Below are 70,801 nucleotides of genomic sequence, written 5' to 3'. Positions count from 1 at the left end.
GGATGTGCCCTATAATTGAAACGTTTCATCGATCCGCCCCCGTAGCGTTCGCTTTTTTCGCGACCTTTCCGGGCTGCGCTTTCGGTCGACGAGGCGGTTCAGAGATTGGAAATCCAGCGGGGATTGAATGCCGTGCAGCCTGGAGAGTGCCTCGAAAATCGGCCACGCTACCGGAAACTTAACGAAACACACGCTCGAACTGAAGTCGCGATTATTGATTGTCGATATCTTGTCGCGTGAATTGTTTACGTGAAAACGAATCGATGATATACGACGGGGAATGTATCGGTAACAGAGACTGTACGATGTTCGTGAAATTTTCCACGGTATTGTCGATACGTTTCGTTGAATTGTTTTTGCGTGGAACGAATGAATCATTTTCTACGAAGCGTAAATTAACGCTTGCATTATGCAGTTACGGTTATATTGTTCGGGATTTCTTAGCGTGCTCATTTCGGTAGACGGAAAAGGCCTGGGTTCGATTACCTCAATCTCGGAGCTTCTTCGATCGTTCCTCCGACTGAGTGTCCCTCCTCCATTTTTCCCTTCAATATAGGATATCTATATTCTTGTAAGAGGATCCAGTCGACTGCTCCCTGACTAATTTCTTATAAATGCTTTCCGCTCGCTTGGTTCGCTGGCAATTAAGACGTCCTTTGTCTTAAGGGAACCCACTCAGGACCATCTAGCAAGGAGGAAGGCGGAAGAGTCTGGAGAATCTGTATGTACAAGGTGGACCGAAAAAACGTCGGCGAACCTCGAATCGGGAGCACTAGAAGGGGCTCAAAAAATATTCCAGGTAAATAGAGGTCGCGGACCGACCCTTCCTGCCACGTAATTGCAATTTGTATTGTTTGGCCGGGCTCCAGGTACTCGACGGGCATTATTTTTCAGGAAGCTCGAAAGAATTCGAAGGTAACGATAAATAGTAGACCAAGCAATACGGTAGCCCGGGGAGGACTTCAACGCGAAGGCAGGATATAAAGGGTGAATTATAGTGTAACTTCAGGAGTAATTTGTTTTCATTGTTTCTGGTATGTTTCAAACCATCTACTTTTAACCTATTATCTTCAGCTTCCTCGGAAATTTGTCTGTAATTAATACATACGTTTTTATAGACTCTTGGTCAATTTCAAAGCAACAAATCCAATTTTTTGTGTGAAAAGTAGAAGCACAACAGATTCGAATTGTTGATAAATAATTCAAGTAATATACTTTTCTTTCGTTCCACCCTATAGACGCTTGATGAAACGATTGAAACATTTAAGTACATCAGATTACACTCAAGGGTGTACCGCAGCCCGATGCTTCGGGGTGCGTGTCGTGTATAATTCACCCCGGCCGAGCTTGAATTACGCGTATTTGCCGAGGCATTCTTTGGGAACAATGAGCCAGACCAGTCCACCGACAAGCTGGGTCACGCAATTCGAGGAAACACACGACGGATCTCAATTTACCGTGGACAGAACAGTTCAATATCACAGTTTTAACGAAACATTATCGTGTAAACTGATCGAAACTCGTTCGAAAATACCTGTGGCTCAGGTAGAAGTAGTAACCACGCGACCCCTTTGATGTCTCGTGCGAAAAATTCAAAGAATGCAAGTGCAGCTTAACGTGCTGTTGTTTCAAGGGTGGTTACTACATTTCTGAACCTTCGTCCAGTTGATGAATTAGTTTCCACGTCCAGCAAACCGCCGACAAATGCACCGAACGCGCAAGAAATGCCAGACGTCTCCCTAGACTTACGTGATTGGCTGACCAGTAGAGTTGGCGAACGAGAGGATGGAAAGGAGAACCGCCTCGTAAGTTTAATTCCACGGTGCGATGCTCGAACCTAGGGGATGGTAAATTGGATTTTTTCGCGTTGTCTTTTTAATAACCGTTATTTCGTTCGTGGGACGCGTAACGAAGGTACACGAAATGAAAAAACAAAAGGTCTAGGACTCGCCAGGCGAAACCAACACGGGATACCTAATCGTCACGGGTCGAATTGCAGTCGCAGCGCGGAGACGCTCGGAATTCTCTCGCTCGCGCTGAATAACAATCGGGGGCCCCTCCCTTAAAATCCACTTCATTTAATTTGCCGCTGCAAAGTGCCTCGAATTTATCCAATTTCCGTCCCAGAGACACTACGACTGCAATCGAAGGTATATACTACTCTACTGCTGCCCGGGGACGCGAGCGTGTCGCGCGAAAGCGCATGAATTCTCCATTTCAAATTAAAATTTACTACGCGAGCGCCCGCCGCAGCGACCGTCGCATTCCTCGGCTCGACTCGATTTCAAGTCGACTTCCTAGACGGATCATCTCGAAACTTGAAAGAAACTTTCGAAATTTACCCGAGTACCCGGAGGAACGTTGCCCTTTTAACCCGTTCCTGCGATACCAAACTCTTGGAAGGGATCCGTTGCGACGGGTGCTATCAATCTTGCGCGATTATAAGACTGTTAATTGAATCAGAATTAGACAGTGTAACGAGTAAATATCTCTGGTCGTTTTTCGTTGAAATGAGGAGTATCCAGAATCGAAGCTGGCCAATTACGATGTAACCCAGTACTCGAACATTCAACGAAATTAATACTCGAGTCTCATTATCCTTTCATTTCATCCACTAATCCAGACTCGGTGTAACACCACGAACTTCAGGTGCGCGTATCCCCCGACAAACAACCGCTCCACGTCCGGCAGACGGGTTAGGGAAAAGTTTTCGAATAGGGTGAAAGTTTCGCGCACGGCACAAGACCCGCATCGACCGTCCACGTGCCGAAAAGACTTTGAGTCCCGCGCAGACCGTAATTAACGTCGAAAGAACAGCGCCACGGGGCCGAGTACCCTGGTCCGCCTTAACAAGACGGGATACAATTGGACTTTGCCCGAATCGCCCGAGGAGTCGGCGGTCTGGACTCGCTCAAAGCGCGAGCCGAAGGATCACGGGAGGCCTTCGCCGTTTCTGGCTAGATTCCCCCACAGGCAGTGCACAGCGAAAGCCCGAACTATGAATTAGAGACGCGCACCCGTGCGAAAAGGGTTTTCCTTGAATTTTAATGGAGAGCATCGCGGCCCGAGCTGCCGGTTCTCGCGCGTTTTCCCTCCACCCGCCAGACCAAACAACCGGCGGACGTATTCATGGGGAGGAAAGTTTCTGCGCTGGTCGGTTGGGCCGTGCTGAAGAAAGGAACTTTTCCGGGTCGTCTCGCGGCAACAACAGCTCTGCACCCCCCTTCCCTCTGTTTTCATGGATTCTTCCGCGATTTTCCGTCGCTCCTTGCGCATTCCCCTGATTCCGCGGCATTACAGGACTACGAGAGTTATACGGCCTTCGAGCGTGGCAGTAAAACTGTCCGTTTTCGAACGAGATGGTGTGATTAAAGACACTAGAGATACCGTGAACTGCTACTTTGAATCACGAGTGATTCGATCACGTTCGTGCGAAATCACGGTGATTTTTCACAATGATTCGTGATTTTTCGAGATCGTCTCTGATTGGTGGAGAAACAAACATAGTTCTTTACACGCGACTCATAATCCGTATATTTTATATTAACGACGTCGAAATAAAAATTCGAGTTATACCACTTCCGCCATAAATATATTTGCGAGTTTCCAGTCGCTGTCGACCGACTCCCGACGAATCCAAACTCGTTAAATGTTCGTGGAGCATCCGTCCGTGAAATGATATTTATTCACATACGTATTACGCGGGCGAGGGATCAGTAAGCGAATTAGTATAATTTCTGAGAAGTTATGACAACCAGTCGTACAGTCCCGAAACAAGGTCGCATAATTCCTCTACTCCCGTGTCTGCCTATTAATCTCTCCGTGCCGTAGGGCGAGTTCATTAAACCATGAAATTTCGTAAAGCTTCGAAAACCTAGAACTCCGTGGTGTGGTCATGCGTGAAACAGAGGTCCAGCGAAATATCGGAAGATCGGTGAGAGTTTAGTTCCCGTAATCTGCGAGAGTATTCGGTTAATCAATTGAAAGGCAGCCGGCGCGTGCCGTTGGAGAAACTTATTGGCAGAGCGTCACAGCTCGTCCGGCGACTAATCGCGATAAACTTTCACGGAGTCACGGCACGATAGTACATACATACATATACCGAGGAAAACATCCACGGTGCGCTGAGACACGTCGGTTTTTACGGCGTCGTCCGAACGATCGAGTCGAGTAGCAGCAGCCACTCGTGAGCAAATTTCAATGGATTTCGAGGAAGCTGATTCTCCCCCTACGGCCGATTTTCCGCCGGGTTGCAGTTCGGAGCACCGACACCTATAATACGTCGCACGACGGCGACAACTATTTCGACGTGTGTCCGTGACGGAAATATCGACGGGAAACGTCGAACGGTTAAATATAGAGCGACTTCACGGTGATATTCGTGAGCTACCAGCGAGAAGCCAATGGAACAGCTCACGCGCGCGGTCGGATCAAAGTGGATAAAGGCCAGAGCGTGAACGAGTAATTCCCGCTCCATATAACACCTCGCGCTGAGGGGATCACTCCCCCCCCGCGATTACAGTCTGGAGAGCGAGCGCGAAAACACTGGGAATCGAATTATCTGTTCCATTATCGTGAATCAGGCACGTACAGCTCCCGGTGCCGCGGCTAGAGTGACGAACATATTCACCAGTCGAGGCTGGGGGGAGCGAAATTGATTCACTCGGGTTTGAACTTCAGGTTCGTGAAGGCAAACTAATCGTAAGATAATCCGCCTGGCGCACGGAAACCGACGTTATAAACACGGATCGAGTTGCTTTGCATACACACACGCGTGGGAATATACAGGTACATACCTAGCGTAGAACTGGTACGCGAGCGAGCTATCTGTTAACTTGGCTGCCAGTGTTGCAACGACGACGACGACGACGACGACGAGTCAACTCGTTCGAACGACGACGATTCTCCCGTTCCCTCCCCATTTCACCGGGATACACACCGGATACTCTTGAATACGTCTTAATTAATTAACCGCCACGCGTCGCGACGAAGCAGGCTCGCGAGCAACGCGCAGGAAACGCGTGAAATTCGTTCAATTTCGACGCAATTACCGGCCACTTTTGCGCACACCCGACATCCTCCAGCCTCTCGACGTTTTGCCTACCGATTCGACGTGTCCACCCCACCCCCGTTGTTCCCATTATCGTCGTGATTGATCGAGCGATCGCGTGTCGCTCGAATTCCCGCGCGTTCTGGACCCGTACCCCGAGACTATAATACCAATTATATTTTTTCCAATTGGTTCGTGACTTTTCCGAACTACGGTCGACGGGAACCTTTCCGCGCGACTTATCGAACTTTCGTCGCTCGTTTTCTCGCAATTGCTACGATTGTTTCATTTCCGCCAATATACCACAAATATCCACAGTTGAAAACATCCCTAATTTTCTATTTTTTTTCTGCCCAGTCACAGCGGTTATTCGTATCGAACAAAACTTTCTTTCACCCATTGTACGCGTAAACAGTCGCGTCAAGGATGAATTTATAAGCTCTAGCGAACACTGGTTCTGCTAAAGAAGTCGTTGTAGGTATGTACGCGACAATGTTGAAAACGTTTCAACGGGACCACAATCACGCGATTGCGAAATCAAGGGGGTGTGGGGAGGCACAGAGTTCACAGTCGACGATAAATTAAGAACGCAAACGACTGTGGAGGCGGCTTTCGTTGCCGCTTGAACGATAAACATGAAATTACGATGGTCGCGTACAAACGGCGCGACGATCAGAATGGGAGGACGCGCGAGACCGATCGGGGGCCGATTAAACGATATCACCGGTCACGAAGGTACAAATCGACGCACACCGCCGCTAATTACGGATAAATATTGGCGGTAACGGGCGGAATAATAAGCCGTGAAATCCTGGCGAACGGTTTTGCCAAGAGACACACGACCACCCCCCTGCCGCGTTTCCGCCGCCGGTTTTAATAACCGTGGATCCACGCGATTCAATATCCGACGCACGGTTCGTTTAACCGCCGCACAAAGAAGCCTCACCCCCACCCCACCGGCTAATTACGGTAATTAACTTTTATTCAGTTTGCCCGAAAGCCGTCCAAGAAAAGCATCCCACGAAATCGTAAGAATAGAGGAACGTGGCTGTCGCGCGTTCATCGTGATCGTCTAATTGAAAGAGAAGAAAATGTGACGGAAGAATAGAGAATATAATGACGATTGGGTACGGTGGTGACTGGTATACTCTCGAGCAGAGATTGGCACAATTTTATTCGAATAGTGAGAAGCAGCAGTATCTAAGATCATCATCAAGACCTTTAAACAGTTCATGTGATTAAATAATTGTATGCAAAGTGTCTACTAATTCGAGAAGAAATATTATTTTATGATGAAAAGTGGAATTACCACGTTCAATCAAGTAAAAATGACGAAATATTTTTTTCATCCTTTATTCGTTATTCGAAACTTTTTATCTAGATAAAGAATTTGTCCATCTCTGCTTCTCGAGTCACCAGCTAGTTAGGTTTTGCCAGAATTTACGCCGTTTCACGAGAATCGTCCGCGGTTCGAAACACGGCATTAGTTAATAATTATTAGCTCTGCCGAACGTAGGTAGGTACGCAACGAACGGCCGGTTATCGATCAGATGTCCCGTTGTTAATTGCTCGCCGCTCCCGCGCCGTAATCCCGGGGAACGTAACAGGTAATTTTATTTCGACCGACAGTTCGATGAGCAAATATTACGTAACGAGATATAAATTCATGAAGCACACACACACACACACACACACACACCCCATCCGTCGTTACAAACGGTAAACAGCTGCGGGACCGTGAAAAAGACTTCCTACGATCGCTGAACGATTGTAAAAAAATCGATTCGGCGGGTTTTCGCTTGGAGAAAGCGAGAAAATTCGCTTCGACTGTGGTGGAGGCGCATTGTTCGGAAACAGATATTGCGCGTCGGAAATGCATAGATAACCGCGATTAAACGTTATCGGTGATCGATACGCGCCGATTCGCCGCTAATTACCAATAAATATGTAACGTCTAGCCCCCGATCTGTAACCCCTTCCAGCTCCGAGATTCTACACACAGATTCATACAAGGTACAGAAATATTCCTACCGCCACGCACTGTCACTTAGAATATAAGTTGGAAATTCGTATACGTTACCGTCCGAAGAACAAATCAATATCGACTGGATTGACCGTCCGGAACCCCAGTCGGCACTAATCCCCCCCTAAATCCGACGGAATTCAAAATTGAGACGGCAGCTCGTAAAAATAATCCGCAGTCGTGAACGAGCGGTTTCGCGCGCAGGGATCGCCGGCTACTTTTCCATTCTCCGGAATGTATGCATGAGGGCTCAGGTGGTGCCAAGACATTCCCCCGGTTGGCTCGTGTATCGCACCCACACCTGCTAAATTTATAATCTAATTTCTTGGCAAGCCTTCTACCCGACACGGCCGTTCGTTCGGATCATACCCCTTGTCCCCGAACGCGACGTGGTCTACGAGGGGCGGAAACGTTGTTTCGCGGCTCGCTCGGCAGCTGTTTGCCGTTGTGTACCGATCGTCGAAATTATGCCCCGGTCAGCCAATAATCCCTACTGTTGTTCCACGTCCGATTCACTGCGCGAAACACCGGAGGCAGTGCATTTTCGACCTCCGTTGCCGCACACCCCTCCACCACCACCCCTTCTCGCGGCCATAATGTGCGGTCGTTTTATTGACAGAGACATTCCGATTATTACAGGCAGGACAGGCGCGTGTGTGGACCCGGTTGCTCGTATTCTTGCCGTACGAGCTCGTAAACTTCGTGCCCCCCTCGAACCCCCCGAACAAAACCGCGTCTCGTGCGGCCGTTCCGCGAATCGATCGATCCTCCCTTCTATCCGGAGGCCTTTTCACAGCGTGCTGACCGAGTTTGGACAGAGTGCAGACGATTCTTCGTAATATTTTCAGCCTATGCACACGCAAACAATCGTTCACGCGTGTGGAGGGATAATGGTTCAACTTCCACGGCAAGTGAAAGAAAAAGATTATTTATTAAGGACTATCCCAACACTCATCGAAGATTTACTGTACCGTTAATTGGTAGGAGACCAACAGACGTAGCAGGCTACGCTAATCCCATGCGTTCGAATCGGTCGACGTTAATGGGCATCGAGCAGATCTGTCGAAAACTCGTCCGAGCGTGAGATTACTGGGTACAGAATTTACTTCACTCTGCGTACGATGGACATCGAATGCTTTCCGTTCCCAACGACTGTGTATCCACCGATCATATTTAAGATCAATACCGATAGATTTACGTTAACCGTGAACATTCACACGTCGACCCAGGTTGGTCTCTATGAAGAATCCCCTACACGCAACTTCCCACCCCAATGAACTCGGAACGACACGGCCTCGCAAAGTGTGCATCCATGGGCGTATCCAGTGAAAAAGGCTGTACGTAGCCAGACACACTTTATTTTATTTTTTAGTCATAAATCGTCGAAAACATATACATTTAGTTAATAGAGGCTTCTGGTCTTGTATCAAATTATACTGCAATATTAAATATTACCCAAAAATTGTGCAACTCTGGGAAGGGAGGGGGGAGGGCCAAAATCCAATTTTTTTCATGTAGGGTGGGGTAAAAGCCATTTTTTCCTGCCCCCCCCCCTATGGTTATGTCAATCTGTACATTGGGTCTTAACCGAAATAAACGTATCGGTCTAGATTCCACGCTAAAAACAAACGTGTATGTGTCTGTGTACCAATGAAGGAATAAACTACAGACGTACACCACGATTCGCCGCGAATCACGAAGTTATTCGAGCGAATAAATCCAGTCTCGGCGCGGGAAGAACGAAAGCGGAACACGGCCGGCGCGCGCGTTCCAAGTATCAGATATACAGGGCTGCCTCCTCCGCAACCTGGTCTCTGGTCCCTTGCCTCGGTATCGCGCAAATTCTCCGGGAAATTCCGAAACTCGTGAAATTAACGAGCGTTCGAACGGCGAGCAGAGGGAAGGACCTCCCCGATCGCGTTCCATCGAGATGCCAGGGAACGTAGACAAGGGGTCCTGGACCTGCGGATGAAAGTTGCAGATCGAACACAGAGGGGGTTAGGTGTGTGTCGGTAGAGCGTCAGAGCGCCGCATTGCGATAATTTCCGCGGCGTAATGCTTTTAAATGCGGGTCAATATTGAGTCAGTTGGAATCGGCGTGGAACGGCTGATTATTCTCGGCGGTAGCGGTGGTTTGGCACGAATACTCAACGCCCCGACAGGCTATTTTGTACGTAATGTCTATTAAATATTAATCCCAGCCGATCGAACGGCACCCGATTCGTATAGGATGAATCGAACCCTGTGCCCTAATGATCCAACCTCCAGTTCCGCAAATACGTAAGCGCGATGCAAACAACGTCGACAACAATCAATCGGGATTAGCTACATAATACTCGTGGCCGGACAATAGAGATCGAGGGATCGTGGCCAGGTGGGCAAAGGGGCCGCCCAGGGAGAGCCAAGCACCGTCGTCTCTCTTTTTAGCGGTCCCGATGGAATCCCAGAACGAGACCTTTCAACGGCCGAGATTGAAACGCGTTCGCGCCCTGTTCGCTAGCGACGACGGGAACCGCGACCGGATTGAATTTTACGCTCACCGAGCTAACGAAATTCTCGGCTCGGTGGAACGACCGGGGCGGAAACGTTAACGTAGCTACGGTAAACGAAACCCCTCCCCGATCTTGCCGCTCGAACTCGACGAAGAAAGAATTCGGATGGACCGTCGTCGTTCGTTCGCTGTAGCCGCCTCGGGAAACTTTTCCTCGGGAATCGGAGAAGACGGAAGGAGAGCCAACCGGAAGATCGCGACGCTTTCGTCTCATCGCGAGAAAGTTTGCGCTCCCTTATCGAATTACGTTCCCCCCTCCGTTTGCCTCGAAGATACGCGACAGGTAAAAATGAAACGCAATATTTTCCATCGAATGTCCATTGCAACGGTTCATCTGTCGGCACGCAATCGTTTCGGCTCCCGTGCCGTTCGCTCGACGCGTCCCAAGAGAAATCTGGACTGCACGGTGACGATTGGTTAACGATTATTAATAGCCGGGACCAATCGATCGAATCGCGATAACAGCGGCAGACACCAGACGGGCAAAGTTTCTTCGGAAAATTGAACCCGAATCGAAAGGAAACGAACGACCACGACCTTTCCTTTTTCGATTCGGGATGGGGTCCGGAAACTTCGACGCTGCGTCATGAATGATTCAAACGGCCCCGCGATCGAACAAACGTAAAATACGTACACCGTCTTCTTTTCCCCGTGTCTTTCAGCTCTGTCCCGAGGCACGCGATTTACGATTCGACGAAACGTTACTTTACCAAAGAAAAATATTCGCCGCGGCCCGCACGTGAGCTCTCTTTACCCCTTTCTCCGGCTGCTGCATACGCTTACTCGTCGAGTTTACGCTTTTTCCGTGTATATGTATATACGTATATACCGAGCTTTGATCGTTCAATTATAGTCGGAACCGGTGAAACGCTTTTGCGAAACGTTCCTCGCCGCGATTCCGACGGAATCGCGCGGTAAAACGCCGACGTCGAAAGTTCCGCGATAAGATTGTTCGCTCGAACGCGATTTATTCGTCGGATAATCTTGATACGGTTATAGCGTTTTTTTTTTTTTCTGTCGGCGGAAAGTCCGACGACGCGTCGTCGAGGAAAATGAGAGGGGTAATCCTCTGAAAATCGAGTCAGACCCTGTCCACGCGTCGTAAAGCACAAGGCGGCGACGACATCGACGAGTCTATCCTCGTATAAACTTGGATTTTGTAGTCGAATAGACTACGACCGTGACTCTTTTACGACGGACGGATCCGACTATCGAACTTTAAATAATCTTCAGTCGTCGATTACATCGTTCCCTGGTGCCGTTTCGTATTCAAATTCCGAGCTTCCTACTCGATTTTCGAACCCCTCGCGAATCGTCCGAATTCTCGTTCCGTGGGATGCGCGACGGTTAACACGCACCGAAGCGAGCAGAGGTGGGAATTCAAGCTTGCCTGGCACGTGTGCAGATTTTACGGCACGTAACGACAAATTTTAGCAGCTTACAGGCAGAAATACGTGAGAAAGGGCGGAGGAGAGAAACGTGGAGCGCAAAAAGGTGGCACGGAAGTGGCGCACAGCCGGCGTGCCGCAGCCGTCGACTGATTTATCGACTAACCTCAGCAAACCGAGTCGAGCTACTGCCACGTAGGCTGCTGCTGCCGCTGCTGCGAGTGAGTTCGGGGGAAAAAAAGGAGAATGGGAAAATTTTGCTGGTCGCCCACCCGGCCGACCTTCTGCCTCGCCTCCCCGTCAGGTTCAACGAAGTCAATTATTCGGTATGTGTATCGATTCGCCCATTATAGATGCCATAATGCCCGAACAAACAAGCATTATATATTCTATAATTAATTCAGTTTTCCAGCATTCAAGTGTATAAATTATACGTGTAAATTGAAAATATTTTGCTTCGAACGCTGCTCGGTCTCGCGTGTCTGACATATGCAGATTTAGTTCACTGATGTTACAGCCACGGACGAATATTGGTACAATGGCGGTGATCGTGTAAATGCCCGATTGATTCACAAATGAGCTGCTTCAATAGTATTTAAAGTTCTTGTAGTTATAATTATATCTTCGTTATTAATATTCGTTAATTATATAATATTTGCGCCAAGGAGTCACATTCAACGAATTAACACATTATCTGCCAGCTGCTATTTAATAGATTTAACATATTCCGTGCCGTGTGTACCATCAGTGGTACACGCGGTCTGAATGGAAAGTTTAACGTGTACCATCGGTGGTACATGTGCCAGGGAATGTGTTAATGTCGAACTGTAATTTAAAACAAGACCAACAGCCTCTATTAACAAAAGACACACTTTCGGTAATTTATTACTTGAAGAACGAAATAAAGAGCGTCTGGCTACGTACTGCCTTTTTCACTGTGGCACAGAACCTAGTAACAAATTACACTTATAGAAAGTAGCAAGAACTTTAATAGAATAACGGAACAATTTCTTCTTTAACCCTGTTCTAAGGGTAAATTAATACAAGTACCGAAATGTAAAAATCTATTAATAGCCAACCGGTCGGTAATGTGTTAATATAATTTTTTTATACACTAGAAGAAACCACGTGACTCCTAAAAGGCAACATCTTAAACGTTTCGTCCGACCTTAATCCTTTCGAAGTTCGTGAGAAAGGCGCAAGTAATAGAGTCCAATACTCTCCTCGATACCGAAACCAATTAAAAGTAGCACGAGTACGACGCCCCCTTCTTGCCACTATGTCGATAGAACGATTCGGCTGCGGGAGCAACGTTTCGCAGACTCGTTGAATCGCACGGAGAAATTGAAACTAAATTCAGACGGGAATCGGAGTCTCGGGGAATGTCGAGTTCGACCGCCTCCTTTTAATTTCAATGTTAGGCGAGGAGCTTATGGGCCACTTAATCGACGGAAACAAAAGGCAGGCAAGGTGAGCACAGGCGAGCGGAAATCGACGGAAAGCGTTCGCCTCTCCACGGGTACGGATATCCGGAGGCGTAGCGGCCTACAGGGAGGGGAGGGGCCGTGGAATCGATTCTTTTTAATTACAAACTAATTTGAATTAACGGGCAGGAACAGGCGAGATCGCGGAATTAAATAATTGGAGGCTCGATTGAGAGGAGTGGCCCTCCGAGTTCTACGTTTCGCTCTTTAAAAACGTGATACAAGAATTTTGTTACCTCCTCCAGCCACAAATCCTACGAAACGTCTTCCTCTCACGAAACTATTTACCCGTAATTTTCCTTGTCCGATTCCGAATTCTTCGGAGCACTTTATTTGAAGTCCCAATTAAATTCTATCTCCAAACTTTAAATCATTTTTCGTCCAAGATTCACGCAACCACGTCGAATAGCAATTTCTCCAGTGACCAAGCATCTCAAATTTTGTCCTTCAATTCCCGTAACGATAAGTTGCCGTATCGTAAGCAATCTTGATATCGAATACGCTCGCGACCAAACCATCGGTAAATGAATCCAGTAATCCTGCAGCAGTGTTCGATATCCTGCCACGAGCGCCCAGGGGTTAATTGATCAATTACCGTACGACGAAATCAGATACCGCCAAAAATACAACGGGGGCGAGAGCGCCAGCGGCTGCTGAACGATACCGCGATCTCGTGAAAAATAAATTGCCATGTCGGACGAGGGAAGGGGAACGAACGACACCGTCGAGTGCCTGTAAATAAAGCACGCCCGCGAAAGGAAGGGAGTGCTGGCGGCTTCCGAGCCGCCGGAGGCACGATCCAGTAAGCCATAAATGCAGTACACCGCCGCGACACTATATCGACGAAACGACATTTTTGCCTCGATATCGACTGCCTGGCGTCCCGACGCACGGATGCAGAGAGAACACGATGGTGGGGGATTGTACACCGACGCCTGTTTCACCAAATAATCGTGCATTCAGGGAAACGTCGACCGGCGAAACGTGTGTATACTCAACGAAACAGTAGCTGAAAAGGGGGAGAAGTTCAGAGATTCTCGACCGTTTGTTTCGTTGCTCATCCCCCTCGGCCGCGTTTTAATCAATTTCTCGGGGAACGATGCACAAGGGAACTCGTTGGGTGAAAAAAAGAAAGAAAAAAAGATTATTCTCGTTGCGATCGATCGACTAGAGGTCGTCGGAGCCGGAGGAAGCTGGTACACGCGAACGAATACTTTGTTTCGTCCCTGCCGGACGATTCTTCCTATCTGGGGGAAGGGCTCGCTTAAGTGGTAAATCTTGTCGGACGGCGGTTGCTGGCGGTGGCAGAGATGGGCCCCGGTCGACTAAAGTTGACGGCGGTTGAGAGCGCAGCAGGGACAGGAGTTCCCAAAGTTTCGTCTTGGCGTGCTACATCTCGATCGAATTCTACACGCCGCCCGCCCCTACGCGACGTTCTGCCATGTCGTCGAGTACATGCACGCGCAGTAGTGCCGCTCCGCGTCGTGGGGGATGGTTGCAAGAGGGTACGCCCGAGAGCGAGCGAGTGTGTCGGTGGATGGATCGTCTTGGTAGACGAACCAGAACCACCGAGCCAGTTCCCGCGTCCGTATAGAAAACAGAGCTTCCACACTCCTGGACGTTCGTGTGCGACGCGAGGGAGGGATGCGCGTGTAACGGGCGTGCACCATGTGCCACATAAGAGCAGGACCGCGGATACATAATGCAAACAGTTTGGGCCAAGCCTCGGTCACAAGTTTAACTTAGTTTGCTACATAGGTGGAGGGTAATTGCATTTACTCTGACGTCTGTAGGTTCTCGCCACGCGATTTCGGCCTTCCTCCGAGCTTCCCTCCGCTTTCTCTACTAGCTCTCCGGCTGGTCGCGTCGCCTACGCTCTCTTCCGACTTCCCTCGACCTTCCTTCGTCCCTCTGTCGCCTTTTCCCCCGTACTTGCCAGCCAACTTCTCGTATCCCGCGATACGTGAAGATATTCGCAAAACTGCGTGCGAACGACACCGACCGACTCGCTCGGACCAAAGTCTCGGAACACCGCCTCGCAATTTCACAGCTTCGAGACGTTTCCTTATTGCCTTCGCCCCGTTCCCGAGACGTCGATTCGTATTCGTGCGAGCCACCAAGAACCACAACTACGGCGGTGTACACTCGTGATTTAAACGACCGACGCGCCACACGGTCTTCTCGATTTCCTCGAAAACTAGCCGGTTTTAACCGTCAAGGACCATGGTATATTCTCCTACCGATTCGACCACATGTAGGTTAACTCGGAGCATTTTCCTTATATGTCACAGATGAAAGTAATTTAATCGCAAATCTTTTGATAAAACATCACAGACCTAATTTCAAACAGGAATTGCACAGAATGTTATCAGATTTTTGGTTCTTCCCACACCGTTAGCTGTAATTTTATCTCTATACTATCTAGGTAACTACTCTTGTCTTCCTTTTTCTTGTTTTTGTACCAATTTTATTTTCACGCGTAGTCATCATTGGCCTCTTTGCTGTCATCGTACCAGCAATCGAATCGAGTCGATAAAGCGACCAGAAGAATGACCAAACCCCGTCCGTTCGCGTAGTACATAGCCCCACGATGGTCCGCCATGCTCTCGAGCATCGAAAGCAGAGCGCGCACAGCCAACGACAGGCTCGACCCCGTAATCCGATGATATTAGAGGACGCGTGGCTCGTACACGGTCGTCCATTCTGCGGTGCAGTGTAAACTGTCGGCCGATGACACACTGCCCCGTCAAATTCAGAGGCTTCGCCTGCGGTGGAAAAATAGAAAAAAAAAAAAGATGAATCGGAGAACCCGGGGAACGGTGTGCTGCCGCTGCTCTCGCCAATTAAAAGTCGAGAGGGACGGATACGCGCGCGCTCGCGCGCTCGCGCTTACTGCTCGTCCCTGGCGAACGCCACGTACAAAAACGACCGAACCTCGTTTGCGTGGAATAAGAGACGCTTTTGGTCGTGCCGCGACGGCTCGTTACCTCGATACGCGTCATCGAATCAAAGACGAATCCTACCGGAGCTTCGAGACTAATTGGACCTGGTCATCCGCGGCCCCTAGAACTTTCATCCGAAACTAATCGAACCGAGTCGAGTTCCCAGAGAAATCCGCGTTCCATCCGCAGACGATTGAACATTTTTTTTCTCTCTCTCTCTGGCTTTGTTTCATCGGACAGCGGTCGTTCACAGAGAATCCAGCCGATTTTCCCCTTCGAAAGAAGATTTCAAAACGCATGTACGGGAGAAGGCCTCTTCTGGTCGTTTACCTTCGCGCACTCGTGCGAACGGCATTTGAATAAACAAACTCTGGATACAGGGGTGGTGGGGACACTGACGTGTCTGGCAAAATGTCAGCACGACGAAATATGGAGCGAACACACGGGCCCGGTTGAATTTTCGCAAATTTTCCTCTTATATTTCGCTGCCGACCAACGGCAAGTCGAGCGTGAAACTAAAGCCATCGACGAGGCTGCTGGCGCGAACAAAGTCCTCGATCGACTACGGGGAGCAAAAGAGAAAACGCGACGAACCGTTTGTCCGGGGGAGAACGTAGGAGGAAGAAAGAGAGTTGAGGGGGGGTTGGTTTATGAAACGGTCGCCGGGAAATCGTAGCTCGAACTGCCGATAATTTCCCACTCGTGGCTTCGACGGGGCTCGTTCCTCCGTAGTCGATGAGCGAACAAACACACGCCGGGACGTTCAAAGTTCGAGAAATCCCGGCCGAAACGACAGTTCCTTGCGTGGCTACGGCGAGCTAAATGGTCGTTACTACGAGACCGTGGGCGCATTCGGAAAGTCCACGAACGGCTGTAGTTGCGCAACGTCGCGTCGTTTTCTATGGGACGCCGAACTTCAAAGTGCCTCCTCGAGAAGTTAAAAACGCGCCAAGTTAAAGCATCATATCCCTCTACTCGTAACCCGTGCAACGGAGACTCTGCACCGACACCGCCGTTTTTCACTTACCCCGCGCGAATCGGTGTACCCACACTTTTATCGACTCCCAACCCGTAACGGATACTCGACAAACTGCAACTTTTCCGGCCCGCCCCACCAATAAGAAATTGTTCCCGTATTCGGGAGACTTTTCGTCCTCCGTATAATTATTATATCCCCCCTGACCGAGTGGAGAACGATAGCTCCCCGAGGTCTATGAAATCGTGCCGAGATCACAACGTTGCCATTAGGATTACAGTAAATCATCGATGAGTGTTCGAAGGCTTCTCTACGCTGAGTTTTCATGCGTCATCCCCACCACTGGTCGCTCCCCCGTGGAACAAATCAAGAACCCACTGGAGGAAATGACGTCTGAACACTCAGCACCAAAAAGCCTTCGATCACTCATCCATAATTTCCTGTATCCCACGATTTCGTTCGAACGCGATACACTAGGTCCGATATCTTTCCAACAGGTAAACGGAAGAGTTTCCAACAACCGAATACGACTCACGTTCGCAAACAAGCCAAAGTTACGGAAAGCAATTCGTTGGATGGAAAGCTCGGGAAGTTATATCGTCGCGAAATCGTGCACGCCTGTTTTCGATCGAGCTGCTTAAATCGAAGAACCGTACGTAATTGCACGACGGCGCATAAAATCGACGGCTACGCGGTGAATGGCAGCCACGTGCGGCCGCGAATAGAACGGGAACAACAGGGCCGAACACGCCTCGACATCGAAACGGAAGAGAATGAGACGAAACGGAGCATCGTGGGTTCGAGCCGCGAGCGGGAGGAGCTGAGAAAACGCCTTAATCGGGGCACTTTTTTTCAATTACGGCCACTCCCGCGCGGTTTTCAGATATTCTCTCTCTCTCTTCATAACTCGAGGACGTTGCACCGACTCTCTGTGTGTGTGTGTGTTCGTGCAGCGAAGCAGCAGCGAGCCGCGTCAAGGGGAACAGAAGCTTATTCCGCGAACGTTAACTCGATGCGTCGCATTTATCCCGGTGGGTATTGAAAGCCGCGCTCGGAAGACTACGAACTAAAGGGAATTCCGCGTTTATTAACCACAATGCGCCTCAGCCAAGAACCACGAAGATCGCGGAGTGAATTAGCTTTTCAAGCCGCGCAACGACGGCTGCCGAGTTGCCACGATATCGTGACAAGAAAGAGGAAACCGCAAATACAAACACTGCTCTATCGATGTACCAATTAACTGTGTCGAATAAAACTACAATATTCTCTCGTTGCATGGTACTCAAATAATACTATAGTCTTCGTTGTTCAAAACTGAGAGGGTGCGTCTGGTAGTTTGTGCGTTGACTGGTTGATCGATGTCCTATTGTTTTGATGTACTTAACACTAACCGAACCGAGACTTTTATATACCTATTTGTACCGTATTTAAAACCGGTCTTTTTAACGGCGATCGATACGATTAGTGTTAACATCCTCGAGAGGAGGTGAACAGGACACGAACGAAACTAGGTCCGTTCCACGAGAACTATTCGAAGGTTCTAGCCCAGAAAAACGGAACAAGCCCCAACCGAGAAAACGGAATAAACTTTTCTACCCGATGCCGATTAATTACGTAAAAAAAAAAAAAAAATAACAGAAAAATCGAACAGCACAGTGTATCCTGCCGGTTCGCTCTTCCATCGAGATACAACTAGGGTGCCGCTTTTCCAACGGAACAAACGTTCTTAATTAACTATCAGTTCCTCTTGGATTCGACGGCGACCCAGATTCGCGGCTGAATGCCGCGTAACGAACTCGAACGAACGAACAGTCCGTAGTGGGGGTGGGAGGCAGGTGGAAAAAAAAATACGTATTAAGCCGGGAATTGGGTGCGGGCGAAAAAGTTATTTCACCGCGAATGGAAATTACTCTATCGCATTAGAGCCACGCTCGCGATTGTTTGCCTGCGCTATCGATGCGGCGCGAAGTTTAAACACGACTGTTGGAGTAACCAGAATTTATATCAGACGACGTTTCCTGCGGCGTCGTGTTACAGGTGACGCCACGATGACGCCGAACCGTCCTATCAACGACCGTCCTATCAAGAACCGTCCCTCGACGCCCAAACAACGACTGATTGTCGAAAATATTTTGCGATATGTTGCGGGATCGGTGCGGAGTGTAGTTGCGCCGCGCGAAAATTAGGTCAGTATCGGTAAACGAACGGAGAACAGCATGAAAATTCGCTGTATATCGTGCGCTAGGCGCTTCGACACGGCTTGTACAGGCGTGCACACGCGATTTGACCTCCTTAGATCGACGAACGGTTGGAAGGACGCACGACCGGATGGATGGAAACGCACGCACGCTACCTGTCCGATTTCCCATTAAGCCATTAGACCGGTTTTCAGTGAAACGGACACGAGATCGACCGCTATACAGACCTTCCGCGAGCCATATTTCACTCGTGCTTTCCATATGCCTCCTCCACCTCTATTATCCTCCACGATATCCAAGCCATCGAGCTTCCCGAAGTTTCCAGCCACGATTATACAAGGGGGAGTTTACATTGGTTCTCGTCAACGAAACAATTCTCCGAGGATCACGCTATCGGTATTTTAGAGCGTAATAATAATGACTTCATTGGATCAGTGAATGATGATGAAATGATCGGTTTCAAATACGGTACAAATAGATGTATAAAAGTACGGTTAGTGTTAAACAAACCTGAGAAAGGTAGATTTAACAGAAAGAGACAGTAGAATAGCACGTATAGAAAGGACAGTAATGAAAACCCAGTTTTACGCATAATATGAACTTCGATAACTCAGCACGGTGAGAACATCGGGAAATGTTGGAGGAAATAAAGGAACGAGCGGCAGGTTTAAATGAATGGGAGGATTGAAGAGAAAATAGCGTTGAAATGGAAAGGTGTCACAAGGAGTTCCGAAGTAAGTACGTTGAACAAGTGACGAGAGATGAAATGGAAGACAAGGATCATACGTCGCGACAGCATAATAGAACATGAATACAGCTAATGATTAAGATATTAATTTAGTGGAATAATATTGTTATTACTGCAGACGACAAAAGTACTCCAGATTGACAGAGTTCAAATCGTGCAGAGTCTTGACAGCCATCTTACGACGGAACATATTCGTAGCAGACTGATGAATGCAGAGTCGGGAGACACAGAGAGAAAAGTCACGAGCGTAGCAGATGTTTAACGGTGGGATGAAACTCGAGAAAGCATAGAGAAGTTTTACGAGCGAATAAAAGACCGGGTAAAGAGTTCCAGCGGAGAATTGAGCGGAGGCAACTAGCACGGATGCTCAATATTCGAGGGAACTGTTTATTCCAGGCGCACGAATACGCCGCGACGCGTTTATCTCGCAGTCTGCGCTCGATCAATCCGTCTCCTCTATCCGTGAAATAACATCTTGCCTGTCGGTGGATTCACGAAGCCGAATACAGGGAGCACGATATCGTTTCGACAAAATTTTTCAGCCAGCATCACTCGAAAACTGTGGGCTAGAAGGAGGACGCATTTACTCGTCCAAACGTTGGGTATCGAAGTGGTAGAGAGTCGGTAGGGGAGGCTGACTGATATGTTTCTGTTGTCCGTCAAATGAGCAACAAATAACAGCGTATTGTAGCGCGTCGAGTGCGCCCGGGACGGAGGGCGGCGTGCGCGCAAACGAGAGCTTGTGCGCCCAACAATGGCGCGGTGGTCCAGAACAGAACTTTTCAGGGACGGGGAACAATGCCAAGAGACGGGCGACAGCCGGTTTAATTAAACGCATCGTCAGCTATGTATGGCGACACGGCGGTACCGCGGGACCACGCGTGCTAGACTACGGCCACAGTCGTATCCAACGCGAACGAGCGACCGAGAGGCAAGCGTGCGTGCGTATAACACACGTGTACCCATATATTGTGTGGCTACACTCGTAACGACAGATTTTATGTGGGAATCGCGGGCGCGTACACGCGATTCATGGGGAATTGAAAGGGTAGACGACGCACACCGAAGATAAGTAAAACGTAAACCCCCCGCTGTTCCCAACAGAATTGCCCTTCTAAAGCGGCCGGATAAATGGAGATACGGGCACTGTCGTTGATGGCCGACAATTCAGACTCCTCCTGTTTCCGATACTAGTGTCTAGCGCGCGCCGACACTGATACTCCGAATGGACGCAGTCTGTTCCGCGAACAATTCGACGAACGAGCGAGTTGTCTATGACCACGCGTTAAACGCTCGCTGATACCGTCTTCGGTATATGTATACAGGGTGAGCCGCCTAAGAATTTCACCTGAAATATTGGTACGAGGAAATGTGTACGGGAAACAATGTTTGCTGCAGTGGAGCAATTATTGTTACACAGATTTTTTTCTGAAGGTCATATTATTCGATACGTCAAAGTCATCGTCGTTGTTTTAAATAGGACAACGTACTTTGATTAGTGTAATATTGTATCTAATGAAAAGACTAATTCAACCATTTATAATATGTTAACCTTTAAATGCCCTTCGGAGGAGTTATTCTTGAAAAAACACACACATATTCTCGTATCATTAAAAGCAACAGAGATATTTCGGGTGAAAGACTACTTAGTTGACTCACCCTGTATATGCAGTTTCCAACTAATTTCGTCGCAATCGGAACCCGAGGAAAGTCAAATTTGGGGAGATTTCGAAACAACCGTGTCGGCCCGGTATTAATCCACCGCAAAAAAGCGGCGAACTCGTCGCGACGAAAGATCAAACAGCGACACTCGTGCAGGGAGAGAGAGAGAGAGAGAACGGAAATTCGTCGGGACCGAGTCGAGGGGAATTCGTCAGCGTCAATTTCGCCGGTGACCGAACCCGAGGCACGGTCGCGTGCCCAATAATTTGGGATCTGGCGGATTAAGCCGTTCAATTTCACCTGTACGCGACGAGCATTTGCGCGCACATTCTCCCCATCTCTGTCTCTGTCTCTTCCGGTGGAACGGTGACGGGCCGGGCGCCGGATGCAAAGCTATTCCGCGCAAAAACTTTCTCTCAAAGAGCGTTCCACGGAAGTTTACGAACTGCCGGTGGAACGCCGTGTGAAATACGCCAGAGCGATAATAACCGTCTAATATAAGGTCAATGTCCCTATTTCTAATCACGTCCCGATTTCTGCTCAGTACGTATATTTTTTATTTAATGTACAAAGTTAAATAATAAATTAGTTATAGCAAAAATTATTTAAATTCGTTCAGAACAGGGAAAGACTAGTCTCGTCGGTGGAAACCGTACAAACATCAGTGAACTTTCCTTCCCGCGATTTCTATTTTCCCACAGTCGGATTTCAGTCGGCGAATGGAACGGCGCGAAAAAACGTGCAGGCGTTTACGCGCGGTCCGCAACATTCGCGCGTTAAAAAGTTGGAAAAAAATTCTCTCGATACGCCGATCCACCGCAGCATAGGTAAACAAAACGCATGGAAGAGTCGAGAGCGAAGGCATCGCTTGCAAAACCGTACAAAAACAGACGCCGCAGGGTTGGAGGAGCCCACGGCGCAAGGGGATGAAACGATGTGTCGGTGTTCGAATGAATGAAACGGAAAATCCTCGAAAATATCTTTCACGCTACTAAATCCTGCGCATTCTTACGTCGAAAAGGTGGCAAAATCCGATAATTTTTGTGAATAAACTATTTTGACGTATTGGAAAATAACAGAGATAGTAAGATGATCAAAAAGTGCGACCATCCAGCTCACATGGAGCCCGTTAATTGATCAGTTCCTGGAAATATGATCCCTTGCAGCCTCGAAATAATCGATTAACGAGCTTTTACTGTACTGTACGTAAAATCCACGTGTCTGGTGAAGCCACGATTCACCCCCTCAAAAGTGCACTCCTCGTGGCTCGTCCATCTCTTTCCAACCGGTCGGGAGGGCCGACCCTTGGTTCCTCGAGACCACGGCGCCGTTCTGCGGGGAACAGCAACGACGGCGGAGCATATTTTATTTTCGAGGCTGACTGCATTGACAATTTGCAGCGGCGTTATGTAAATGCAGCGTCACGTACGCGCGCCGCGCTCGTTTCTTTCCTAGCGAGGGAAGAATAGAGGGGTGTGGGCACGACCGACGCCTGCGGAGAGGTGACGCGACGAACGAAAGGGTGGAGCAAAAACGGGGAACGTGCGAAAGTATTGTCCAGGACCGATCGTTCAGAAAAATGCTTTGGAACGGTTTTTTTTCGGCTACGAAGATGCGGCTAAATTCCTGACAGATCTCTTTCGGCAGACTCGCCGCTGGTTTTAGAGCACACACATTCTCGTCACCGCGTTTTCGAGTGGATATACTCGAGAAATATATATCGAAGTCCCGCGAATTTTCGTGTTGACACGTTAGCCCGATAAATCGGAACGTTTACGCACGTGGCGTTGTGGTAGGAACTTCGATTCGGTGTAAAATTGTATCTTTAAATTTCTATGTAAAATTGTAACTTTAAATTTCAAAGTAAATTTTAACATTATATTTCGATGTAAAATTCCCAATGACTACCCAGGATTCGAAGGATTAATCTCCCATATCAAATGATTCAAGAACAACGACGAAAGCTGGAAAAGAGCACCCGCGGAATAACAACACTTCCCTCGATCCTTGGTCGACACGAGTGGTTGCTCCAAACAGAGGGGATCTCTTTCGAGAGAGAATCCACGACGAGAGCGACGAGACAACGATGCTATCGGTGCGACACGTTTTCCTAGTGAGCCAGCGCGAATCTTTCGAGTGGGATCGGTGCGTGCGTGGCGCGGCAAAAGGGAGTCGTCGCGCGGCAGTTCCTCCTCCCTTTCTTCGATTACATCTCGTTATTTGCAGACTGTCGAGCGGTGCTTTGTCGGTACCACTTTGTCCGCCGTATCGACGACAACGGATCGCGTGTACAGGAAGTCACGTACCGTGATGGGGGGAGCGTAAATCACGCGAGCAAGGGGATGCGCGACGTTTAGCCTCGAGGACAGAAATGCGCGCGTGCGCACGCTCTTGCATATTTATGCACACGTATCTGGCGTATGCAGACTGCCTGCGTCGCGTTCCAAAGAGACTTTCGTACCCTTTTGTTTAAAGAGATCGCCCGAGTAACCGGACCCCATTCGTTTCCAAAGTATTCCGTGACGACGGATTGTTCGTTGTTTGTGATTCGAACGAACGACGATCTCGAGCTCGCTAGACGCGCGGCTATGAATATCTCATCGCGACGTGAACACGCTTTGCATCCCGTGAATTTCTATGGGAGGAACTTGTGTTAAAAATTCTTCGTTCGACGAGAAGTTCCAGGACGATTTCGTGGTCGCTCGTTTGCGAACGACGTCACGGCATTCGGGCGCGAGGATTTTTATTTAAATCGACTGAACGAAAAAAAAAAACGGACGGCTACGTCTTTCCATCGAGAGCTTTCAACTTTCCGCGACATTTCTAACGAAAAATTTCCATTGCCCGGACGAATTTAATTAAAGCAGTCTGACGCAAAAGGGGGAATTCTCCGACCCCCTTCTGGTCCCGTTTCGATCTGTTTGTTCGGGGATATCGAGGATCCAGGGAGAAACAGTTCGCGCTACCTCTCGGCGAAATGATTTCATTTTAATCTCGAGACCGGAAACGTCTCGGGCGTGCTCGTGTTACCGCGAGCCGGCAAGGAAGTCAAATGAAAGGGAATTAAAAAAGCGGAACGAAAGGAGAGGGAAGTTTTAATGGGTTCCGAAAAAAAGGGAGAACCGGCGGGAAGAAGTTCTCGAGAGAACGAAAACAAAATTTAATTAAAGCCAAACCCGGCCGGACCCTTCGCGGACTCTCGCGGCTTAACCCATTCAATCCCATGCAGTGAAATAAGGCGATTTTTACACGTATAATTATTTATTATTTATACAACTATACAAGGAAGAATATAAATGCTATCAAAAGAATTTTTGCATACCTGCATGAGAAACAGAATTCAATGATGTAAATTCACTGAAAAAAAAATTTCAAGTAAAACGTTGCATTAACGCAACGTTAGGACCTAATGGATTAAAGAGCACCGCCCCGTATACCGCGCTATTAATTCTCCCGGAACATCCTCGCCGGAAGCGGAGAAAGAATACCGCGACAAAGATGCGAGGGAATAACAATTCGTACGTTATTTCAATCGGCGTCGATACACGCTAACGGCGACACTCCTCGACGTTATCGAGACACTGAAGCTTTTTCAACCCTTCGATCCATTTCCGATTCCAAAACACCCCGCGGTGATACATTGTTTCGAATTTTCCGTGCTCGCGGACGACGAACGGGTCCACCGTGCCCACGGACGAAGGGTAGCGAAAACGAAGGACAACGGTGACGAGGGGGGTGGAGGAAGGCAAAGAGAGAGCCCGAGAGGGTACGTCGATCCCTGCGTCGTATATCCAACGCTACGTACAAAAGGGGGATGAAATGGCGGTGGCGGAGCTACCGGCATAGTCGTAGCCGGGTTAGATACAAGGGGTTAGGAGGCACTCTATATAAAAACAAAAGGGTCTGATATTTTTCCTGGCGCGCGAGGACGTCGATACTCTCGGCTATCCCGAAGCGACAGTATCCCGTTGTTGGTCGAAGTGCGCGAACGTGTTCCATTTCATTCGGGCACATATGTGCGCCGGAACACGCGCGTACGGGTCGTTGAAAAAATGTGCCTAAAAATCCGCAAGAGCTCACGGAACGCTGCTGCAGGAACCATAAGTATATGAGGAACGCAGCAGCTTTTTTTCTCTAATACGGTCTCCCTTTCAATGCGATGCAATCCAGATTTTAGCGAGGTCTCCTGTTTATTAACGCGTTGACTGCCACAGTGGAAAAGGTCGTGCATGGTCAGACACGTTTTACTCTTTTTTTTTTTTTTAAGTCGTAACTCGTCGATAAAATTTTAAATTATATCCATTCGTTCGAAACAACACGATCGATTCTTCGATGCAAAACTCCTCGAGACAGGAGACACGGCCGTCGGCCAAGAAGTCCGGACAACGTCGTATTGCAAAAAAGTTTGCTAAAGAAAAGAACCGTGTTCTCAGCTTTACGCTCCTCCGCGAAATTCCCGAATACTTCTGATAATTCGTGCTACTTCGGCGAAAGTTACGGGACCGGATTTCCTTTTCGCTCCGTCTCTCTTCTTTCCGTCGAATTGTCTGTTTTTACGAGTGAAAAAAAGAAAAGGAAAAAAATGTTTCAAAGTGCTTTCTCGGTCACGACCAAACATGCGCGAGACTCGGGACCAGCAGAGCCCTTCGATTATCCCCGCGGTAATTAAACGATCGGTCGGTCGATACGTCAAATTAGTAATTACCGAATGTCGCTAATTATTCGTCGTTATCGTTTCGCGAGCAAGCAATCAGGCAGGCGGGGCCAGTGTCGTTCGTTACGCGTAAATTTGAAACCGGTCGCCGCCGGCGCGGTGTCCGTTTCGTGTACTCGCGCCGTCCGCACGAAAAGTCCTCGGCGAAGCATGAAGCTAGCGGCACGGCGGTGGTCGTTCCCTTTTTTCCGCGGAAATCTGTTGAAAGAAAAATGTCGGGCGAAGCATTGCGCGCTCCGACCATCCTCTGCTAGTCATTTCCATATGTATAGCGCCGGTCTCGAGATTAACATATTCTCCCGCTCGTTACAACTCCCGGCTACGGTGGCTTGCTTCTTTTTCGTTAACTTTTATTTCGCTATCTCGCGCTTCTCCTTTGATTCTCTATATTTTACCTCACTCATTTTAGTTTGCATATTTATCCACGACGGTAGTCCGTAGGCCTGATACTCGCTGGCATGTTTCAACATAATTTCATTCGACAAAGGGTGACTAAAACTACACGTGTGTATACAAATATATTTCCTCGATAGATTTTTCGAACCTACGCCATGTTATCAGAGGTGGTAGATATAACACTTACAAGTTATGAATGAATGCTACGCGGTACAGTAAATCATCGACGAGTGTTCGGAAGCTCCTCCCTGTTCAGACGTTATCCCCACCACTGGTTGTGTCAGCCCACGAGAATAATGATATCGGTAAATGTTACCTGCTTGTGTAAAGATTCGCCTATAACTAACTCGATCCGTCACAGTGGCGTGGGAAGCTGTATATGTACTTATTCGAACGAAACTAGTCGGCAGTGTTTCGCAATGCAGCTCGTGTTCCTTCTGTATGCATGTAGTACGCGGCTCAGCACTCTCGCGTTACGACACCATAAATTTGTTACCCAGCCCGTTAACGGAGCCCCGTGAATCACAGCGCAGGGAAACCGATCTGAGACTCCTAACGTATTTTCCCGAATTTCCATCGTAAGATTGCCGGGCGAACCGACGAGCTTGCAGTCGCTTGAGTTCATTGTCCTCTGCTAACAACGATTCGAGTGGCCGTTCAGCCTCGTCACAGGTTGGTCAGCGGTTAAAGGTCGAATGAAAGAAACGGGGAAAACTGGGAGAACGAAGGTCTCAAAGACTCGAACACCGTCCCGACTACGCTTTGTCTTCGCGTATTGCTGCGAAGTGGAACGAAACACAGTTATATAGAAGAAAAGGCAGGAGATCGCATTCCGTCAGATCAGGTTCCTGTGCATACCGTGTCTAAAGCTTCTTTTAGCGAAAAAATGACTGCTCGTTGAATTACAACTATCGTTGAATTCACGAGGCGCATAATCGAGGTCTGAATCGCTACGAAACCGGCCACCACCGAAGAAAGCCAGCTCCTTGGAACGGGCAATTATCGTAAGAAGACAGGGAGCGTAAAACGCAAATTTACGTCTCCTCCGTGTCTTCATTTGCTCATCTAATTAAGCGAATTTCGCGCGGCTTTCGGATCGTTTCCTGCGCGCCGTGGAACGGAAGCTAATCCGACCAATTAGCGGCATGCCTAAATTGAATTCCGGCTCGATTCGACGGCCCGAGATTCATCGTTTCGAATAACCTTTGCGATCTTATCGAACGGCTGCGCTCTGTTCTCGAGGGAAAATAGTTTCTCTCTCTCTCTCTCTCTCTCTCTCTCTCTCACTCACTCACTCTCTATTTGCTACAAGAGTTTCCAGGTCCAGAGCAAAACGGAAGCGTTAGTTTCGTTGCAGTAATAAATTTCTCCAACGTGCACCGTGACAAAAATTAGAAAAACACGTGGTGTGTCGCTAGCACGCGTCGCGAATTGTCTGTATTTCCCAACTTTGGTCCCGATAGAATATAAAAATACGCTCCAGCCACCGTCTGGTAACCACTCGTCGGTAAATTGCCGCTTTATAGAGTACGATCTTGTTTTCCCGTGGACGCAATATAACTCCGGGCGCGTGAGTGCCGTTGCAGTTTTCATTTCAGGAATATTCTTCATTACGGCTCGCTCTCAAAGTTGGAAGCGTAGCCGTGGTGGCACGATAATACTCCCCATCATCCCATGGAGAGGCTACGACCGTGGAGGAGGACGACGACGACGACGACGACGTTGATCAGGCCATCGTAAACTTTCGGAATGAAAAGCTCGGATGGCTGATAATGTCCGAACTCGACGAGCGTCTTCCGTCAACGTAACGTTCCGTCGTTTCGCCGTTCCCTCTATATAATGGTTAATTAATATCTGCCGGTCGGTTGTATCGATCCCCTCCCGTCTATACACCGCTAGGGCTATCGCTTTGTCCGAGCATCAACCGTTCTCGCGGCTCCGTTCTCAAACTCCCTAATCTGATCCTCGGAATCGTCAAACTTCCCCCGAGATCCGGTTCGAGCAAAGATACACCCGCGACAATGCTGATTTACTCCGCGCCGGGGAATATGAACCGTTCGGGAGTGGATAGAACGACAAGAACCGAGACGGGGAGATTACTTGGTGGGCAAGTTTCAATTGTTCTTGCCTAACAGTGTGCGTTTCGTGGAGCCTCCGATTTGTTCTCCAAGGGGCCCAAACGGGGTCAAACTGTCTCGCGAGTCTTTTTATGCGCGGCAACAACGTTACAACGATAAAATTGTCTTGTCGATTGACGTCAACTTCGAAAACCGTTAAACCTTCTCTCAAATCATCGATTCCACGTTCGTGACTACATACACATGGACACTTTCGTTTCAATAAGAATAAAAATCGATCCTATTTTAACACGTTTACTGCCACAGTGGAAAGTGTCGTTCGTAGCCAGACACAGTTTATTTCGTTTTTTAAGTCATAAATAGTCGATAATGTATGCGTTTAGTCAATAGAGGTAGGTTGTCTTGTTTTAAATTATACTCCGATATTAAATTTACAGAAAAGTATTGTAACGGTATTTAAATAATCCAGCCTCCTTGCAGTGTATCAAATACGAGTTACCTGATAGTTGGCAGCCAACGTGTTACATCATCCTACCAATTTATCCCGAAGCTGTCGCCGAACGATAACCTTTTAATTCAATTACCGACGAACGACTCGAAATTCCGTCTTTCGAACCTAGTCGCGTTTTACATCCCCTCGCCCCCCGCTTCGGGAGGAGAGTCGCAAAAGCTTCGACTCGAGCGACAAAACGGTGGCCCGGATTTCATGGATTCCTTTTCGTATTACTCCCCTGTAACCCGAACACGCGGCCTCGCGGAAGATTGCAATTTTCCCGTTAGCGAGATCGGGGGAAAGAAAAAAAAAAGACCCGGGCCACGGGGTAGCGACCTCGCCGCGATTGATTTCCAACGGTGTGCTTCCTGTTCGTCGACGATCTTCCTGGGTTTTTCTCGTTTCACCGACGAATGCCAAGCCGATCCGCTTATCAGTAAACGATACCGTCGTTAATCTCGCGGTTCGACGTCTCGACGCTTCTCCTCGAAATTAAGGGAAACGAGCGACAAAAATTTATCTCCCACGTGCTCCCTCTTCGCCTCGGTTGTCCATCAGGGAAATTCGTGGAAATGCTCGCGCCCCTTTTCGCTGACGCCGTGTGCAGATAACAACAAGCATACGAGGACAAATATCGATCAACGGCGGGGCGAAGCGTAATTGCCGCTATCTGCCGCGAATAGACAGGCTACGGCCGAACCCGATGGAAATTTACATAACACTCGGCAGCGGTGATTGGGCCACCGGGACATCAGATTTTATAGAGCCTCCGGGTTCGCTACGCGTGTATGTGTGTGTGTACGCTTCGTTCCAGTCGCCGTTTTTCCCTCTATTCCCATCGCGATTCTTTTCGTCTTTCGCCGGGAAAAATTCTATTAACCTGCCGCGCACGTGTTCACCTCTCGTTGAAACTTCAGTTCAAGCTACTGAACTGATTTCTTGTGTACTCGCGAACAGACTGTTGCGTATTCTAAACGTTTTCGATGTCTCAATCTCGAAAAGATCAAAATCACGGTTTTATACCCCCAAACGCACACAGAATAATTCATACGTTATTATTACCATGAAACTTGGAACGGTCGACTTGTCGAAGAACTAATTCCTGACCGATTTTCATCATTTTTGAATATGTTGTAGAAATTAACATTCTGGGTGACTTTTTCCCTCCACGAAAATATCGGTCGGCCCTAGTTTCCGAGATATTCGCAAAGAACTGTTTAAGATCCCCTCCTTTCGAGTCCTCACCTTCGATGATCTTGACGTGAAAAAGTTATTCAAAAAAAAAAGATTTGTCCGTATATTTGTGCTGGCAATAAATAGAAACGGAATGCAATGAACAAACGTGTTAGCAAAGTCACCACCCACTGCTAACCACGCACCCAAAACAGGAAATTAGTGGAACCGACAGTTTTATACGATTTTCTCTCGGAAACTAGGGTCGACCGACATTTTTGTGAAAGATAAGAGTCTTCCAGAATGTTGATATCTACAACATATTAAGAAATCATCGAAATCGGCGAAGAAGTAGTTCTTCAATCAGTTCCCTCTTGGATCTCGTAATGGTTGTAGCCCTTATGTGTACACACAACACGCCAGCGAATCCAGAAAGGGTGGATCAAGACCACGGTAGTGGCGAATTTATGCAGTGTAGCAGTAGCGCAGGATTTAAAGTTCTCGCCAGAAGGTTGCGGCACATTTTGTCATAGTTTATGCCTCTATATGCACCCTGTTCCCGTTTCGGAGGCTGCAACAGCTGCACCGTGCTGCGCGCCGTGTCACTGGGAATTACGACAATTTTGAAAAACCGTGTTTGCATGTTTACGCGACCGCCATACTGGCTCCCAGGGTTTCAGCTCTCCGGGCTCTCACCGCGCGTCGGTGTTTCCGATGCAAATCGTCTGCTACTGGTTATGCGAACGGGAAACGCAATCCTCCGTCCACGGGAAACTTCGGATTGCACCGTGATCTACGGTCGAGCAGAATGGAGTTTCGGGAACCAGGTTAGGGGCCACCTTCCTTCGCTTTTTCTTCCCTCGACACGGACCCTGCGCGACTTGCTACTGACTCCACAGAAAATTCCGCTGGATCGCGCCTAGTACGAGTGCAACACATCGAAAGATCCGGAGGAAAGTTCAAGAAACTTTGGTCTCGTTGTACGCTGTCTCGACGGCACAGAGGGGAGGGGAGGGTATTTTTATTTTTTATCAGCCAACGGCAAATTAACGCCGGCTGCAGTGGACTGCGGAAATTGGGTCTCGTTACGGGAATTTACGTACGCGGAGTTGGCACCGCCTCTCGCGAACAGAGCGAATATCCGGGACACGTGGATTAGCAATTAAGAACGCCGTTTGTGCCCCCGAAACTACCCCTTTATTTTCAGAGCTTTCTGGCCGTGAGGTGCGTCGTCTCTCGCCGCGCCGGAAAGGCGGTGCCGGACACGCGAGGGAATAAAGAAGACTCTGCCGAACTTCGACGCGAGGATCCCGGAGTACATCCACCACCCCCCCTCAATCGAAAACCCGTCGGAATTTCAAACATTTCCAATAGGGAGGGACCCGTGATTTATAATTCCGAGCGCACGATGGAATTATTAATGCGAAAAGTTCCCGCGGAATCGGGTCCGCGCGCTCGTTTCATCCTCCCACCCCTCCCAAAGTCGAGCGAAACGTGCGGGAATAACACCGAACGAATATCTCGCTCGCCTCACTTTTCCGGGGTGTTCCCCTGGAACCAAAGATTGAGAGAATCAGGCGACCTCCTGGCGTTCGATCGGATCGTAAGGAACACGTGCCACGCGCGAGTTTCCTCCCAAATAAGGGAACTCCTTCTGACGGTTCAAGCGTCTGTGCGCTCACCGCGCGTGCTTCTACCGCGGTAAGTATACTTTCCAGAAGCGCAGTCAGCGAAAGAGACGTTGCTGAACCAATGGCACGCTAAACGAACGAAGTGAAGAGAGAAAAAAATAATGATGAATCGAGTAAAAATGTTGGGAGAGCACGCTGAAAAGCGAATTCTCGTGAAAGAACGCGTTTCTCCAACTCAGAGACACCGATGAGCGTTTATTTTTCCGAGTCAAATTCCGCCGGCGGTTTCCTCTGGCCTACACAGCGAATCGATTCGACGTCAAAGGGGAAAGAGAGAGAGAGAGAGAGTGGGAGCAGAGATCGCAAAGGGAATTCAGGATGGGACGCGTTAATTAACGCGGTAATAAAGTTTTTCGCGTTCATAAGCCGTCCGATCGTGGTCGACGAGTCACTCTCCTAAGCAGAGAAAGAGAGAGTCTCGAGGGCAGTGCTTCAACGTCGGGAGACGGCCCCGACTGGGAAGTTCGCCACCCCCTTCGTCGGTGTCTCAGAAATTCTATTCGAGACGTAATTTTTCGAGACAATACGGTGATTAATTTCCTTCTAATTGGGTCGAAGCCTTACGCGAACACGAGCGTCGGCCGACAGTGGCCAGCCATGGGAGGGACAGACGACTTTTTGTCTTAACGTTCGTGAACCGTAACGTCCGCACAAAAGAGGCGGAATTGCGATCAGATTTTTTTGCGTTCGGTGCACTTCCATTCGATCCACACAGTTCGGTTCAGCTGCCAGTTTCCTCTTCTGACCGGTCGTTCCTTGTCTTACTTACTCTTTCCTGTCGGCCAGGTTTCCTTTTCGCATTTCACTCAACCGAATTCCACGCTCCTCCCGCTCGAAGCAAAGTTTACTCCTATTATTCTTCATTCGATATTCGATCTTCACGAACGTCCTCTTGTTGTAACATTTTAGTTTTTCCTCTAACACCCGTGCCAGAGTTGGGCGTAATTCGAATGAATGTTTCGAACAAACCCAATTTATTCAAATAAGAATTTATTCGAAGGACCCAGCGAATAAAGGTTACGTCATCGGCGACACGCACCAATCGTCTACGGTAAAATTAAATAATCTGGGCAGGCACGTCTGCTTAAAAATAAATCGTATGCAAAAGGGTTAAGAATTGTATGTTTTCAATCAGTCTGTCATTGCGTGCTCACACAACGGTTCCTGGTTCCTCTCGACTGGCTCTACTACTGGCGAATCGATAACCCGACGAACCATGAAATCGCCGCGAATTTTCGATCGCTCTTTCGTCTTCGTCTCGGTGGAAAGAAAGGTTTCCTGGCAGAAAAACCGACAGTGACGAAGAATCTTGGCGACGCTTTTTATCGTTCTTCCATCGGTAAAACCGGAAAATCAATCGCACTCATAATAAAGTTATACGCCGCGAGTAATCGCGGCCACCCCGTTTGAAAACGGCGGGCAAAAGATAAAATTGCCCCCACCCCCCACCACCAGCACCAGAAGGTCCCGTGTCCATTGGCGGATGAAGCGATCACGGTAAAAAGGAACGCGTCCGGAGTCGGTTAATTGAATTCTTTCTGGTCGCCGAGGGCAATGGAAATTCGTGTGGACCAGTGTGTTTGCGGAGCTCTGTAAATCGACCGACTGCAACGACGTTTTATCGCCGGAGGGACGCGCCAGCGAGCGTACGAGCTGGCTGTAACTTTTGTCGCCGGTCGCGCGAGCTCGTTCGTTTGTTTACCACCGCGTTCACCTCGGTTCCCGATCTTTTGTATTCTCCGGCAATTCCATTTGTCCGGCCGAAAAAATTCCCGTTACCCGCCTCCGGATTACCGGAGACACAACCTGGCCATTTGGAATAAAATAATTCCGTTGGTTCGATGTTCCCAAGCAAAACAGACGGGTACAAAAATTCGAAGGTAATTGGCCGAATGGCCAACACGATTGAGAGTTCATCGGGAGTACGGTGGGATCGATCCGTGAGACAATATCGCTACCCGTTAACGCGAGACTACCACCTAGGCGCCCGATCGTGTTCCCTCGATTATCGGAACGTCTGTTTTCCGAACGAACGATTATCCGAAGCAAACGATGCGACGCGTTCGAAACACGTGTTCGTGCCTCGCGCCCACCACGCGCGCGTGCATACACGGTAGTATACGAAAGGGGGAGTAGAGGCGCAAGCAATGGCGTGTGCTATTCATCCCGCGATACCGGGATTCTACATACGTACACCGGCTGCGTATTCTCGCACTGCTTTGCAGATTCTCTCGGGTAAGTTCCACTTTCCAAAGTTTCTTGGCCGATTCCTCGCGAAAACGGAATTACGTGTGTGTTCGACGCTTCACTGGCCGGCCGTAGACCGCTCAATTCTCCCGCTAAGGTAAATCTTTACATCGAGGGAAGGAGTACTGAAACTTCTGATTCAGTCGTAATACAGAAAGTCATTTCACATGTTGACTGTGTCCGCCAGGAATCAGAGCAAAACACGATTGTTCTTCGAATGGACTCTCCAGTGTATTTACACGAAAAATCACAAACAGAAAAGGGATGACCGCACAGACACGGCAGTTTATCACGAGGCCTTAAATTCGCATCAGGTAGATGTCTGGCGCCCAGAAACTTTCCAGGGCTAGCAGTAGCATTCGCGCCATTAGCGGCCCATGGAAAACACGTTCACGGAATCTGATACATCGCGTCGGCCGATTATTTGCTCGGCTGTTGCGACCAAAACACGTGGCGCGAGTTCGAAACTGCAGTTACAGTTTCTCAGAACGTAAACTGGTATTCCCGTGGAACGGATTCGTCGCGAGGAACGCATGGACGACTCTCGCGAAATCCGTGGAATGGATTTGCGGGCGGTGGTCGGTCGTTGCGAAAGAACCACGAGAAAGATGGGGGGTGTGAAAATGGAAAACAAAGTTAGCGATCGGAATCGTCTCCGTCCGGAGGATGCGTTGGCCGAAGTCGAACGCGAAACTAGGAGTTACGATCGACGTTCGCGTCGACACGTCGCGGCAACTCCTGATTCGTTCACCTGCCGTTACGCGTCGCCCTCTGTCGAGGGAGAGAACCGCCGCCGCTAGTTTCGCCCCGTAAAACCACCGCGCGTAAAAAAAGAAACGGGGACAGAAAACTATTTTACGAGGCATCCATTTGAATTTATTCACTGTAAAGACATTTATCGCCGCTGCGACACGCTCGTACGCTCCTCCGGCTGGAAACCATTCCTGGTTTCACACTGGGCCGTTTCGTTTCGCAGTTACACGTGATCCTGGACGATTTCAGGTGATAAACTGCCAAATTTCAGAATGATAGTTCAGAAATCGTCAGAATGGTTATTGGTTCCCTGGCAGAACTGAACGTCTCTCGATCGAGATCCGATGACTTTCGCTTTCGGAAAAATCGCCTCGAAAGCTAAGTGCACAAACTCGCAAATATATAAATGTGTCGATTGCAGATGAGGACGAATATTTCCACGGGGTTTGCTAGAAGAGAGAAACGCTCGTAAACTGGTCTGCTCCGATCGGTATTTAAATCGCTTGAATCGATAATAATGCACGCTGCCCGCAAGCCGAACAAGCCGTTTAAACCTGGGACTCGATTAACACGGAGACTCGCGGATTCAACGGTATTTTTTGGCAACCCCAGCTCTCTGTCGCGATTGCGAAATGGTGGATTACAACGAACCTCATTAACGAACACGATCGTATTAGTTTTTATGCTAACGCCACGGTAAAAGTAACTTGTTCAATGAAAATTGTAATCTACGCCATTTGCTTTACGCGCTAAATTCTGTCACTGTACGTATTTATTTTTATGTGGTTTTATGCTAAACACGATTCGATTGAATTTGTACAAATCAATTCGAGACAAATACCGTTTTATACTCCTCGATACGTTCGTTGAATGTATCACCGAGAGTGCTCGTGTTTCATATTATTATAGCCTATCTATACGCAGCTTGTCGTTTCGCGTTCCTCGCAATCTCAATTTGCAAAATATCGAAGACGCTGCAAGAGGGTTACCCGCGTGGAAGGGAAAAGGAAGAGACAACCGTCGTCGTCGTCGTCGTCTCGATTCACGGATGGCGCGGGGCGTTTTATCTCCGGAACGTTTCGAGATTCAGGGTAATCGAATACAGGATCCAACGTCCGAGCAACTTTAACGAATACGGAACGAACCAGGGAACAGTCGGGATGCGAAGTCAACGGGGGCTATTCCTCCCCATCCGTACCAAGACGGAGAACGTAGCAATTACTTAAAAGCTTCCAATTGTTTACGAGTAGAAAGGCGGTAGCAGTGAGTTTATGGGATTCGCGTCCCAACAGGTGGTAGAGGCACGGGGCGAAACACGGGCCGGAGTCACGATCCCTTTCAGAAAAATCATTCTAGCTCGCATTAGACTTTCAGATCACCGGACGACACGCCGGATAACACCGTGTTCTCTCGTATAATTCGCTCCCGTTACGAACACTACCGGCCATGTAATTGTTTCGAGTGCCACGATCGGTGAAAAATGTTAGTTTTGCCAGAAGGCTACCGATGCGACAAACACGGTGAGAGTACACTAGCGACCAGGTCTGATAATTGAAGAAAAAGAAAAATATTATTCTACGGAGGTTTGATAAAAATATGGCTTTTGCACTACTCTGGAAGAAAAAAATTATTTTGTCCCCCCCCCCCTCTCCCCGATTGATAACCTGGTTTAAGAGCAACAGAAGATATTATTTTAAAATTGTATTTAAATATAATACAAATCTGGCTGGTAGGATGTTAAAGCTGTTCAAAGAATCGCACGAAGTAGTTTCGGAAGTTACACAGTTGGTCTATACTTATCGTGGCAGCCGTCGAAGATTGCCAAATGGATGACGAAGGAAATACGAAGCTCTCGGAATTAATGAGTTAATCGAACCGAAGTGCTATCGGAGGAGCTCGAAAATTTCCGGTCTCGTCGAGCAAACCTCGCGGTATCGCGGGGACCGTGGCTCTGTTCAATAAAGTACGAATGTGTCCGTTTCATCGAGATGAGATTGGCGAAGGTGGAGGAAAGAACAATTCCGCGCGAACCGGTTCATTAAATGGAGTCACGGTGCTACGAGGAGAACAAAGGAAAGCTGTGCCTCTCTGAAAGGCGTGTCCCTCCTCCGCATCTTTCCGATGATACTGCTGACTTGGTATTTGCGCGCTCTACCAAAGACAGTCGATCAGAGGTCAAAATCCATACGATCTACCAGCCCGTGCGTTTCAGAAGTCCGAAGCAGAAACGACGTTTCCGTGACCACGCACACCGTGTTCCCCCGGTTCGACTTTAATCAAACTTCAAGACGACTTTTAGCGTCGCGTTTTGCCGATTCATCGACGAACTTTCAACGCTGCCGCGAAATAATCCGACGACTACAACGCTCATGCTACTTTCCCTCTGTCGAGTCGTATGGATATAATTAGCTATAATCGTGCACCTACACATGCGTTCCTCACAGTCATCTAAAGTTTATCTACACACCGATCAATTTAGATCCGAGTAATCTTAACAGAAATTTCTGATTGCTTAAACATCCACAATGTTCTCCAGAGACACGTTTAAAAGTCATCGGAATACCAGGAACGAAATAGTACTCCGGTTGCGTCAACGGAATAAGCTAACAAAGATGAAATTCCAGAAGCGAAGACTTTTTGTCAGAACAAGAGGAAGGAAACAGAAGCGCAGAAAGGACAAAGAACTAATAATCTCGGCGGGACGCGATTTCAGCATGGATTCAAAGAGCCAGAAGCTAAACTGGATAGGCGAACTGTTCAAAACCAAGCCTAACTCTGCTCTGCGGTTCCAACCTTCTCGTCCGCGTCGTTTCATCGCTTTGCGGCCAACTTTCGACCCATATTTCGCCGGGCGAAAGTTAATACTCGTTAACGGGAAGCCGGCGTTTCCTCACAAAGTGTATTTTGTCTTTTCCACGTATGACCGATCGACGGTCAGCCAGCGTTTTCATCAGTTACCAACTCGCGGACATTCTGAATTTCAAGAACAACCAACTCCCTAGTTGAACATTCGTAATAAAAGTACAGATCCTATAGATTATAGATGGATTTAACATGTGAATGTTTCGATAACGTTATCTAGCATAATGTTTCTCGAAGATCGTCTGTTAGAGGAACGAGGAGACCGTAAACATTAAAGATTTCTCGCCAGCCTCGGCGAGTTATGAGAAAATGTTCGTTAAGAGAAGCAACCGAGCGTAAAAATAACTTGGGCTCAATCGAACGGAGGTGTACGTAGGTACACACACAGACGCAGGAAATGTAGTGCACACTGGTATAGGTATAGGTATGAGTACACGTCCGATCCAGACGGATGTTTTCTGAGAACACACCGGTTGCGCGAGTCACGGCGTACTCTCTTTTACCGGGGGACGAGCGGAGAGAGCGGTTTTTCCGCAAAAGGACGAAATCCTCGAAAAAATACGAAGGTATTCGAGATTCGTGGCAGTGAAGGTATCGGTGGAGAGAGCCGCGCGAAAGATGTTTGCGGAGTCAACCGAACGTGTTTTCGCGACGCGAGTCGCTTCTACCACGTCGGTGAAAGAACCGTGGTTAATATTTAAACGACTCGACGGTTAGCTGTTCGTGGCACCCTTTCTCGGTTACTTTTCAAGCACAAACTCTAATTATTTTCAGCGACACAATTCGGAAAAGCAACCGATCGATCGGCTGCGGGAAAGGTTCGACGCAAAATAAATTCTTCGATGGGAAACAAGAAGTATAAATCTGTCCTGCTTTCGCCCGATTTTCTCGGACACGAGGTGGAAGAAAACACGAGTAGAAAAGCAGAACCAGTACGAGTTTATCGGTCGACGAACTGTGCCGGTGTCAGCGCGATTCAAAATGCAATTTGCATCGGCGCCGCCTGGCCGCGGAAATCGCAAATGCGCTCTGATTAGAGCCAAGTTTTCCGGCACTGCTCGATCAAGGATAAAACGGGACCGACCGGGATCGCGGGAACCGAGAAAGACGGCGTGCAAGACGGGAAGCGAGTTGAGAAAAAAGGAGAAAAAGAGAGAGAGCAAAAAAAAAAGTAGAGGACTAAAGAAGGGAAAAGATTTGCCTCGGCTAATTGCATGAGATATGCGATTGTTTCATGCATATTCAATGGGTTCTCGAGGTGGGAATAGCTGATCGCTATTCCTTCCGCGCTATATCTTCCGGACCCCTTCTTCATCTTTTCCCGTTTGTTTTTCTTTTCCGTGAAACGTCGCCGCGTCGTCTGCTCTCCAAAACATCTCCTCTCCGCCAACGAGTAATCCGATCCTGAGCCACGAAGTATCCTTCTGTTTGTCGATATTTCCGAAACATATTCTACCGACTGCGTTTTGCAAATAACTCTCCTCGGAGCATAAACGTGAACATGATCCATGTACATCGAATCGATAATGAGACGGTTCAACACGACGGATAATCAAGTGTTCCGATCGACAGGTTCAAAGTCTTTTCGGCGAAATACGAGCTGCGCCACCGCGGCGGCGAACGCATACGCGTGGGCATCGAGGTTAATTGATAAACAGTACTCCTGTTTACGTGTATGCGCCGACGAGCAGAACCAAATACATCCCCAACCTCCCCCCTCCACGCCCTCTTTATTGAGAATCAATCCGACGATTCGCCGACTAATTAAATACTGCTTTCGATATGCTCGACGAACAGAAATCAGTCGACATTGCCTGACTGTAACGCGTTTATTTCGCAGTCAGTGGCCTCGTGCCTTCCAACGTGTGTGACGGGAAACTGGATCGATCGATCGATCGAGAAACAAGCTTGTCTCGTATGCAGGAAAGATCCTCCGGAAATGTCTCCGGCGGGCAGCCTTGCTTCGAATAAACTTGCCAACTTTTGGCTCCTCGCCCCCCTCATTCGAACGGACCGCAATAATCACGGATCCTCCTAAGAGTTTCGTTAATGCGTTCCGAGGACGTTCCCGACGAAACACAATTTTACGAGACGAACCTACCCTCCTCGGAATGATTATCGGATTCTCGAAGAACTGTTTTCCGCGACGACCGTCCCAGCGTCGAATTTTCTATCCGCGGTTGTTCCTTCAAAGTATCGGCAGAATGATTGATCACGGGAGAGGAACTGGGTTGCGTATTTATTTTTTCACACCTTTGTTTCCCCTCTTCGTTTCTCGCCACCCACTCTGTCCACGCTGCTCCCGACCGTTCAGGCGTTCGCCTTCCCTCGGGAATTGTATTTACACGTAGCGAACCGATAGTTTCTAGATTTTCTTGGCCTTTGCCATCGTTTCTGGTTTAAATCCGCAAATTTCGCCTTGCGTTATATGTATATCGTAATACGGTTTGACAATTAAATTCACGCGGTCGAAACCTTGTCTGTTACGGTCCGTTTCAACGTCAATGAATACAGAGCCTTTGATAGTTTTTGATCGATGAAGGAAACGAACAAGGATAACGTTCTTTATCTCGTTTGCAACGATTTTGTATGGTGTGTCATCCTATCGAGTTAATCCTAAAGACGACAAACCAGATATTCCGTCTGTAAATCCATTTTAATCGATCGTCTGAATAGCACGATAATATGGGAATTGTTTGGAAGACGATTCAATGCCGAGTGATTGACAAATTCGATATCGGTCGGCGAGCACAGAAATATTTGATAAATTTTTGAATGACGAAGAATCTCCAGGGGATGCCCGAGAGATTTTTGTAACTAATTCTACTCGCGTCCGACACACACGGTCGCGCGCGGCTCTCCAGTTTCCATAGCTGAAATTCTATCAGCAACGGATGAACGGATCCCGCCCTCGAAGCACCGATGATTGATGGCGAAGAAACTGGGTTAGAGCTGTGTATGTTTTTTTTTTGTTTTCTCTCCACATTCTTTCGATTCTCGCTGGTTTCACGTGACACAGGGAAACGCGAAATAAAGCGATCCTTGCACGGTCGGAAACAGATACTCATAGTACGTATCACTATTTTCGTAACCATATATTATCGTGACTAGTGTCGATATTTATAAAATAATAACGAAGTTAGTATTGTTCTTTATCAATGCTATCGGTATTATTGACCGTGTGAGGTCCACTTGGGGATTTACACGGTGTTCCCATAGTTTTTCTTTTTCGAACGCTCGAACGGAATAAACAGTGTCGAGAATCGAAATACGACTAGGACACAAAAAAGAATACAGACTGTATACTTATATAGGCCATGGAATAAAAAAACGTCGCGAGTATGAAGGTAAACAAATGGACTCGGAAATTCCCGATATCAGTCCGACTCGCGTCTCAAGAGCAAAGAGGGGTCGAAGAACCTGAAGAAGCTAGGAAATTTAGGAACCACGAGAATACGTCGAATCCTCGCCGCTTTCTTCGCCGGTGAATAGCCTCGTACAATAGTATTGTATTTCTTAAAAGCACGTGCAAGTTTTCCGAGCAATGCCGTGGTCGCGTATCCCAGAAACTACTCGACAGCGCTTCGAACCGATTTAGCTCACCGAAACAACCCGAAATCGAATAAACCAACAAAATTCGATCCTGGCACTGAAGCTGTTAACGGTGACACTCGACAAGTCTCGCGACACGATGCTCCAAGATTGTGGTAGTTCACGCCTAAAATTGCTTTACAGAAGCTAATCTTAAACATTCTTGAAAACACCGGAGGAGAAGCAGCGAGGATCGACAGTAGTTAGATTTCGCGATAAAACTTTCCCGCGTGAAACTTTTCGAAACTACGTACAGCGATCAATTCTGTTCCCCCATCGAGGGGAAAATATTCTCTCCCGTTCTCGCGCCGGTGCGAAAATAAAGAAACAAAAGAACAATATTTTCAAACTTACCGCCAAGCAAGATGTTCACCAGCAGCGGTAAAAATCGGTATCGGCGCGCTCTCGACATGATTCCAGAGGTCTACATGAACTGAACTTCCCACTGTAAGAAACCTTCGGCCGTCCACTCTTTCTTGAATCTCTTCTTTTTGTCTCTTTTTACCAATGTAATTCGTGAAGGAGAACACAAACCCGCGCGTGGCAACGAAAGCGCGTACGATACCACCACGTATACCGGTAAACAAACAATTTATCCTGGCTTTATTCGCGTCGAAATAATAGAACAATACGAACGGACGGTGAATAGGATAGTTTGGCGGTTCGAAAACGTTCAAGCGAGACCATTCGACAGTACAAAAAGAACGAAGAGTAGTTGCGCGGACGAAGTCTCGGCTTCGACTGGCGCGCGCCAACGTATCTGACCCTCTGATAACCGGCCAGCCCCCGCTGGTTCAAACCTCTCCCCTCTCGTGAGCTTCTCTCTGCATATCGTCATCCAGGAGGCACCAACCCCGACAGGACCCCTACCCCCTCTTCTGCTACCAACTAATTTGCGATTTAACGTGAGTCGTGGACCACCTTGCCCAAAAAGACAGTAAACTTATTGCACCGGAATAACCGGCGAAACCTCGAACCACGTGTCGTCTTTGCGACCAGAGAAGGAGGCAAAAGTGTAAACATAACTAAACGTACGATGGTAATTGTACGCTTACTCTACAAATCGGCTGGCTTTGTCAATGTTATGAGACACGTATGGAGGAAGACGCGGTCTTCCTATGTCGTTCATATAAGAAGTAGTCATCCAAACATACCCACGAAGTGTTTATTAATACACTGCCTACAAGAAGTACTTGCACCATTCACATATTTAAAAGAATTTCTTCAACTGTGCTGTAAAAGTATCTAAGACTGAACACTACTTTGAATAAGCATTAATAAGCTTTCAACAATAACGAGAGAATTATCGTAGAGAACGATTCTTATTATTAACGTTTAATGTAGAATCGGGTATTACCAGGCGTGATGAGGAATAATTTACTGCACGAAACAGGAGGATATTAAACCACAAGATCTAAAGTTTCCTAGTTGGAACCCACACTTCGAAGACTCCCCCTTATTTACGTATACAACGGAATATACCGCGGCCGCGAACGTTTACGCGTTATTAAAATCTATCAAACTATTACGAATTTACGAACTTCGATTCATAACTACTGGAAAGAGGAAATCTCTTCTGCAATCTAAGATCGAGTAACGCGATTAACCAGCGCATAGAATTAATAAAGTTTATTAAACAGTTATAGGTATCTCCGACAATCTGTTACGTGAACTGAGTAATTTACAAACAATAACAACAATTTCGTATCCATGAAATGATAACGGTCGAATAATCCTTTATAACCTTACGTGTCATTGAAAAAAACCAAGATGAAATGCTAACTTACCTATTCAATCACGATATTCAAATGTTCGCGCTTAAATTTCGGTTCGTTTATGAAAATCGCGAAAGTATTTGAGAAATTGAGTAATATATAGTTGAGCTTATACTTATCGAGCGGCATTTTTATTAAGTTTTGAATAAGACAGGTGTTCCGAATATAATGTTTCCAGCCAATAATGCGCGCCAAATGATTTACTACAAAGTTTACAAACGTATTTCTAATAACTGTGTCTCAGCCTATCAATCACTGTCGGGAAATCTTCCGTATATCTTGTAGACTTTATTCATTGTAGTTTTTTGCAGGCATTAAGACAATTTAGAATGTCTTCTCGGTGTATTTACAAACAGAAACGGTGCGATGAGACAAGGAGAAATAGAGTTTCCGTTACAAGGGTCATCCTTCGTATGATGTTTCGTCGGAAGCGAGGGTCCGTAAGTTGTTGAAAATCAGCCGAAGCATTTAACGTGACGAGGAGTTTTGTATGTATGTACATTGTACATAAATCAGACGTGAGCGCCTCCTGCGAGTTGCGCAACAGCCGCGAGGATTCAGCACCGTTGTAACTTTTTGGCGCCAACTGACATTCGGACTGCAAGGCGCTGTATAAATCCGGTTCTCGTAACAATTACGTTGAGAAATCAGTACGTAAACGATCGACGGTATTAAAAACGATCGTTCGTTCGTACGTTACAGTCATAAAAACAGTTTTACTCGGGTAGTTCTAAACATAACCTCGGTATGGTTTCAGTGCCGCCAAGGAAAGCAACAAAACGGTCTGCTGAAATTGCTTCAAAAGGCCCAAAGGAGCCGAAACAAATTAAGAAAAAACCAGGTAAGTTTTTGTTGCGTCCACGTTTAATATTTTCCTGGATTAATTTCCCGACATCTTTTGGCGCGGAAATAGTATGTATCCATTAAGGCGGGAGTATCTTATCGAGAACAGAAACCCACTATGGATATCCATGTGTTTCGACGTTACGATCGATAAAATTATTATGTTTTTTTAATTATTGTCCAAAACAGTATTCACGGTTCAATTTGGTTCAATTTTTCACATTTTACGAAACCGTTCGTATGATTCTCTCACATTTCATGTCGTAAATATTGCGTGTCGTAGGGCTTAACGCGATTTATAAAATACAGAAACGTGGATTGTACCCCCATGAATAAGCTACCGTGTTGGCTGGATCCTTACATGCAGTATTTCGTTTTACATTTAGTTATTAAAACTGACTTACGGCAATCTTCTACTGGCGGCGTATTACTGACATTTGGACAAGGCGATGTGGGACAACTTGGTTTGGGAGAGGAAGTAGTCGAGAAGATACGACCAGCCGTTATTTCTGGATATCAAGATATTATAGCAATAGCAGCTGGTGGCATGCACAATGTGTGTCTAAGAGAAACAGGAGAAATATTAACTTTTGGATGCAATGACGAAGGAGCATTGGGAAGAGACACGTCTGCAGATGGTTCGGAAACCAAGCCAGGATCTGTCACCCTGCCTGGCAAAGTTATTCAGGTGACAGCTGGAGACTCCCATAGTGCTGCTCTAATAGAAGATGGAAGAGCTTTCGCATGGGGTTCCTTTAGGGTATAATCTTTTTTAATATTTTGTACATTGCGTTCTACTTAAAATAAAAAATTATATAAAATTAAAATTTACTTGTTAGGACTCCCATGGCACTATGGGTCTAACATTGAAGGGCAATGAACGATTTCCAATAGAAATACTGCCAAACATAAAGATAGTTAAAATAGCATCTGGTGCTGATCATTTGGTTTTACTTAGCGAAAATGGAAAAATATATACTTGTGGATGTGGTGAACAAGGTCAGTTAGGCAGATTAGCTGCCAGAGCAGCTAGTAGAAATACCCGTCATGGTATGGGTCCATTATTATCCCCGGGTCTAGTTGAATTTAAAATTACAAAGAAACTAGAATTTGGTGATGTATGGGCTGGAACATACTGTACATTTGCTAAAGAATATCATTCAGGAGATATATATGTGTTTGGTTTGAATAATTATTATCAAATGGGTAAGTATAGGGGAAACATTGACAGAATACTAAGTATAAAGTACTATTATATGATATGAAACGATTGTAGGTTTAAAGGATCCTGTTACCCAGTTTCATCCTCAAATATCAAAGACGTTTAGCGGAAGAACTTGGAGACACATTAGTAGTGGACAGCATCATAGTATTGCCCTTGACGACTCTGGCCAAGTATTTGTTCTGGGCCGCAAAGAATACGGTCGTCTTGGACTGGGATCTAATTGTTCGGACGCGAAAGAATTAACACCAGTTCCCGCCTTAAGTTCCTTTAAATGTGTCGACGTTGCAGCAGGGAGTGCTCAATCTTTTGCTGTTACTGAATCAGGTAGTTGCATAGTATTATTATCATTAATATCTGTACATACTAAATTTCAAGAATTATATATTACGCCTTATTGTACAGGAGAATTATATGCATGGGGCATGGGTTCAAGTGGGCAACTGGGTACAGGAGAGGAGGAAGATGTTGAAGAACCTATATTAGTTAAAGGAAAGCAGTTGGAAGGAAGAATAATAGTACGCGTAGCGGGTGGAGGTCAACATACGTTAGCATTAGCAACAACTGGTTTAATAAAAGAAGAACACACTGATCAATGAAACGAATTACAAAATTTAAAGTGTCACTACGTGATCAAAATTTGAACAACGAAAAACTTATTCCGTTTTGATTCTCCTTGCGTAAAAATCACAACAAAGGAGAACATGTAAGTAAAAATATTTTTCACAGTATATTGTAATTTTGACATTAACACAAGATACTTAAATCTGTACATAAATTGTTATGTCACCAAAAATTACATCATTGTGCTTGTAATGTTTAATATATGAATAAACATTTTTCTACATATGGATCATGTTTCTATCCAAGGTATTCCAATTTATTATACTTAATCTATATATACGCCACTACCAATTCAAATGTAACCCAAATACAGGTATAATCGTATAATCAATCAAACGAATCTATTTAAAAATTTTAAGGTTTTTAGCCAATTATTGATACTGCTTAAAAGACATTTTATTTAGAGCTACATAGATAAATATGGAACAACACTTTGGTGAAACTAACTTTTATAAACTATAGAAAAAGATTAATGACTTTAAAGAGGTAATGTTGGTACTACCTTCAAAGGTGAATGTTTCTGAACATGATTTTAAATTACCTACAGAAAGAATATATTAAATGCATAAAGATAAGATTTACAGTAACTATTTTCTTAACAAACTACTGTTTTATTTAATTTGCTTTTGGTTGCTCTGCAACTTTGCCCTTCAAGAAACTATCTTCTTGCATAGAAAGCTGAGTCAGTTTCTTCCCAATGCGTTCATGAACATCTAGATATTTGGCAATACAACGGTCCAAGCACACAGATTCTCCTTTGGACAATTCTGCCTCAATATATTTTGGTGGAATACATTTTCTATGGCAAGCAGATGTCATACGATTGTACATATCAGACATCATCTCAATTTCTAGATCTTGTACTAATTTTAACTGATCTTCTCCCAATTGAGGTAACTCAGCCATATTTTTCGTTTGATTGCTTATTGTTTTATAATCTTCAAATTTTTAAACAGACACTTTAGTTTACCAAATTAACCTTGCGCATTTGTTGCTTTCTTTTCATATTCCGATATCTCCTGTCATTTACACTTTTTTTGGAGAATATAAAAGCATATATCCCTGCACCTGCAGTTATAGTCCTGTAAAAGGAAATGCTGTATGAACAGTAACTACGAATCCTCTTTATAATATACAAAACCGCAACATAATAAATTGAAATGAATATACAGACATTATTTATTATTACATAAAAACTTATGCAGATATTGTCATACAAGAAGCTAATCCCGAAAAAAAGAATCGATAAAGACATTAGTCTTCGCAGGTGATTTAATTGCACATACCTACCATGCGATCCCTATTTTCGCAACAGTTGGCAAACCCATTCTTTTTTAAATTATGTTACGAAATACTTTTGAATTACAAATGAAAAATTTGTGTATACCTGTACAATCATGCAACCATACGACCATGTGACCTGTAGAGCTTGTAACCTCTTTCGGTTAATTCACTAGATAAGTGAAATATAGTTTGAAGTAGTAACGGTAACATAATAAAAATTAAAACTAGACGTGAAAGATATTCTAAAGGTTGATACTTTGTAAATTATGATTTCAATCATGTAAATAATGATCTAAGTACGTAAAAAATTATAAAGCACTATACAGTACGCTAATGTAAAACTACTTTGAGAAAATTTATACGCGTACAACCAAAATGATCACATATTATCTGCAAATACCTAGTAAACTTTGCATTTCATAAGTTTACGGTCAGTCCTATCTCCTATCCTAAATATATTTATCCATATTTTCGTCACCACGCGAGGAAATCCAGGGAAAACGACGATAGAAGTCCGTACGTTACAAAGGTAATTGTTATACTGCGTAGAAAACTGACAACTCGTTACAATTGATAGTTTCTCGTTTTGCTATTTACACCGAATGATATTAGTTCTGTGTAAAAACCTACTATCCTCTAAGAAACGAAAATAAACATTGTAAAACAAACGACTGTTTTTGTCAGACGATGGTTTAAATATTTTCATTGAACAATTGAGGTAAAAGGACATCGATGACTAAGTCAACGATAATTTGTCGGTGACATTAAATGTTTGTATAAAGCAGAAGTAAAATCATGTTAAAACAAAGCAACTTCTTTAATCGTAACATCGATATGACATGGAAAACGTTTGTTCGAGAATCTCACGATGTTCCTGACCTATCGTCCGAAACAAGAGAGCATCGATTAGGATTCGAAGGAAGTCAAGCAAAAGAGGCTTATGAAGAAATTATACGTCCAGAAAGTGCCGTGAAATGTTCACTGGAGAAACACAAGAACTGTAAACTGAACACAGCTGCTGTTCAAAAGAATACAATAGTGAAAAGTATTATTCCCAAAGAAAAAGGAAAAAGTAATCAAAATCCGCAGGAAAAGGTGTCAATTAATGCTATATTAAAAGCTGTAGAACAAAAAGATCTAAAGTTCTTAGTAAAACATATGACACAAGAGAATGTTAATTTAACAGATGATTTTGGTTGGACACCTCTAATGTCAGCAGCTTATTGTGGACACTTAGACATTATAGAATTTTTACTAAGTTTGGGGGCCAACAAGGAAACAAGAGAAAAATCTGGTCTTACAGCTGCTCAATTGGCTCTAAAAAAGAATTATTTAAATATAGTTGCTTTATTGAAAAAGAAAACAGCATCTAGGATTAATAAAATTCCACCAAAAATACATACTGATAATTTACAAATAAAAACTGATGGTTTGTCACAGACAAGGTCTGAGTTAATAGATGCATTAACAAGTTGCAATGGAACTGCTACCAATATTGGTGATAATATACAAGTTCAATCAAACCAAGACACAGGATTTTACTGCGAAATTTGCAAAATCAGTTTTCATCAGACAACTTGGAAAAAGCACGAGACATCTACACTTCATATTTTTAATACAAAACCTAAACTGCCAAATGCTATGTATGGCATATCAAGACAAAATAAAGGTTATCAAATACTTCTCAACTCTGGATGGGATGATCAAGCTGGTCTTGGTCCATCAGGAAAAGGAATAAAATATCCTATTAAAACATGTCTGAAAACTGATAGGAAGGGATTAGGCCAATCAAATGATAAGGAATATAGAGTAACCCACTTCAAACCCGGAGATCTGGCAGCAGTTAATGATATTAAATCATGCAAACAAAAATGTTTAAAAAAGAAAGATAGGGAAAAATTATTACATAGAGAAGTTAGGAAAGAAAGAGCACTGCGTATTGCTTTATCTTAAAATGATGTGTAGGACTTTTATAAGTTAACATTTAATTCTATTCAAAGACTGAATATAATGTAATTTTTATATTTGCTATTTCTTTAAAATGTGTAAGTGAACTGTTTCTTGTATAGTACATAGAAAAAACTTTTTGCAGATAAAGTTATATTTGAATAATTCATTAGAAGTTTTGTTACAGATGAAATTTGATCAACAGAAGGCATTAAAGCATATACAGCAGGTAGAAGAAAAAGCAAGTGAGATTCTCACAGATCGACAAGAAATAGTTGCTTTGGACAAAAGAAGAAATGATGATAGAGTTGGAATGAGAGCATTACAGAAGGAAAAATGTAATAAAACATGGGTGACTGTTGGACCATTATTGCTGAAATTACCATCCAAAAGTGTAGAAGAATTACTCATGAAAGGTTGTGTATTCTTTATTAAACTTATTTTCATTAGATAAATTATATTTAATTTTATTTTTCCTGTTACAGATCAAAAAGAATGTGATATTGAAATCAACAAATTAAGAAGTGATTTAAAAGTTAAAGTAAATGAATTACGAGACTTAGAACTTAATCCACCTGTTCCAGGTTTGATGTTACAACCTATGTCTCATAAAGAAATGTCAGCAATAAAGCAAACCTTGGGTCAAAATTCGTAAAAGTATTTAAATTCACTCTGTTAATGTAAAAAAAACATTTACTGATATTGTACGAACATGTGATCAATCAATTTATTTCTGACTTTCTCCTGGTGAAAATGAATCTAAGCACGACATAAATCGGTTGATCGGTTGACGACATAGATCGGTAGAAGTTTTTTCTTTAAACAAAGACACTTTATTTCTCAAAATATTGATTTGCTTTAGTAATATACCAAGGATGTAGAAATACATATTCCAAATCAGGAGTAGGTTTTAATTCTTCAACTGTAATTGTATTTTTTCCTGGTATATACGTAAATTTATACAGACATTTATCATAATTTTGAGAAATTACTGCTTTCATACGTTCTAAAAGCCCTGTACAAAAACTTGTACATCCTTCAGGATTCCAGTCATGCTGTAATGGAAAAGAAATTGCTGAATTCTAGGTTACATGCTCAACTAAAACTAGAACAGATGTTTCATTTTAACTACCTTTGAATCCTTTACTAATTTGTTGAGATTAAATTTCTGTATAGAATGGACAATACCATTATTATCCCTTAAACCACATATAATTTTGTCTATACCCACTAAATAACTTTGGACCCACCATTTAAGTGTTCTATGTGCTCTGTAACTGGCAATACTATTCTTGTATAGATTAAGAGCATTATGATGCATTGTTTTCATTTCTACAAGTTCAACTTTTTTTCCTATTAATGTATCTTGTATTGGATGCTCAGAACAAACGGCATCCACTTCAGCACCATAAAGTAAAATGTTGTTGCCAAGTCTAGACTTAAAAACACAACAAAATTCTTCATTTTGATTTAATGGTTTAGATAGATCTGGATTTTCAGAAGGACTATCTATTGAAAAGCATAATCAAATTTATTACTCATTTGTTTTAAACATTTAAATTGTGGCAACAAATTGCTGCTTACTGTGCATACCTGATACCAAATACTGTTCAAATTTATAGCCCCAAGAAGTACATCTTTTGTGAAATTCATTTTTATTTATTTCATATCGTTTCTTTTTATCTGTATCGAAACCACATAAATATATAGTGCCTTTAAATTTTGACGCGCATATTATCCATCCATCTCTGCTGTCAAATGGTGTGGCAAGTAAATTACTTAACACGCCGCGATAGCAAACAAATTCCGGTTCTAACCTAGTAGGTAATTTTGAAAAGTTAAAGATTTCAGTGAAATTGTTTAATGATAACTCATAATCTTAAAAACATGTCATACCATCTTCTATTCTTCGAACGTTCCATTTGAAGGTGATTAAAATTCTCTGAGATCCATTTCAATAAGTAATCTATCTTTTTATTTATATTGTCCAGTTTCTGAATTGTATTTAAATTGTCATCAAGATTAAAGTCAACATTATTCAGATTTCTTGGTTCTTTATAATACTTCAATTGCGACAAATCGCTGTGATAACATCTGTTACCATCGAAACAGTAAGTACCGACGATTTGCGGTTCGGTAAAGTATTCTTTACATTCATTATTTTGTAAGTCATTTACGCAAAAATACATTGTTCACTTTCTACACTCTTCATATAATTTAATGTAACTTTTTGAAGTCAATCAAAACTTAATTTTAAAGTATTTTACCACTAAAAATCATTGGCAGAGCTGGCAGAAACCAACAAAGACGTAAATATGGTTTATTCGGTTTATTTTCCAATTACAATTTCTAGTACGCATGTGCATACTATACTGTCACTGTGAATGAACTACCATTGAGTCTTAAAGTGACTTAAAGTATGACTATTGTATGAGTACTGTATCGCGGAGTATTACGTGTAATGCCTAAACCACAGCTGTGACATTATTTTACAATGAAATTGCATTACTACAGAGTTGTAGAGTATTCATACGAGTGCTGTGTGACATGTGACATTACAGGGCCATTTTACATATTAATAAACATAATAACATATATCTGTAGCGTCATCTACGGTAAAATGCCCAAGCTAAAAGTCTGATCTTTTGTTATTTATAGCATTGACTGTTACAAGACATACTGACATAGAGAAAATTGTCGCTTAACCATACACTCGTAGCGGTCTGTTTAAAAAACTATACAAAAATAAATTATAGAAAATGACATCACGAGAAATATTAACTATTCAAGTTGGCCATTACTCTAATTTCGTTGGAACACATTGGTGGAATCTACAGGTACTTAATAAGAAAGTTATTTATACAAAGGACTGATACAAAATATTTTAATTTGCATGTCTTTTGCATTTTACGTTTTTATAGGAATCCAACTTTTCTTATGATCCTGATAATCCCTCTGAAATAAATCACGATGTACTGTACAGAGAAGGGGAAAATTTACAGGTATAAATATAGATATGATACAATTTGTTTTTAAAGTGAAACATCAAAATGACAAATAAATTATGTATTTTTAGAAACAAGTGACATATACACCCAGATTACTACTTGTAGATTTGAAAGGAGCACTTGGATATTTAAAAGAAGAAGGTACTTTGTATAATGTTCCACAGCAAGACGAAACAGAATTTCTGTGGAACAATAAAAAAGTAGAAGTTACTAAGGAAGAAACTGTTCGTAAGACTCCATTCATTGAAAGCCTGAATAATCCTTCGGGAGTATCACAATCGACATCTTTTAATTTTGACGACGATGTTAATACATGGGTAGATTATTTATTGCCCAGATTTCATCCTAGAACTTTAAATATAATTAAACAGTACAAGCATGACTGTGTGGAACGTCCATTTCATGTTTTCACTTATGGAAGAAACTTATGGAGTAGCGAACAATTTTCGGATGATTTCTCTGATAGAATAAGAAGATACGTTGAAGAATGTGACTTAATGCAAGGTTTCCAGGCAAGTGCATTCTTGTATTTATATAAGTTATTGTTGTAACAGAAATTAATAATATTGATAATATCTCAAAATGTAGGTGATTCTAGATTCTGTAAATGGCTTCGGAGGACTTGGGGCCTCATGTATAGCACATTTATACGATGAATATGGAAAGGGCATAATATCGTTTCCATGCATGGATAGCATGACGACCAGATCCTCTAAATTAGGTTCGATTAGAGCTTTTAATACTGCCCTGTGTTGGCAACACATAGAAGAACATTCTTCGCTCTATAGTCCACTTTGTTGTGGACAAACAGGTTGGTCTCAATCAGAGAATCCACGAATGTTTGAACACTTAACATATGACCCTGAACTGAAATATCACACTAGCGCGATACTAGCAACTGCTTTGGATGTTTTGACAATGAGATATAGACGCAAAGAATATCCAAATGTCGTTTTAACCGACTTGTGTGCGGATCTCAATAAATTGGGCCGCAAAGCAGCAGCAACAAGTTTGACTTTACCGTTCCCAATGACGCCGAAAATGGACTTGATTGATGTGTTGGACGAATTTACAGGAACTTTTAAGGTTGAAGCGTCCTATGCCACATGCAATGAAACAAGTCTCAAAACCAGCCTATAGATGTTCTAACGTTCACGAGATGATGTCGCTGTATTTAGCTTGTACTTGTCATGCATCGGCGACCTATTTATCGACCATTTCTTCGCCACTGAAGGTAACACATCCATATCCGAAAATCTTCGGCAAGAATGTTACTGAAAAGGGAGAAGTTGTTGGATGGCCCGTAGGAAATGGTACATTAATAATATACTTATTCAAATTCTCTTAATAAGTTCAATGTTTCTATCGATTAATTTTCATTTTCAGATGTCAAGTCTGTTTCTGTTATGGCTGGGTTACACAGTGGAAATAGCCTTAACACAATGTACAAATCTTTGCACGATCAAGTGAGCAAAATAAGAAGTATAAACAAATTGCATGTCTTTACAGATTCTGGTTTAGAAGAAGATGAATACAAAGAATGCCTTAACCATCTGCTTGATTGCAAAGGAAATTACGAAGACCACTATATCTAGGCAATGTTAATTAATTTAATTAGTCCGAGAACTAATTGTTTATCTTTGTACAATACATTACTTTTGACTAAAAAGACATGTTACTTCAATTTCTTTATTTTCTCCAACTTTACTTGCTCGCACGTTTCTCACGTTTGAAAATATAATTAACGTGCTTAAATTTCCCTGTGAATGCCTGATTGAAACGCCTCCGAAACTGGGTGCGGCACGACACACCCTAGTTATATTAGATTTCCTATCGGGGGTGCGAGGACTCAGTTGGAAGTTCTAACTCGTAAATGCGACACCCGGTGAACTCGTTTCGATGTGCAGACTTGTGGATCATTCGTGAACTGTTCTTGCAAAACTAGAAATGGGAAACAAGGTAGCCACGTTTACTGAGGAACAATTAGAGGATTATCAAGATTGTACTTTTTTCACGCGTAAAGAAATCTTAAGGTATTCAGACGGTAGTTTTACTCTGTTTCGTTTCAGCGCCTGTAGACCGACATTTTTTTCAGAATATTTAAGCGTTTTCGCGAGATGGGAAATCCTGGGATCATTCCACGGACCATGACACCTCAACAAGCATCGAGTCTTCGTATACCGCTCTCGTGTTTGACGCGTATACCAGAGTTGAAGGTTCTTTTCATTCGAATACTCGTACGATTGCTAACATCGATGAGCGAACCTTTGTATCGGTGATAAAGCGGCAATGTTTCAGGAAAATCCGTTCAGGCAACGTATATCGGAGGTGTTCACCAAACGTCAGAATTCGGAACAGTCGTCAGCTGCTGACATCGAAGGTATCTGCTTCGAGGAGTTCCTCGAGATGATGTCGGTTTTTTCGGAGCAGGCGCCGCGGGACTTGAAGGTCTTTTACGCCTTCAAGATTTACGGTACGGACCACCGCGTGCACCAGACAATCGGACGAATCGTGAAGGAGCTTCAAGATCGACCTTGTTGCACCTACGGCCGTTCGTGTTTCTACGGGATGTGAAGCGAGCATACCATACGTCGCTTAGACACGACGATCGCGTTGCGACAGAAATATCTGCCGGGGGTGTAACTATTGATTTCTTGGGAAGCAGAATCAATTGCAATTCTTTATACTATAGTAGTTTCATCGATTGTCATGTTCTTTGTCGCGGTGATGATCCATTTTCATTTCAGAAATGACACGAGTATAATGTGAGATAATGTTCTTTAACTGCGTGTGAATAGATTTCGACGAGGACGGAGTACTAGGGCCGAGTGATTTGGAGCGCACCTGCAGACAGCTGGTCCAAGGTGGTTTGAATGCCGACGAGGTGGCCACTGTATACCGGAAAGTACTCGAGGAAAGCGATATCGACGGCGACAGTGTTCTGTCGTATTTGGAATTCGAACACGTCGTCACGAGAGCTTCAGACTTCATGGCAACCTTTCACATAAGAATTTAATCCTGTTTGTCAGAGCGGTACAATAAAACTAAATACGAAAACCTCTAAAAAGGGAAGTATGTTTATTTTCAATGCGTACAGTCAATTGACACTTCTTTTTCAACTTTGAGTTATTTTTTAAAGATGACACCGTATCGATCCGTATTGCTATTCGTACAATATTAAGTGTAAACATTCGATAATTTTCGGGGTATAAATAATTAAAATTACGATGCCAATAGTGAGTTAAAGATGCTGCTGATACACTCTAAGATCGCGAAGGGTTAACCGAAGTTTCGATTAATTTTATTTATTGTCTAGCAAATTATGTACTTGCGTATCACCACGGTACCTAGCTTTAACGATTTTTGAAAGGGGAATCGGTACATGGCTATGCTACGAAAATATGTATAAATCGGAGAGTGACAAGTTTGGTGTTTCCCTTGTTAGTTTCCTATCGAATAGTGTTTCCAGTCGCGCGTGAAATATAGCAGAGACATCGGATCTTAACTTCTTGTTCGATGAATTCGTAAACGTTCGCACAAATCTCCGTTATCCGAGCCGATCGGACAGAATAGTTCACGCAACGTGCAGGGTTCACGGTAAATGTATCGTGAATAAAAGCATCTCGCAAACTCACGAAGGATAATTATTAGCTCCATGGATCTGTACGTGCTTACTAAAGCGCTATCGTATAAGTACTTGCGGGTCACAAATATACTTTCTTACACGGCCCCATAAGTTGCCCCTGTTGAGCAATAACGAGCAATCCCGACTAAATAACCGGGCCATTCGTTTTCACTCCGGACAGGAACCTCCCGTGCGTCTCCGCCACTCAGGGGAATCTTCAATAAGACTACATCACTCTTGCAAAGAGAAAAAAATCAATTTCACGTATAGCGTCGGCATAATGGGGGAGGGGGTGAAAAGAAACAGCGTGCCTAAAAGGAGGTCCTTTGGTCGTAGTTACGTGTACACGCGTGTAATGGCGTCAGTAAGGTGTTGCATTCAAATAAAATGCATCTTCGTGGATCATACGATCTGGTAAAACAACGACGGTTGAACTGCTCGAACTTCTACCCAGTAGGTAGTGTACGGGGTCATCGTAAATGGGAAAGAGGAAAATCAAAAGGACAGGCTAGTGTGCAGTTCTGGAACAAATCATGTTCCTGCTGCCACTAGAAACATTTTGGAATCAGAACTCTACACGTGTATATATATTTGGAATTCCAAATAGCAAACTACATGAACTTCAATAATCGATTTTAGATGTAATGTATATAGATACTATATTACCTCTCTCAAGGGAGAGAGATTTGTTCACGTTACCCGGTAACGAGCTTTTGTAAATCTGATCGTATTGGATCGCGGAAGTTTGAAACGAAAGCTTCACCGTGGCTAATGGTCTTTTCGGTTGTTACGTAGTCCCGGCCGCTTCTCGACGATTCGGAGCTGTCATGGTAACGCCGCGGTGTCGTGGTCCGGTCGTCTTAAAAAGCGGTCGAAATCGGAGATACCGCCCTGTGTTACGGAGCTCGACCAGTTATAGTCGGCCGCGCGGTAACTAACCGAGTCTTGGGACCAAGGCCATCCGGTCACTTCTCATCCCTCTCTCTCTCTCTCTCTCTCTCGCTTCCCCGCCTCGAATCCCTACCGTTTCTTCTCCTGCCGGTCCGTCCGGAGGCCCTCGGGGTCCGAGGAAGCCCCCTTGCCTCTTGGGTCCACGGACGACACCCTCTGTGCCTCTCCCCCTCCCCCCTGCTCTTCACCTCATGGGGCCCCCAACCCCTCTCCGCCGTGTGGAGCAGCGAGGATCGCCGCTCTCAAGAGTCTCCCCCTTAGCTATCTCGGCTAACCAAGCAACCGGCCAGCCAACCAACCACCTTCCATGCCGAGGTAGGTATTCGTACATTCTTGAGCCTCGTCGACGTTATGCGACGCGATGCGCCGTGGATCGGCTCGTCCCGACGAGTTGCGCACCGAGGGACCAAGATGCCCTCCGTGGTTCGAACAGAGGGAGGAAGGGATCTAGCTGGAAGCGAGACGAGAAGTCAGAGGAGAAGAGGAATGAGAAGGCAAAGATCGCGGGTGGCGGCGGCGGCGGCGACGGACCAGAAAGAAGAGAGAATGAAGAAGACGAAGGCGAAGTCGAGGAGTCACGGAAGAGAGGGGGATCCGCTGGTAGCGGAGGCGGTTGGCGGAGGGCAGATTTGAACCTGACTTTTACAGCACCCTACGTGGGCGAGTTCTCTCGCGCGGGAGATCTCGAGAACCTTCTTCGGGGCCTCGACCTCATGATCACGCAGCGACATCATTGACTCCGAACGTATTTCAATGGCTCGGAGATCGAAGTACACGGAAAACTCTCTCTACGCGAACGAACGGAAAGCGGATACACTTTGCTCGTATCTTCCACGAATGATTTTACGAAGCATCGACCACGTCGAGATGTTTCTTCGTTTATGATGTTCCTTCACCGATACTGCTAATCGTATCGACGAAAATCTCGATGAAATTGAGCTACTGATTATCATTCGATCTCTTACAACGATATCGTGAAAAAATGTCCACTTTTCGTTAACCCTAAACTTCGTACGACTCTCGTATTTTGAGCCCCTTCGGGAGACCCGAGAACTAACGTTTGTCGAAATACGAAAGATACATTATTTATGATTCGAATGAATGTTGGAGTTTACCACGATGAATAAGATTGCTTGGCTTAAACGAATTCTGGTGTAGATGTTAACGGTTAGGCTCGACATTGAGGCTCCTGTCGGCCACCAGTAAATGTCCTCCATGGAAAGCATATACCTACGCATTGCTTTCTGACAAGGTTGCGTCGACCACTGTCTAGTCGAAATAATATTGGCGGTCTTGTGGGCACATATCGCGTAGTGGTTCATAAGGAGGCGAGAGCTTGTATATAGAGAGAACAGTCTACCAAAGAGGGGGAGGAAGGGTTCCAAGGAGCCGGTTGGCCAACGGAATGTGGCTTGACCGGCCGACCATCCCCCGCCTCCTCTACCATGAATCCATCGAGAAGCAAAGAGCAAGAAGGAGAGCCAGATAGAGGACTGGCCCAACTACCTCTGGATCCTAATGGGCCCCATTGGGGTGCTCGAATATTCTTTCGCTATCTCCGGGCATCTTAGCCGTGAGATTTGTAATCCGGGGGAACGCCGTTTTTTTGACGTTCCCCCCTGATGTACCTGCGGTTCCCTGATTTTCGACTCGTCCACGTTCGGACGAGTCGAGAAGAAAGAGTATAATATATATATAGATATATTTTCATCGGTTAGAATCGGAAAAGGAAGCGTGATCTGTCACTGGTGAAAACGAAACGCGATTTATGCGTTCGAAATTGGACGATTGAGTAGGCAAATAGGAGATCGGCGTATTATTGCGAGTCTATCTTGATCTGTCGCAATCGTTGGAGGTAATTGCCAACTTCGCCGACACGATTATCTCTATACATGGACAAGAAGGGAATAAAAATGGCTGCAAACTATGTGCCTATCCATTGACCATGCGGAGATGCTTGTCGTTGGAAAATGTGGTGAAGCCAATGCGACGCGACGGTATACGTCTCTTGTCTTGAATATCCCCGATTCGCATTAACGATCCATCGTTCTCAGCAAACATTTCGTTGGGAAATCGTATGCGGGAGTGCTGTACGAGGGAACTTTCGCAATCAGCATAATTGTATTCTTCTAGTATCGGCGGTTTTACGCGCCGCTCCGCGTCGACTATATCTCTGAAATTACGTCAGATCGCAGTCACCGGCTCGCCGGTTCAATGTTGCATTTTATATAAAGTCTGAAACCGGCGAACCGGTATAGGCCGGCCCGAATAAAACTTCGCGACGATACTCAACGGCGTTTCGCAACTGGTCGTGGCCGGTAGATCAGCTTTCCGCTCGAGTACCACCTAAATTTATTCCACGAGCGTTCCGTGCATTCGAAAGCCCCCCCCGTATCGTCCGCGGAATATCATGTGATTTCCACGTTTTCGGCAAATAAAACCGACCTCCATCGACTGGAAGTAGCCGAAAGCGAAAAACGAGGGAAAAGTCAAACGGAAGGAACACCGAATAGCAAGAACGTGTAAGCCGCGCGAAACCGCGGAACGACGAAAACTTCTACCTTGCTAATTGTCGAAATGTTTGCGTTACGTCATTCCGCGATGCAAACGAGAGATGGGCGGCGGCAGCTGAGACGTCGTCCTTCCGTTTCGTCCGAATTTCAGAGAAAGGGCGTGATCCGCTATCCTCCATCCTTTCTCGTCTCTGTAAACTTGTAATCGCAAGGCAACACGCATTGACTTACCTACGTAAGCACACGTGACAAGCGTAGACAACCCTGCCAATTATTTGCACAATAACTCACGTTCCTGGTATCAACAAACAAAGTGCAAACACACCAGGCGTCGGTTTTATCGTATAGCTCCTTCGGCCAGCTTCTCGTTTCATGTTCTTTTGCTTTCAGTACCACTGAAAATCAACGTCCGCGTACGAGTTTCGTGATCGTATCGTTGATAAATCGACCTACGATTCTTTCGTAATTTTGTCCAGGCAATCGTCGGCGCATTGCACGCGCGAAAACTCGAGATTCGATCGGTCGACTTGCCTGGAAAGTTCCCGAAACTCCGGACAGCCGTTCGATATTGTTACCGATACAGCGCGTTTCTTCTCGACGATTACGAAACGGGGAAACTGGTTAACGTAGTCGCTGGTCGTTGCGATAATCCAACCCGACTTTGCGCCAGGGCGGAGTCGAAAGCAATGAATTTATCCGCAGCTACTTGGAAGGCAATGGATTCGTTGCACCGAATAATTATGGCTGCCCTGACATTATTCCGGGAGTATCTAATCGCGCAGAATGTAGCACCGCGTCCATTACCAGAGACAATGATCGATACCCGATCGTTTGCGAAACGATCGTACCGTTGATGTCGCCGTCTCTGGGACGAATGCGCGAGACCGCGAGACGATTCGTCGTTTGCGTTTCACTGTTCATTCGTTGAATACGAAACGGACGATCGTTTAAAGTTCGAATCGCAGAGTATCCGAACCGTTCGCTCTGACATTTTCGTTTCGTCGGGATCGCGCGCCGACTCCTCGAAGTGAAACGATGCTCCTGTCCGTGAATTTCGAAAGGTCGCCGACCTTCTAACGCAACACACCGGTTAATCTGGTATATACCGTGCCACGCAATGGAAAATCCCCCGCTTTCGAATCGTTGGAACCACCACCGGGTACCACCGGGGGCATGGTAAATTACGGGACAATCGATGCAATCGCGTGCGTCGTCTTACCACACGATCGCGGAGCAGAAACTGCGGTCCGTTCGGCGTCTTGAATCGCGTTCCTCGACTTGACACGAGCAAATAGAGAGCAGAAACGCGGACGCTCGCGCGCACGGCGTTTTTTTAATTGTTCCGTCCAATTACGATACCTTCGGGTGAATAACTGAAAACCTCTACCGGGCCCGCAAGAAGAATGGGACAGTCGTGCCGATTTAACGAGGCATCGCGAAACAGTCTCGAGTGATGGTAGATGGCGGCGATTTAATCGCGGCTCTGTCGACCGCGAAGCCGACTCCTCGCTCGCGATCAACGAAGGTATTGTATTCCACGGAAAAGGATCTGTCGCGACCGAAGATAGCGCCTCCGACGAAGGTGAGCCCTCTTTCCGGTTAAATCCGTATTTTCACCCGAACCATGGTCCTCGATTTCTTTCCTCTCCCGGAGAGCAAGCAACATTTTCGAAAAAAGAGTATCCGTCACCGTTTCACGTTCCCCCCTCTCAAAAGCGGTTTTACGCCAGCCATTGAACGGAATACCTGTTCGGGGACGGACGAAAGAAAGCAAAAAAATAGCTCCGTAAATAAGTAGCTCGCCCCGAGAAAGATGCGCGATCGGCAACGATCGCGAAGTGTACTTTAACTGTTCTAACGACCGCGAAGAGGTTTGCGTTACGCGAGCGAAACACAACGATGGGGCAAGCAGAAAAATCGCGAAAGAGAGTCGGGACGAGCGTGTAGGGTACATACATCCGGATGAACGTGCGTGAAAGTAAAGCAACACACTGGTTATACACGTAGAATCAAAGGACGGGAACAGAGCGACGGTCTCGACGAAGGCAAGAGCTACGAGACGAAGAGGAAAGAAAGAGAGGGCGGCGCTGACGACGAACAGGAGGAAGAAGAAAGGAACAGAAGTGGAGGACGAGAGGCACTCCGTTGGAGGGTTTGCCGAGGAGGTCCAGACCGGGCTCCCATCTGCATAACCGGTATATACCGGCAATGTAGACTGGCCACGGAGGTAGAATCGAGCATGTTCCCCGGCACGTTATATCGCTCGACTCGTCCCCGCGCGAACTAAAGTATAGGACAGACCTAAGACGAGAAACGAGAGACACGGAGAGGCAAACCGGTGGGACAGAAAAGATGAGAGAGGAGAAGAAAAGAGAAGAGAGTAGCGAAAGGTAGAATACGTTGAGGAGGTTGGGCCCTCGTGTAGAGTCGCTTCGAGAAGGAGCACACGCGGTATCCCTGCCTGTTTGCCTGCCTGCTTGCCTGCCTGCTTGCCTGCCTGCCTGCCTGCCTGCCTGCCTTTCCTGCCAGCGAAACTGGTAGAGAGAAAAGCGTAGGCGCGAGTACCCGCCGACCGATGACATCATCGGTGTTCTGCCTCGAGTCATTCTCCGGCAGAAGTCTTCGTTCGCTCTCGAAACTCTTTCGAGAGTATACATACGCTTGCTACCTCGAAGGATGTCGATTTTTCTTCGAGCTATCGGGACTTCCGTTGCGTTTCACCGCCCCGTTGCCGCTAGAACGAACCGAGCTAGTCCAGGAGATTCCTTCTTCCGCCCTTTCTGTCCCTTGCTGGCATTGACTCGTTACCTTTGATTACCATTGATACGTCTCGCGAACTAATTAAAAATTTTCATTTCCTTTCTGATTATTAAGAGGCATCGTGATGCTCAGGAAAGCGGAATCGATCTCGGCGACCGTGATATGCACGGCGCAAGACCCTCCGTTACGTATCTAGTCTCGTTCGGAGACTTCAACACTCCGACAGCTGCAACCGCAACGTCGGTTTCTCGGCGACGCGACGATCTCGAGCGTTATTCCCGTTGACGTCGTCTTACGACGCATCCGGATAGATTCAACTTTTCCGTCCGATGCAATCTATTATATATCAAGCAGCTTGAGGAAAAGGTTTACGGTTCACGAAGTGGGTTCCTTTTGTGTACCTTATGGTAAAAACGTCACGGATGATATATATATATATATATATATATATATGTATATATATCGTTGAATTCGATCGATCGAAATACAAGGATCGTTAGCGTCGAACGAAATGAAGCTGTTGAACCGGCGGATTAGCCTTTCAAATTCTTAATCGTATGGAAATGGAGAAACGGTATCGCCGAGAAAACGTTAGAACGAATTCTTCGAGATTTCGCGGTTCGTTAAGAGGTTCTGCGACATGTTCGGTTTCGCTTGATTATTTACGAGTGAACGAAACTGCATTTCCAGAGAAATTCGTCGGCGGCAGGAACTTGGAAGGTGAGGTACGGATCAGGGAACGTTAACTGGGAAAGCGGTAGAGACGGAGGGGCTCGAAGAATCGAAGGGTCTCTCGAAATTTTACCTGAGACATGTAATCAATGGAACGATTCTGGAAAAATAGAAGAGGACGGGACCCGGCCTAATGGTACATCCGTTGGGAAAATATCGACCATTGTATCTTGCCGCGGCAGGGTACAAATCTTTTCCGAGGACCACAATGACGTTTGCATCCGTTCGAAATCAACGTTTCTTGCAACTCACCGAGAAATGTTTCTCTCCCTGTACTTTACTGTTGCATTTTAAAGAATGTTTCTCGCTGTTAACGGTCCTGCGATCTCGTTAGAGATACTCGCTGAAGAATGGATCGTACAAACTGATTTTTTAAGCGTATTCAAATTTTTACTCGCAGTGCATAACTCTCGTACGCGAAACTCAGCTGTTGGTTATTATTTACAACGGAGAAAAAGGAAAAGCAGGCACAGACGGTGGGGCCAATGGTCGGTGACGAACGTTTGCAAGAGTAATGGACACGTGAAGCGAGTACAAGAAAACGCAGGAACCTCTACCGAGCTCGAAACCTGTGCCGGGGCCGTCAAGAATAAGGGGCGAGAGAGATCCATAAACTTACAGCGGACCTCGGGGCTCACGGGGGTTCTGGGTAGGTTTTTCTTTTTACCGGGCCAGGCAGGTGCGAACCGATTTCTATAGTCTTCGGCTCGGTAACGGCCGCCCTTCGTGCCAACCGTTCACGCTGCGCGGCTTCTGCCGAACGAATCCTCTAGTCGAATCGAATTAAGGGTACGTACATTCTAGATATTTTATACTTCTGTTTTATACGAATTCGAAGACGTAGCTTCTATCGACGATCACGCTTACGTTTCCACTTCGTGAATCGTTTCACGGTCTTCTTTGCTATCGCGACGAATATGAATGAGAAGAGAGCTCGCATTCACGATTTTCGGGGAGTCTCTTTTGTTTTCGACGTGCGTTCGATCGCTAAGAGTTCATGCACGCAGAACAAAAACAAAAAAAAGAAACATTCTCGGACGATAGACGTCAAGTGGCTATACGTACGGCGTTTTAATATTTTTTCCTTTTTTGTTAATATTCTACGAGAACCCCGCGACACCAGAAACTTTTGTTGGCGAAACGAAAGAGGATTTTACTTTGAATGCGAACACGAAGTTTAAAAAAAAAAAGTCTGTGTTGTGGCAGCTCGTCTCGATCGCGTACCCACGGCACAGCGACGCGTTCGGTAACACAGAATGGATATTATTTGAAATAATACAAGAACAAATAAAAAAAGTCAGGTGTACGCGATGAAAACGGGAGAAACGCGAAAGCAAGGACGACGCACATCCGCCGGAAGCCGAAGGATGTCGGCTCGTGACGCCAACGCGTTGCACGCAGGGTTGAATTAGCTTTTATACCTGAACAGAGCCAGGTGAGTTACCAGACCTGGGATATAACAGTACCGATCCTTTCAAAGGAACCTCCTTCGAAACGAACAATAAAACTCGCCGAAAAGTGACCGATCGCCGTATATACGCGCCGGTTAAGTTTCAGAACTGTACCGAGGAAAGTCCTGTCTCTTAGAAATCCTCTTTTCGATGGCTCGAGAAATCATGGGTACCAACTGCTTGGCCGAGTCCGTTTGGTCACTTCGAAAATTAATGCCCTATAATTTGTCCGTTGCTACGATCGAGTTTCCTTACAACGACGGCCCAGACGATACGAATTGCGAAATGAAACATATGTTTCGTACGGCTTCGATCCGTGTACGATTGATAATCGCGAACACGGTTGCGCCGCGGCACGCTCGTCCAGGCAAACGAAGAAGCACGTATTCTCATGAACAAATTTCTCGCGTGAGTCACAAAACCGATGTCGACGACGACCTTCGAGGACCTGGTGTTCAGGGCAAGCCGATACGCATGCGAAATTTCATTCACGTAAGCGTCACGTACGGCTTAACGTTGCAACAACATTCCAAGAATAAGTTGGGGACACCGAAAACCTCGCCGGATTCTCTTTGTTTTTCGAACCGTATTGCCAGAGACGCGGCAATTCTCTACGGAACAACGGTGTCACGGATCATTAATTTAGCATTGTCTTTCGTTTCGAATAAATACGAATCGTATGGTACCATTCGAATATACATTGTTCTTTCGTCGGGCACCCTTTTATCCGTATTGCGAATTATGCCTCCGTTGATATCCAACCGCGCGCATAGCTCCCGTCACGGCGGTGGCTTTCCCACAAACTGAAAATGGATGACACGTCTGCGAGCCGCGTAACTTCCCAGGGCTCCATTTTCAAACAGCGGAACCGATTCACCGTCGTTCAAGGAGGCGTATCTTTCGGGGTGCATAAATGTTCTCGTGCGCCAAAGGGCGTCGCGCCAGGTCGTGCCTAAAAAAAAAGACCGAAATGTTTTCCCTTCGAGCGAGCTTACACGGGGGTCTCGGTTAATTATATTCGCCGGTGTGCGTTTCGTGGCGCTCTTTACCCTTGCCCAGTCCGTTAATTGAACGATCCCGTAAAAACTAATTGCATTCGAGCAACAAATATCGGAGGAGCCTGTCCGTCCCGAATAAGCGGTAGCCAGCACGGCTCGACGGCACGGCGTTGCCGGGTCTTGACGATCGGCTCGATCTCCAGCCGAAAAATCCATTTTACATTCCGCGCCGCGGTATCGCCAATTAGCAGGCGAGGCATGCGGATGGCGCGAGTAGTCGCTCGTCGTGATTTTGTCCGCGGGTAAGAACGACGCATCCGGGTCAAAGTATCGCTCTCGGTGGGGCCTGCAATTGCATTCCATAACGCGAGGGGTTACGAGATTCCTTGTACCCGGGTAGGTGCTCTTAGAGAGCAATTGAATATTAGGTCATTCGTGGTGGGACACAGTAAAGTTGCAAATAATTATTTCACGTTTATAAGTAAAGGACGGTAAGCGGGATTAATTTTGAAAGCGATTCGATCCTACAGCCGGTGAAATTTACCGGAGGAACCGTATGAAAATCTACCCCATTTGTATCATTCTCACGATTTGGTCACATATGTACGTTTGCTAATAGATTCGAGCAGGGTCGACGAACAGATTCGAAGGAGTTACCGGACCATTGGCATGCTCTCGGGGGAAAAATGGTAACGATAGGAAAATCCCCAGGTTCGTTTAGACGGGTACGGTAATTGCGGCTAGGATCGGGATCTCGCGATATCGTCGCGATGTCAAGGCGATTCGTACACGTAGTATGCGGGATTTGTCGTATGTGAGCGTTGTTAAACTGTGGGTCGAGAAGCCAGAGCCAGACAGCCCGGCAGGGATATTCGAGAAGGGGCGAGCGGACGTGGCACGCCGAGCCACGGCGGGCTATTCGAGAAATCTTCGGGCTCGTCGGCGATCGTCGTCGTGACGTCGATTTTCTTCGAAAAACGAGAGGACAGAACGGCTACGTGGGTACGTACGTACGTACGAGGCCGAGCCTTCACCTCGATCGCGCGCGTACGCTCACACGTACAGGTAGGACGAGCGAAATGACTCGAAAGAGCGGAGGAAAGAAAAGGAACATAAGAACAGAAAGAGAGAGAAGATAGGCAGGGGGGAGGGGGAGAGAGAGAAGGAACGAGACACGTGGAGAACTGTGCGAAACGCGGTATAGAGAACAAGAGGAAGACGAGAAACGGAGAAGGAGAGAGGGAAAAGGAGAAGGCGCGAGAGATCGGTAGAGGGGTCATTGGTTGTTCGTTGTGCACTCAACGTATGGGAATCGTTATGGACCGACTATAGTCGTTGGAATGCGTCCTTTTTTCCTTTTTGTGTCTCCCTGTATACCTGGCGGGCTGGTCTCGCTCCGTTGTGGCGGCAATGGTAGTGGTAGTGGTGATGGTGGTGGTGGCGGCGGCGGTGAACCTCTTGCGGACAATCATGTCGGCCGGCGACCGGTACGACCGATCGGCCAGAAGGAAAAGGACCACGGTCCGGCCAACAGATATCTGCAGTCGTTAGACCACGATACGCTTCTATCGAAGATAGTCCCGCGACGGTATCGACTTCGCTTCGAGCCCAGGTACAAGAGGAACATCGAACAGGCAGACCATTCAGCATCGCAGGATAGTACGATTTGCGAATTCGGAGTCTGAATAAAGTTAGATCGAAGAAGAAGAAGAAGAAGAAGAAACAGCGAGAGTTTGTTCGCAACCCGTAAAAGGCCGAAAAGGTATGACCAAGGTGCGATCCAAGTTCCCTGCCGAACAATTCTGGAAACCCAAGTACGATCGAGGTCAAAGGACTAAAAAGAAAGGTGATACGAGTCGATGATTAACAGTATCGAGGGGAAAAAAATAAGAATAGCAAGTAGGAAACGTCGACGAAGGAAGAGTCACGAGCACGCGCGGAAAGGCAAAGGAGAGTGTCCGCGACGAAGAGGAGGAAGAAAAAGCCGCCACGAGGAAAGGAAGACGAGGCGACGCAATAAAGAACGAATCGACCAGGTAGAAAGACGAGGATATCGCTGTAATGCTCCTTCGAGTTGCTCGAGGAACGAAGACCGACCGACGATAGAAAGAGAGGGAGAAGAAACGAGTAGGATATACAGAGAGGACGTAGGTAGAAGGACAGGTAGACGCGACTCGTGGAAAGAAGAACGAGAAAAGAAGAGGGGGGCGAGAAGACTACAGAGAAAGAGAGAGAGGGTTGTCAAGGGGGAGAAAAAGAGAGACTGAGGAGACGAGAGGACGAGGAAGAGAGGAGAGACTCGTTTCTCTCGTATGTATGCCGACGGTTCGGTTCGGTGACGTCAGGACGTCGATTTGAACGAACCAATGGGCGTTCGAAGCGAGTCCGAAGAGGCCGAGTAGTCATGGAAGGGGTGGAGGGGTCCCGAGGGGGTTCTGGACTCGCGGTTCCATGGGTCTTGGGGTAGGGGTAGACTCGAAAGGTGCGTGCGGCCCAAGACGTGGGGCGCGGGGCCAGTTGATCAGTGAGTGCGGTAGTGATCTCATCTCGTACCGCGCCAGGTGTGACTCTTCTCTCTTTCTTTCTCCCTTTCCTCCTCTTTCGGTCCCCCGAGCCTATGTGCCCTTGCTACGAGACGGAGGAAGAAGCAGTACCGGACTTAAAATTCACGAATCGACTCGGCCGTGTTCACCACTCCGAGCAACAGGTATGACCTATCTTTTATTTATCGAACAGATTCGTCCCATATTTCTTCTACCAAATTCAATGCCCGGTTATTCTACGAAATTGTTGCATTTAAATTTAACCCAACATTTTTTAACAGTTCAATTTGAAAAATTGAAACCAGATCGCAGTCGGTTCGTTGAATTGCATTTAACGCGTCTAGATTTTCGGTTATCGTGAGAAAGATAGAAGAACGAAATCGCTTCGATTAGTTTACGGTAAATCAAGATACGCAATGGATACCGTTTGATGATCCTTGCTCGTTGCGCCCGGCAAGGTCGAGCACAACCTTGTCGCGTTCGTAACTGACGCTTCGCATTCTTTTCTAATCTCAGATGCCTGTCCCCCGCTCTTTCTATCTCGTCGCTCTTCCATTCTGGTTCGCAATTCGTTGATTTTTCCATACCATGGGGTTCGAGGTCGAAAAATATTCACGGTTCCGTGTTTACGGGCAACGTTTGCTCGTGCCTCGTCTCTTCGCGGTTCTCTGAGCCGCTTCTCTACCCACTGCCGATTCGCACCGTTTCGCGTGCGAATTTCCGCGGCCCTCTTAGCAACAGGTTGTACCCGGTCGCCGCACCGCTCCACGCCGTGCCTTGCTGTGCCGTGGAAAAATAACGTTCGTTCGAACGCTTTGTTCCCCGTGGTCTCTCGTGTCCTCGAACTACCTATGGTATCGGAATAAATTCTGCTCTATTCCGTCGCGAAAATACTCGTTTCGCGCCGAAAATCGTTGACTAGCCAAAGAATCGAGAAGCTACTCTTTCTCGAAACCGATCGCTAGACGAGAAACGTTATTGATGATTTTTTAAATTCGTGTCGAATAGCGACGTAACGTTCTTATCGACGCGACACTAATTCGAAGCTATTCTCACCTTCGGAGTGGCGTTAGCGCGGGAGCGTAATAGCCAACCGTAACGCATTATTAACAAGGTGCGTCTGGCTTATCGATCAATTCGATCGGATTAACTATTTTATCGTTTAGTATCGTAGTTACTCTACTGCGAACGGATAAAAGTATACCAGCGAGCTTCCAAGAACGATCCCGATTTGGAATTCAATGGAAATGGTATTGAATTGTTAACGATTACTTATAAAATCGAATCAGTTATCGTTTTCTGCGGGAACCTGTTTCAATGGTTTTTGTCGGAAACAGTCGCAAGATATCGTCTCTCTGGTGCGTCACAAGTTCGACGACGAGAACGGCGGGCGTTCTAGCATCGCGGAAGCCTGTATCGCGAACGATCTTCAACGTGCCGGCGAATGCATTCGAGATTTGCACGGTAGAGCGAGCGACCGAGAAATAAAACGCAGATATGCGTACCTGTATTTGCCCGCTACGTGTGTATACTACCGATCCGTGAATCCTCGTTCGGCGTAACACCGATTTGACCGCTAGAAGCATACACGGGATCGATCGTCGAGGAAACAAGGTATCGAATTTGGAATTTTCGAAATTTTTCAAAACAGAAATTCCTCACGGAAACTGTAACGACGTTCGGCGTAAACTCGTTCGCGAAACCAACCGTCGTCTCGTTCGTCTTGTAAATAGTAAACCGTAGATAACGTCCTATTCGATTGGTTTTATAATACAAACACATGTATGTGCCAAAAGGTTATTTTTTGTTTAGTTGCTTATTCGTCCTCCAGATCCGACGATTCGTCACCAACGGCTGACTAATGCTTGCCTGACAACTTCAACGATTATCGTCCGTCGTTCAATTAATAACCGTGTTCAATAATCAAAATTTCACGAAGGAGCAGTTGTGAACTGTTTATCCGTTATAGGAACACGCGAATTCCCCGCATATTTTTGCATCGGATTGTTCGTTTGTAAAACGCATAGAATTTTCTAATTAGACCGCAAGGTCGTGCGAAAGCAGTGGTTTTTTTGTTTCTGTTCGCGCCGTGCGCGCGCGAATGCCGTTCCAACGCGGCAAGGAAATTAAATCGGGCTCGATAAGTACACTCGAGGTGATAATGCCTATAAGCGAAGCGACATTAGCCTCGACTATCTCGGGTACTCGTGCAGCTGTGTTTGCGTAAACGATTGGAAGTCGCGTCGAATCCCGGCCTCGTTAGAAAATTAATTTAACGCGCGGGCGCGTAACACGCTTCGTTCGATCTTCCGTGACCGCGACCGCGACCGGCCGCGAGAAATACAATATACTTACTTACACTTTGGTCCAGCCTAGTCGTTCCACGTCTGATTTTCTACGCGAAGAGAACGGTAAGTTTTTTGAGAATTTAGGCGGTAGGCAGGTTCGTTTCGACGGGATCCCTCGATCGTTGCGCAATCTTCTTCGCGGGACGGACACGAACGTTCACGATAAAAACTACGGTCAATAAGGCGTATCGTGCAAAGACCCTGGTAATGGCTCGGCCGTACACGGGACTGTTAATGAAATCGTGAACTGTTAATTAGGTGGTTAAACCGACCTAGCTTCGAGAGGCCGCGGTTGCCCGATAATAATATACATAGAGAGCATCGAAGAACGATCGACAATTTTCACGACGAATCCCCGACCGTTTTATCTCGCTGAATATTATACGCCTTGGACCGTTGAAGACTGCGTCGCGCTGTAGTCTCTGTTTTGTTCACGTCGCGTTTCTCAGTTTCACATCGCTGCTTTTATAGTTTCACGGGAGTTCCCGATATACATACGCATTTTCCGTGCTGGGAAGGTGTGATAATCGGTATGGTTGAGCCGTAGCAGATCGTGGCAGACAAATGGAACAAAATCGAAGGCCGGCTTATCGTGAAAGATAGGTACACGCTCGTATTTGCCGTAGGTATGCGCGGCGACAACGACGACGACGGATTTCGCGGCTCGGCCGTTCGGCTTGATTCGGATAAGGCACATTTCTCCGAGCGAGCTCGTAGTCAGATACGCTCGCCTTTGTCGTTCACCACGACTCGCCAGTATGCCTGCCCGCCCTCCAGCCCGCCTGTCCACACAACGAACGACCGAAAAAAAAAGAATGAAGAAAATTCAGATTTAGAAAGTCAGGGGATTATCGCTGAATCGAGGCCTCGAACTTAACCGACTAGTATTCCTGTAACGGCTGGTAAGATAGCGAGCTAGAAATAAATCGACGGTTTCTCAGGTGAGTGTGCCACGGTCCTTTTTCTTTCTGGTTTTTTTTTAGTATCATTTTTACTATCGTCTGAATGGGATCTTTTGTACTGTTTTACCGTTTCGAGAAAATCGACTCGATTTCCATTCAGGAAGATCGCCCCGCGGACAGACGAACGTGTGTGCGCACGCTCTTTACGTTTTTTAGCGATTCCTAGTCGAAGATATACCCATTGGTAAAGTCGCT

General features: G+C 46.0%; 6 protein-coding genes across 7 annotated transcripts; 4 read left to right on the top strand and 2 right to left on the bottom strand.

Annotated features, from left to right (window-relative positions):
- The first annotated feature begins 43,267 nt into the window (after window positions 1-43,267).
- Window positions 43,268-45,523, top strand: LOC107189115 (regulator of chromosome condensation-like). Of its 2 annotated transcripts, XM_015577588.1 has the most exons (6): window positions 43,268-43,445; window positions 43,553-43,636; window positions 44,025-44,398; window positions 44,478-44,844; window positions 44,915-45,187; window positions 45,266-45,523. In XM_015577588.1, coding segments are annotated over exons 1-6 (1,293 nt in total). In that variant the 5' UTR covers window positions 43,268-43,444; the 3' UTR covers window positions 45,460-45,523. The 2 variants fall into 2 exon arrangements, with proteins under 2 accessions (XP_015433074.1, XP_015433073.1); XM_015577587.1 differs by lacking the exon at window positions 43,268-43,445 and having other exon boundaries at window positions 43,455-43,636.
- Window positions 45,524-46,089: 566 nt separating this feature from the next.
- Window positions 46,090-46,468, bottom strand: LOC107189118 (mitochondrial import inner membrane translocase subunit Tim10). The gene has a single exon (XM_015577591.1). It carries the CDS (start codon window positions 46,388-46,390, stop codon window positions 46,100-46,102), a length of 291 nt encoding a protein of 96 aa, XP_015433077.1. The 5' UTR covers window positions 46,391-46,468; the 3' UTR covers window positions 46,090-46,099.
- Window positions 46,469-47,973: 1,505 nt separating this feature from the next.
- On the top strand, window positions 47,974-49,573 carry LOC107189116 (G patch domain and ankyrin repeat-containing protein 1 homolog). The gene is made up of 4 exons (XM_015577589.1): window positions 47,974-48,135; window positions 48,259-48,551; window positions 48,889-49,131; window positions 49,201-49,573. The coding sequence occupies exons 1-4, from the start codon at window positions 47,978-47,980 to the stop codon at window positions 49,368-49,370; spliced, it is 864 nt and encodes a 287-aa protein (XP_015433075.1). The 5' UTR covers window positions 47,974-47,977; the 3' UTR covers window positions 49,371-49,573.
- On the bottom strand, window positions 49,549-50,904 carry LOC107188968 (decapping and exoribonuclease protein-like). Its single transcript, XM_015577373.1, has 4 exons — window positions 50,612-50,904; window positions 50,309-50,532; window positions 49,848-50,224; window positions 49,549-49,770 (listed from the first exon to the last, which is right to left on the bottom strand). The coding sequence occupies exons 1-4, from the start codon at window positions 50,902-50,904 to the stop codon at window positions 49,549-49,551; spliced, it is 1,116 nt and encodes a 371-aa protein (XP_015432859.1).
- A 479-nt stretch (window positions 50,905-51,383) lies between these two features.
- LOC107188967 (protein misato) lies at window positions 51,384-53,318 on the top strand. Its single transcript, XM_015577372.1, has 6 exons — window positions 51,384-51,552; window positions 51,637-51,717; window positions 51,792-52,235; window positions 52,312-52,757; window positions 52,810-53,036; window positions 53,110-53,318. Exons 1-6 carry the CDS (start codon window positions 51,475-51,477, stop codon window positions 53,316-53,318), a joined length of 1,485 nt encoding a protein of 494 aa, XP_015432858.1. The 5' UTR covers window positions 51,384-51,474.
- Window positions 53,319-53,638: 320 nt separating this feature from the next.
- On the top strand, window positions 53,639-54,739 carry LOC107189117 (calcium and integrin-binding family member 3). Its single transcript, XM_015577590.1, has 4 exons — window positions 53,639-53,756; window positions 53,819-53,939; window positions 54,022-54,196; window positions 54,522-54,739. The coding sequence occupies exons 1-4, from the start codon at window positions 53,671-53,673 to the stop codon at window positions 54,737-54,739; spliced, it is 600 nt and encodes a 199-aa protein (XP_015433076.1). The 5' UTR covers window positions 53,639-53,670.
- The last annotated feature ends 16,062 nt before the right edge of the window (window positions 54,740-70,801 follow it).

The sequence above is a fragment of the Dufourea novaeangliae genome, unplaced genomic scaffold (assembly GCF_001272555.1).
Source record: "Dufourea novaeangliae isolate 0120121106 unplaced genomic scaffold, ASM127255v1 scaffold125, whole genome shotgun sequence".
NCBI lineage: Eukaryota > Metazoa > Arthropoda > Insecta > Hymenoptera > Halictidae > Dufourea > Dufourea novaeangliae.
The sequence above is the reverse complement of the archived record's forward strand: the minus strand, read 5'-3'. Positions and strand labels throughout refer to the sequence as shown.

Bases quoted from the DNA above. Each gene is read 5' to 3' on its own strand.
- LOC107189115 (XM_015577587.1), top strand. From the start codon at position 43,543: ATGGTTTCAGTGCCGCCAAGGAAAGCAACAAAACGGTCTGCTGAAATT. The intron at 43,637-44,024 runs GTAAGTTTTTGT...TTTTACATTTAG, and splicing joins ACAAATTAAGAAAAAACCAG to TTATTAAAACTGACTTACGG. The intron at 44,399-44,477 runs GTATAATCTTTT...TTTACTTGTTAG, and splicing joins TCGCATGGGGTTCCTTTAGG to GACTCCCATGGCACTATGGG.
- LOC107189118 (XM_015577591.1), bottom strand. From the start codon at position 46,390: ATGGCTGAGTTACCTCAATTGGGAGAAGATCAGTTAAAATTAGTACAA.
- LOC107189116 (XM_015577589.1), top strand. From the start codon at position 47,978: ATGTCAGCAGCTTATTGTGGACACTTAGACATTATAGAATTTTTACTA. The intron at 48,136-48,258 runs ATCTAGGATTAA...TGGAACTGCTAC, and splicing joins TTATTGAAAAAGAAAACAGC to CAATATTGGTGATAATATAC. The intron at 48,552-48,888 runs GCCAATCAAATG...ATAATTCATTAG, and splicing joins AACTGATAGGAAGGGATTAG to AAGTTTTGTTACAGATGAAA.
- LOC107188968 (XM_015577373.1), bottom strand. From the start codon at position 50,904: ATGTATTTTTGCGTAAATGACTTACAAAATAATGAATGTAAAGAATAC. The intron at 50,225-50,308 runs GTATGCACAGTA...GCTTTTCAATAG, and splicing joins TGAACAGTATTTGGTATCAG to ATAGTCCTTCTGAAAATCCA. The intron at 49,771-49,847 runs GTAGTTAAAATG...TTTCCATTACAG, and splicing joins AATTAGTAAAGGATTCAAAG to CATGACTGGAATCCTGAAGG.
- LOC107188967 (XM_015577372.1), top strand. From the start codon at position 51,475: ATGACATCACGAGAAATATTAACTATTCAAGTTGGCCATTACTCTAAT. The intron at 52,236-52,311 runs GCAAGTGCATTC...CTCAAAATGTAG, and splicing joins ACTTAATGCAAGGTTTCCAG to GTGATTCTAGATTCTGTAAA. The intron at 53,037-53,109 runs GTACATTAATAA...TTTCATTTTCAG, and splicing joins TGGATGGCCCGTAGGAAATG to ATGTCAAGTCTGTTTCTGTT.
- LOC107189117 (XM_015577590.1), top strand. From the start codon at position 53,671: ATGGGAAACAAGGTAGCCACGTTTACTGAGGAACAATTAGAGGATTAT. The intron at 53,757-53,818 runs GTATTCAGACGG...CATTTTTTTCAG, and splicing joins ACGCGTAAAGAAATCTTAAG to AATATTTAAGCGTTTTCGCG. The intron at 53,940-54,021 runs GTTCTTTTCATT...GCAATGTTTCAG, and splicing joins CGCGTATACCAGAGTTGAAG to GAAAATCCGTTCAGGCAACG.